This window comes from Candoia aspera, chromosome 6, assembly GCF_035149785.1.
Source record: "Candoia aspera isolate rCanAsp1 chromosome 6, rCanAsp1.hap2, whole genome shotgun sequence".
Taxonomy (NCBI): domain Eukaryota; kingdom Metazoa; phylum Chordata; class Lepidosauria; order Squamata; family Boidae; genus Candoia; species Candoia aspera.
The window spans coordinates 8001677-8073765 of record NC_086158.1 but is presented as its reverse complement, the minus strand read 5'-3'; positions in this window follow the sequence as shown (position 1 = coordinate 8073765).

Below are 72089 nucleotides of genomic sequence, written 5' to 3'. Positions count from 1 at the left end.
CTGGTCTTTTGGCTTTTCTATTGACTCTTTTGAATGGTATGTAAATGTTTACATCTATGTGTCTGTTGATGGCTGCTTTGTCTGAGTGCCAGGCTCCCAGGAATTCTCTGGCATTTTTGGATTTGGCTTGGTTTGGGATGCTCACAGTTTCCCAGTTAAAACTATGGTTGAGTCTGTCCATGTGTTGTGAGATTAAGGAGTTTTCATTGTGTCTTCTGAATGCCAGTTGGTGTTCATGGATGCGCTCTGCTAGTCTTCTGCCTGTCTGTCCTACATAGTGGCTGTTACAGCCCTTGCACTGTATGTTGTAAATAACTCCTGTTTTTTCTTCTTGGGCTACTGGATCTTTTGGGTTGCTTAATATGTTTTGAAGAGTTTTAGTTGGTTTATGTGCTACGGTGATGCCACGCGGTTGTAACAGTCTGTTGGTGGTTTCTGAGATGTTTCTGATGCCCAGTACACTCCCTTGCCAGCAACCAACACCCAGATATGCAAAAATCAACACTAGGATTAACACCAGATGAACCATCAAACAGCACAATACACCCTAATCAAGGATCTGTTAACTCAGGCAATCAACCAAGCAGCAAACAACAGCCCAATCAAAGAACTCCCAAGGAGAGAGCAACCCCCCCCCCACCAACACAAGCAGGGCAAGCCATGGTATATAAACTGAGAGCAAGGCCCACTCCCTCCTCACACTGAAGATGTTGCCTAATGTGGCAATGAAAGGTCTGCAAGAAAATGACAAGGCTCAGAGAGCACCAAGGACTTCACAAATCTACATATTTTGGAGGTACATGCTCAAAATGTTTTTACTGACAAGGGTGTGTGATCAAAAAAGTTCTGAGACCATGGATGTAGAGAAGACCTGTGCTTGCTTAGGAGGGAGAGCTGCTTTGCACATGCTCTGAGGAACTTCCCTTTAAACATGTTCCCTTCTCTGTCTTTTCACTCAACTGAATCCTTTGACTTCTATTAGCCCTGTTTCTTTTAAGATCATATACCTTCTGTGAAATAAAACAGAATACCTACCCTGTACCCTGTACACTTCTTGATCCATTACAGTCGGATGAGGTTATGCAGAGTTCATGACCAAACGGATAACCAGCAAATACTTGCTTAACACATAACAGCAGCTCTTGACAGTTTTGCAGTTGCATTTGGGAATTCATGACCAAGATCTCCCTCCTAGCTGGGAAACTGTCCACTTTCTTGTCCAAAGCTGTGGACTGTCCTGTCCTTTTTCCTATCATCATCATCACCATCACCATCACCATCACCATCACCATCACCATCCTTCCACAATTCCAGTGCACAAAGTCCTAGAAAGTGTGGTGTGGTGGTTAAGGTGTCTGACTAGAAGCAAGAAGACCCAGGTTCTAGTCCTCCTTCAGCCACGAAATCTCATAAGGTGACTTCAAGCCAGTCCTTCCCTCTCAGTGTAAGATCTCCCACAGAAGTTCACTGAGAAATTATGAAATGCTGGTTGAAGGAGCAGGATTCTAACTAAGTTTGACAAAACACTGTCAGGGAGTACTTCTTCATCCAAATGCATTCAGATCTGAGGTCAAACAGAGAGCCAGTGTGGTTTAGTGGTTAGGTGGTAGACTGACATTGGGGAAAAGGGCAAAAGCATACCTTTTTTTAACCTCAGCAAAGACTTTAACATTCCATATATCCATACTGGGCTGCATTAATTAAGAAATAAATATGTGAAGCTCATGACCTTTTGAGAAATCAAGTTCCCTAACGGTATGCATGAAAGAGATCTCTTCAGCTGGATAGGAGTGCAGCAGAGCCCTTCTCACATTCCATATTTTCCTTTTGCCTCATTTCAGACAGTTCTCTGTGAACAATTCCTTCATCCAGAATAAATGGGATATTTCTTTACCTCTGTTCTCTTTCTCCTCCACCCTTAACTGTGTTAGACCTGTCGGTATGGTATGCCAAAAGTGTGCGTTGAGGGTGACGGGGGGAAGGAATTACAAAATCTGTGCCGAAGAGCCTGAATATTATTTATGTGGATAAAAACTCCAGTCCAGAGCACAACATGAAAAAAAACTTGAAATAACTGTCTGGAAAGACCCAAGACCATTTGATCAAATAGGGCTATTCTATTTGGGCTGCAAAAATCTAGATGATCATTAGATTTTTGTTCCGTCTCATTGCTCAGATTTTTATAACCCAGATATGGTTATAGAGCTGGAATGTATTTGCATTGTAATGGCTCCATTCCCTCTCTCCACCCACAAGAACTAAATATGCATTGACTGAGGACAGCACGATCTGCACCAGATTTTGAGAGATTATTGAGCAAGATGGCATCAGTTAGCCCAGTTTCTCATTGCTATCACTTCTACCCAGTAGTTTGCCCTTCTCTTCTGAGACCAGCTCTTTCCTATATATCTGGAAATGGGCAGCAAAACAGCTGTAGCCTGAAGTTCTTCTTTCTTGGATTTGACCTTATTTATAATCTTGGAAAGCTCAAGTGATTCAGCAACAGTGGCAAAAGAAGAAGGAGGAGGAGAAGGAGAAGGAGGAGAAGGAGGAGAAGAACAGGATTAATTAGCTTTTGAGATAAACAGCGGTAGGGGCAGCATGCTTTATAATGTTAATTTCTCATACTGGTCTTGTGGCCCGAATCTGCTATGGTTTTCTTCTATATATGCATGTTTACTAACTCTGGCTATGTCATGGGAACAGAGCTAATCACTCGACACATCATAAATCACAGAGACATGGTAAGCAGCTCCTGAGGAATGTCGTCAATCTCATTGAGACCTCCTTGGCTTCCTGCAAAATTCCTTAGATGTTTTGCTATGGGAGGATCCTTTGAATGCATCTCTACATTCCGTCTGCTGAAGCCTGGTAGTGTAATGTGTAAATTGCCTCTGTCAAAAAAGGTTGCATTTGAGCTAATGTGAAGTGATAGCTAGTTTTTAGCTGTGATGTCCCAAGTCATCTATTGGGCCTGCTCAGGTGGTAAACATCATATTGAGGCTGATGTTCTTAAGAAGAAAAGGGAAAGAAAAATGCTGAATGGAGAGGGACAAATGAGATCAAGAGAAGAACATTAAAAGAGATGCTAGAACTGAACAGAAATATGGGGTTGGGAGCAACAAAAACAGTTGTTTTCTGAGAAATGTTTTGTGTTCCTCATCTTGCAAGAAAATTCAGTGTTAGGGTGGAAACCTACTTGAATCAGCAAATCCACAGTCTTCTGAAAGGTCAGAAGGCTAAATTATGGCCCATACTCTCCCCAAACATTGTCCAGCAATAGTCTGAATGGAGGAAAGTATTATTTATGAGCATCCTTTTGACATTGAGGGCTGACTAACCCACCCAGTTGCATGCTTATGGTTGGCTTTCTCTTGAATAGAGAGTGTGGCACCAGAGTGTGGGGCTCCATAATCTAGAGAAGGATATGTGTGTTCATACAAGCAGAAAGGCAGGGTATAAATGGAATAATTTAAATACATATGCAGTAGTAGAAGACCTTGTCTGCCCTTACTTTTCTGATTCACTGAAGATCCATCAAATTCAGCTGTATATTTTTGTCCTTATAACCTTTTTGTCAAAGATCCTTCTGTACATGATTAGCACCTTTTCCTTCTTGAGCCAAGAGAAAAAGCAAAAGATTTAGCTGTAGTGGAAAGAGAAAGCTGTCGATCTCTGCAGACGACCTCAACATCTCATCCCATTCCCATTTCTCAAGCACGTTTTGCTGTTGTCTACCGAAGCTTGACAGATGGAGCTTTTTTAAAATCATGGAAATCAATCCCACCAGCTTTTTAATCTGTTCCCTTTCTTTCTCTATCTTCCCCCCATCCCAATCCAACTGACCAACTTTCTCTCTTCCTTTTTGCACTGAGTTCTGTCCAATTGGTTCACTCTTGCCCACAGTTTAGCAAAGGATTGCAGGTGCAACCTTGGAAGGGCCTCTGAGAGGGTTTTGTCACTCACAGAGAAAGTTTAAGTTTCCTGTTCCACCATCTGAGACGGCTCTTCAGTTGCTCTTTTGAAGAAATATGGCAGTGTTGGTTCTGTCTGGACTCCAGGTCAATTATCCTCTTCTCCTCTTTCCCCCCTCCTTAATTTTCTAATTCTGATAAACATACTGCACCTTTCACAAACATTTGCTCCAGGATGAGTCTGCCACCCACAGAAACATCCAGATGCAGACACTCACTCACACTCACAGAAAAAGACTCCTGAAAGATATCCTCCCTAATTTTGGAGGAGACTCCCACCCTGATCATTAATTCACATGTGCATGCCTGGGTGTGTATGTGCATATGCATGTTTGAATGGAAAATGTGCAGGGAGAAATATGGCTGATATGCAGTGTTCTAATTAGAATTGTTTCTGTCTCACAAGAGGGATTGGAGGTTGTTATTTATGAATATGAGTTGGTTTGGAGGGAAAAAAATCCAAGCACCATCTGTTTGCAAGAGAACAAGAAGAATTTCAATGGGCTTCAGACCATGAAGAGTAATGTTTGTATAACAGGCTCATAAAATCAATTTCTAATAGTTACAGGTGCTCCCCTAGGAATTAAATAGTCTGTTAACTAAGTTATTCCATCTACTGGGGAAACAGATTAAGGGCACAATGTAGACAGTGGCAAATGTTTGTTTACCTTCTACGTACCTATGGCACACAGAGATACTGGACATATAACAGCTCACAAACCAGGCAAAAGCCCCTATGCAAGGTGCACAAAGAGATGGTGCATCTTTACATAAAGAAAAAAATGGTGACTTCTTTTATCAGTGACCTTCCTGCAGAAAGGTGGGTGTTTTATATCTAGACAGAGACACAACTTCACCAGCCATTGCTGAGATAAGAGGAATCAATCTGGCTGCAAGGCTTCTTGGTCTACAAAGCATCTTTGGATTCACATCTGATTGATATTCATGGCATCCCAGTGAGGGAGAGGCGGAGAGAGAGAGAGAGAGAGAGACAGACAGAGAGAGAGAGAGAAACTGCTCACCTATTGAATTTCATTCCTGGTAAGAGACTGGTCAACTTCCATGTCCAAACCTCCAATATCACCAAGCAGTCAGCTATATTACTGATAACTGATGTTGGTTGATTGGATCCTTTCAGTGTTATTTTTTTCCTTGTGGAACAAGCATGAGATTCAGTTCGCACATTTGGTGGGTTGGCAGTAGGTAGTCCCTGTTAGGACTGGATTACTTCACAGTAGTCCAGACAAGAAGGAAAATAAGAGATGGGAGGGGTACTTTCAAACTTGCAAGATTCTGTTAATGTAACCTTAACAATAAAGATAGAGCTCTCTTAAGAGCTTGCAATGGTATGTGGGAATGACCTTGAGAGAGTAGGGGAAGAGTTGCTGCCTAGGAAACGATCAGATAAAAGGGGGAGGAGCCCACAGCTGCATAATGAGAGAGGAAGAAACTTAGAAAGGACCCACCTTAACTTATCAGGCTGTAAAAAGAGACAGTGGGAGATTTGTATTTTCAGACTTGCAAGATTGATGTCAGCCTCCCAGGTAGGCCAGACAGGAAACAAGACAAGATGAGCTAATTCTACTTTATTGTAAGGCTACATTAACAGAATCTTGCAAGTATTAAAGTACAATTCTCCCACCATCTCTTGGTTGGAGTGTTTTGGACACAGTCTTGAGCTCCTGAGAAGAGGTGGGTCATAATCTGATCAATCAATCAATCAATCAATCACAGGGCAGCTTTGGTTGGTTTCAAAAAGTTTAAGAGGGTTAGAACTTGGGTGAGCGATCAAATCCAAGGACTGTAGGCTAGGCTGGACATTAAAAAAAAAATGATGGGAAGAGGATTTCTGTCCTGTTGCCAAGAAAATTGCATGCCCAATGTCCATAAAATCATGAAGAAGCAAGCTTGACTGAAGATTTCTTTACCTTTATCCAAATTTTCTTCCAGACCTAAAATAAAGCAAAGAACCAGCTATAAGAAAAAAGCTGCTCATGTCACAGTGACTTACGCAACTATGTTGATCATATGACTTAGAATCACCAATGGAACTTTCATAGGTGTATGGACTAGGACACCCATTTCCAAAGTTGAAAAGAGATTTCCATAAACATACCCCACATACCCCAAATATTTATTTATTTGTTTGTTTGTTTGTTTGTTTGTTTTTCAAATTTGTCACCTCCCATCTCCTCCGACTGGAGGGACTCTGGGCGGTTTACTATATAAACAAGAAATATATAATAAAATTTCAATAGAAAACACACTATAAAACAATTTCACAGAGCTACCAAGTATAATAAAATACATTATATATTAAAATATAATAAAGTATCTTATGCTCTTCAAGGAGTGTGTGTTTGTAAGCATCTTTACTATCCAATCGTGGCTAAAAAGTGAGCCTTTAGGCATCAAGGATGGCTGCCTTTATGTAACAAAAATGTCCGTAATAATTATATTTATGCAGTTAATCCTGTCTTTAGTCTGGCCCTAAAGATAGAGACAGTTTCAGTTCCTATCTTTAGAATAAGTTGGAGAAAGGTGATGCCCGCTGGCTTCCCTTGGCTTGTCCATGCATTTGTATTCCTCAGTTCCTAACTTTTAAATGGGCTTTTAAGACAGTTCTGTTATCACTTAGAAAGATGAACAGGATTAGACCTGGTTAATTCTTGAACGGGAAACCATCAGAACACCCCAGGCCTGTAGACTAAACTGGGAAGTTGAGAAAACAGTCTGGAGGAATGTGATAGCTCCAGATAGTGTCATGCCAAAACTGTTCCATTGATTGGTCTATGTAAGTTACCAAGAGGTGAGTTAAATTGATTGAAAGTGGCTTTACTTTATTCTGGAAGGTAATTTTCAGTCAGAACCCATAATGTAAGGGTGTAGAAGAATGCTCTTTGATTTGCATATGAATGTAAAATTGCATATGAATGTAAGATTACCTAATTTGAAATCCCCAAATCAATGGATGAACTGAAATACTGTACAGTGTTATACTGAAAAGAAAGGTTTCCTGAATTTTGCAATGCAGTTCCCCAATCAAAAAATGAGTAAAAATTGTATATATTTCCAGGTGGGTGGGTGGGTGCGGGATGTACAGAGAAATGCATTTGTAGTGGAGATAGCACATGTTATATTAGAGAAAATTGTTTGCCTAAATGTGCACGTGGGGAAAATACATACAAAAATGTATATTGTAGGAAAAACGATAACAGAAATGTGTATGAATTTTTGTGTGGATGTTAAAAAGTGGTAAATCAACACAGAAATTGTATGAAGTGAACTTAAGCTTGGAGAAGGAAGTTAAATTCTTACCCTGATGGCTTTTGTGACCTGATGTTGATAATATGATGTTCTTCATGTTTTATTTATTGTGAATTACATATGTTTCTTCACTTCTTCTGGGAAATTCAGAGCAATGTATAGTCATTTTCCCATTTTGTCTCCCCAACAAACTCATGATATAAATGTAAATAGGGAAATAAACTCGCAAGCGAACCAAGAAGAACTGATTTAGCCAAATAATTGGAAAAGAATTACAGGGAAAAAAATAGTGTAGAAAGGAATAATTTCTAGTTTATATGTGAATTTCTAGTTTATATGTGAATCCATGGTACCAGAGGAAATAATACATAAAATATTAAAAACACATTTATATTCCTTGTGAATATATATATATATATATGTGCATATGTGTGCACTAGCATGGATCTGTTTTACTATCTGCCATCCCTACCATCAAAAATTTGCTCTTAGTTAAGTAGTTTTGTATATCAGGGTTCCTCAGTATGTAAATTTTGCTTGGTAAAAGTGCATTAAGGAAAAACTGGATGAATTGAAAAGAGTCAAAGAAAAGAGCTGGGGAAGTTTGATGCGTTCTTGCTCCAGTAGGGGGCGCTGTTGCTGAATCCTCCATCCTATAAGTATGCCACTGGGAGGTCAGAATCCAACCCTCGGTGTCTGCAAGTCTCTGTCTGCGTGGAGATGTGGGCCTAGTTGACTTGTTGACTTTTCCAGCGGGTGTGCAGGGATATCTTGGCAGGGTTGATAAATGACAAGCAGTGAGTGCAGAAAATGGCTGGAAAAGCAGGTGCACGAAGTCTCTGGATAATCCAGCTGGCCCACTGTTGCACTTTTTGTTTTCCAAGAGATGGACGGGATGAGTTGCCATGTGAATACTGAGCTTCTTATAGACTCCTGCCTTGCAAAGCTGAAACTTCTTCCTTAGTTGCATCTGGGCCTCAACTGTCAAGTGAACGAGAGCTGAACTCCCAAAGCATTTTATTTTTCCTGCATGTGCCAAGTCTTTGCCCTGTAAAGCTGAAAAGAATAGTGTCCTTGAGTATGTGTATGGGGGATGAATATTGCTTAGGGAGAAAACAAATAATTTTTTAAAAATGATCTCAGTGGGTTGTGTCCGATGTTATGGGAGAAGGACAGGAGGTGCATCATTCCAGCAATGTTTGTGGAAGCATTAAGGGGACATTAACATCACTAATCCAGGCAACTAATGTGTACTTGTGTCAATGCTTGCACAAAGGGAATCAAAATGTTGCTTTTGATACTTCCACAACAGGGATTCTATAAAGTGTGGAAGCTTTGTGCTAACAAACACAGCAGTGGTCCCTCATATTTGCTCTGCTCGATATCTTGTTCTTCCTGCATCTGCAGTGTTCATAGTTTGTCTGTGCTTTTATTTAATTTGCATCGTTCCTCTCCAGTACTTTGTTGAAGTGCCATAGGCATGTTAATAGAGGAGGAGGAGGAGGAGGAGGAGGAGGAGATTTTCTTAATACAACTGCAGAGTATTTTGATAAATACATCTGTGATTGAATGTGTTGCAGTTGGAATATCTTGTGTCAGTCATGCCAACCTATGATTTATTTCTTTGAGAATTCTATTACATGAACCCAGCAACTATATTTTGTTAACCAGGACTTAAGGCTTAGGGCAATTCCACGTCGCAGTCTAAAATGCTTGTCTCCCTTGCTGCTCCTGCCTCTTTCTTAAGCCAACTTCAGAAATTCCAGTCTGGAATGCAGTGAGTTGGCAACAGGATGGTTCTGGTGCTCAGCCTGGAATATGGCCATTGACCTGATCGGCTGGTTCTCTGCTAGCTTTTGTGTGGACCGGTCTATTTCTAGTCTTGTCTACTGGTCTTCCCGTCTTTTACTTTTAGGGATTGTTCCCAAAGGTCCATGGAAACATTTTAGCAAGGAAGAACTGATAGTTCTCATAGAAGTAAAATAGCAATGTTCTTATGTTGCAACGTTTTATTTTTATTTATTTATTCATCAAATTTATATGGTGCCCATCTCATAAACAAGTGATTCTGGGTGGTGTACAACAGAGCTAAAAACAATAAATATGTATACAAGAATTATTATTAAAAAAATAAAATAATAAAAAGCACAGGTTAAAAGAGAAAAAAAATAGTGGGAGGAGAGCAGATATTAATGACAATGGAGCCAACTCTTTTACCAGTCCCCTGGGTTCTCCAGGCCTGATGGCACAACCAGGTTTTGAGGGACATCCGGAAAGTCGAAAGGGATGAAGCTAGCCTCACTTTGGGGCAGAGGATATTCCATAAAGCTGGTGCCACAGCAGAAAATGCCCACCACCCAGGACCCATCAAATGTAGCTCCCTAGCTGACGGGACCCTCTCTGCTGGATCTGGTGGGATGGGCAGATGTAATCAGGGAGAGGTGGTTCCTCAGATAACCTGGTCCCATGCCATGAAGAGCTTTAATGTCCTGACTAAGCAAGAACTACGCCGAGACAAGGAAGAAGTCTCTAGTGTTTTATTACTGCTAAAGTAGACAGGAAATCCTACCAAACTGAAGAAGCGTGGGAAAACCCAGACACATAAACCCCAAAAGTCAAGGTGAGTCTGTCTGGGTCTCTAAACTACACATGCGTTTTCCCCCCTGGATAGGGGCCCCTTCCTGCTCACCATCCATACTCATGACATTTAAGGTCAAAACCAGTGCCTTGAATTGGACCCAGAAACAGACTGGTAACCGATGCAGCTTGTGGAGCAGAGGTGTAACACGTGCTCTTCTAGAAACACACAAATTGCCCCGCACCACTGCATTTTGCACCAGCTAAAACTTCCAGATACTCTTCAAGGGCAGCCCCATGTAGGGCACATTAAAGTAGTCCAACCAGGAGGTGACTAGAGCATGAGTGGCTGTGAGTAGAGCCCCTCTGTCTAGGAACGAGTGCAACTGGTGCACAATACAACATTGGACAAAGGCCCTCCTAGCCACAACTGCCACCTGCTCTTTGAGCAGGAGTTGTGACTCTAGGAGGACCTACAGATTGTGTATGAGGTCTTTCTGGGGCAGTGCAAACCCACCCAGAACCAAAGATGGCATACTCCTAGAACCAGTGGGCCCCAAAACCCAAAGCCACTCAGTCTCACCAGGGTTCATCTGAGGCCTGTTCCCCATCCAGACCCTTCCAGTCTCCAGGCACTGGGATAAGACATCCACAACATCGCTTAATTCTGCAGGGGCAGAGATATATAATTGGGTATCATCAGCATACTGATAATACCTCACCCCATGGTGATGGATGATCTCATCCAGAAGCCTCATGTTGATATTGAATAGGAGAAGAGAGAGCACTGACCCCTGAGGCAACCCACATAGTCAGGGCCGAAGGTTGAAACTCCCCCCCCCCCCCCAGTTATCATTGACTGGAATCGACCCTGGAGGAAGGAGGCAAACCAGCACAACATCATGTTGCCCAACCCCAATCCTCTGAGTCGATCCAGAAGGATACCATGGTCAATGATATTGAAAGCCACTGAAAGGTCAAGTAGGGCAAGGATGGATGCATAAGTCCCATCCCACCAATGCCAGAGATCATCCAAAAGTATAACCAGTGTCATTTCTATCCCATATCCAGGTCTGAATCCTGACTGAAAAGGATCCAGATAATCTACTCCATTCAAGGTCCTCTGAAGCTGCTGTGCAACCACTTTCTCAACCACATTCCCCCAAGGAATTCCCCCCAAATTGTCCAGTATTGTGGGGTCGAGCAATGGGAAGAGAGGGAAACTATGGCCTCCTTAAGAGGTAAAGAAACAACTCCCTCACTCAAAGAAGAAATCACCTCCACTAGAACCCACTCACACAACACCCCCTGGGCCACTTTAACAAGCCAGAAGGGGAATTGATCTAAAGAGCAGGTGGCTGAGCTCACAGTCCTAAGGACCCTGTCCGCTTCATCAGGCCCAATAGGTTCAAACCATACCCAGATAACTGGGCAAGACTCCTCCCTAGCCTTCTCCTCTGGACCTGCAACAAGGTCAGCATCCAGCTGTGAGTGAATTCAAGCAACTTTGTCTGACAGATGCTGAACAAAGTCTTCTGCACACCCCTGCAAGGTGTTCTCTGAGCCCCCTCTACCCAAGAGGGTGTGTGTCACCCAAAACAGGGCCATAGGACGTCTATCTGCAGACACAATAAGGGCAGAAAAGTACTGACACTTTGCTGCCCTTAGTGCCACAAGGTAGGCCTTAATAGTGGTTCTAATCCATATCCGGTCGAGTTTGTCCCCTGTAGAATGCCAGCAACTCTCTAGACCTCTCTTTTCTCATTTCATCTCCCTTAACTCCTCTGTGAACCATAGGGAGTGACGGGATCCACAAGAGGGGAGAGGTCTCATAGGTGCAATCCTATCCAAAGCCTCAGCTGCCCTCTTATTCCAAGCGGCAACCAAGGCTTCAGATGGACTGTGCGGCAGAGCAACAGGACTAACCCCCAGCTCCCTCTGAAACCCATCCAGGTCCATCAGTCACTGGGGGCAGACCGATCTAATGGGCCCAGCCTCCCTGCAGTGGATAGCAGTGCCAGAGAATCCCATAATAATCAGGACATAGTCTGACTAAAAGCTCCCCTAATTTCAGATCACTCAGCTACTACTTTGACAGAACACCAGATCCGGTGTGTGACCACTGTCCCATGTCGGGCTCTGGATGACCTAGGATAGGCCCATGGCCAGGATGGTGGCCATGAACTCCTGAGCTACCTCACATCCCATTCCCAGAGAAGGCAGACTGAAGTCCACCAAGACCATGAGTTTAGGGAACTCTGCTGCCAACCTAGAAATAGAATTGAGATGCTCAGGCAGGGAGGTTGCTATGCATCAGGAAGGCTGATATAGTAGCAACAATCCCAACTGATCCCTAGAGCCCAACTTAAGGAACAGGGTCTCACTTCTGGTGACTTGTGGTACAGTGCCCCTGAAAGCTGTAAGAGGCTTCCGGATGACAATGGCCACACCCCCACCACTGCCCTGGAGTCTTGGCGGATGCCACACCCAAAACCCAGCTGGGCATATCTCCAAAAGGGCCACTCCCCCCACCCTGGCCCCAGCCAGCTCTCTGTGATACATGCCAGGTTGGACCTCTCATCAACGATTAGATTGCAAATGAGGGAGGCCTTATTACAGATCAACCTGGCATTTAGAAGCAGCAGCCAAAAGCCAGGGCCTTTGAAGGTGTTTTAAGAAAATGTTTTTTTATTTTATTTTAAATGTGTTTTAAAAAAAAATAGGAAAGGAAAGGAAAGGAAGCTTTGCAGTACTAAGGATAGAGGGTGAGAAGGCAAGGAGACCCTGCTTCACTCAGCCTGGGCAGAAACCTCAAGGGGGCCCACTGGGAGAGGTAAAGGTTGAATTAAGTATGAGCTTCTGGGGTTAAGGATTGTTCATTGACTTAATGGGCCACCACTAGATCAATTTCAACATTGTAAGAAAACCAGCAACTGCCCACCAGCAGAGAATGTAGCAGCCCAGCCGCCCAGGATGTGGTTGTTCAGATCAGCAACTAGCTGATGGAGGGGAGGGGGCATGCCAGGCACTGCAGTCAGTTGGAGCTGAGGCTGCTCCTAGAATGGAATGAATGGGTTTAAGATAGCTCAGGCTAGAGAACGGTTTGACCCAAAGCTGGAAAACACAGGGGCAGTGTGCATTTGTGATGGGTTGGGGGTTGGGGGGATGGCTTAATCTGTTCCTGCAGTCAGAACGTAGTGAGTGGTCCATGCTAGCAATGGGTCAAGCAGAAAGTTAGGACTTGTCTCTTCTCAGTTATATCTGCCCATCCCATTGGATCTGGCAGAGAAAGCATGCTGCAGATCCCATCTATTAGGAAACTTAACACTTAGCAAGTCCCGCGAAGTGGGCCTTCTCTGCCATGATGTCCACCTTATGGAACATCCTCCTCCCAAAAGTGAGGCTAGCTCCATTCCTGTTAACGTTCCAGAAGTCCCTCAAGACTTGGCTATGTCATCAGGCCTGGGGATCCCAGGGGACTGGTGAAATCCTACAGTGGCTCCATTACTGTGGTTAACATTCAACCTGTCTTGTGCCTTGTGGTTTTTATACTTTTTTAATGACTGTTTTTATACATTTATTGTTTTAATTAATTGTTGTACACTGCCCAGAGTCACTTTCTGGGAGATGGATGGCCATATAAATTTGATAAATAAATAAATAAATAAATAAATAAATAAATAAATAAATAAATAAATAAGTCTTCTGAACTCAGCCCATTCAATTGAAGAAAGGAGAGGAGGAAGGGAGAGGAGGATTAAAGAGAATACTTGGTGGGTCCAGGGAAAGATTAAGTACTCCATCCTTTTTGGGCAATTCTCCAGGCCCAGATATTCCCTTTCAAGGCGACGAAAAGGTTGGAAAAAATGGTCTTTGTTCCATTTCTTTTTAGAAAAGAGATTTCCATACCCTGAGAGGAGAAGGGCCCTGCAGACCTCAGATGAGGTTGCTTTCATTGGATCCCAACACTGCCGGTACCAAACATGAGATGCCAAGAATTGAGGTATTTATTCCTATACCTTTCGTTACCCCTGCTTTTTATGACCTGTTCTTCCAGTAATTGTGAAAAGGCTCACTCCAGCCTTTTATGCTTTGTGGGAACTTCAACATTCTGGCTTTTTCATTTGCCTTTCAGTTTTGTTTACATGTCCTAGTTTTGTAGCTCTGATCTGGGAAGAAAACCCCTTGTTTCTTGAAGGATATTTGTCCCTTGTCTCTTTGTTTTGTTTTCTTGTGTCTTGAGGCAGTGTTTCAACAAAGTGGAAATTCTGAGTTGCACTTTAGAGGGTTTCTTAAAATTATTTGTGGGGTGGGGTGGAGTGATTGTTGACTGTTGTTTAGCTTAGTCATTTTTATTGCATTGTTTTCATCTGCAGTTCCTTCCCTTCTCTGGCAAAGGGCTGCTGATAGCTTTCAGAGGATTATATGTAGAATTCTTTGAGTTTGAGACCCCAGCAGTCAAATGAGTCTTCTTGCAAATGCCCTGATGCACAGTAAATACTCAAAGCAGTGGAAAGCTGATTCATGACCGTTGTCTCTTGACCTTCTGGTGTCATGGCGATCAGTGTTTTAGGAAGAAAGAGGGAGGGTTGTAAGAAACATTTTTACCTGTGAAATCACAGTGAAACAGGGTAGGGTGAATTGGTGCTGATCCTCCTCCTGCATGACACGGGTTTGTTTCAGAAGGCCCTGGAGAGAAATGTGTTAAGGCTGTGTACCCAACAGCCAGGAACAACTTCTGATGCAGTCACTTGGAAAAAGATACAGACGTTTTAATGATTTGAAAATAAAATCCTTCCTAGACATTCTACTTTCTGAATGAGCTTTTTCTAAGGATTTGCATAACTCTAAAGTCAATTTCTGTCATGATTTTCCAGAAATTAAAACCTGGTTGTTCCAGAAGGCCTTTGAGGAAACAAACAAACAGGTCTTTTTAATCAACGGTGGCATTATCTAGATCAGTGTTTCTCAACCTCGGCAACTTTAAGATGTTGACTGGGGAATTCTAGGAGTTGGAGTCCACGCATCCTGGGGAATGTGAGGGTGACCTTGGAAGACAGGGGAAAGAGATGCTGCCTAGGGAATGATCAGATAAAAAAGAAAGGAGCCCACAAGAGAGTAACAGCCAGAGAAAGAAACTTAGGAAGGGCCTGTCCTAATTACTCAGGTGGTAAGGTCTTTCAGGCTTGCAAGATTCTGTTAATATAGCCTTACAATAAAGTAGAATTAGCCCATCTCATGTTTCCTGTCTGGTTAACCTGGCAGGGATGACAATTATTGTAATAATGGTATTGCTTATACTTGACCAGATTATTGCACTATTTTTGATTACTGTATTTCTGTATTGTTGTTTTGTTATGAATTTTCCCACCACTTCAAATGACCTTCAGTGATTGGTGGAAAATAGGGAGGGGAGGGACCAAATCTGGCTGAAGGTTCATATGTCCCCAACCTTATCTACCTTCTGGAAAAAGTTGAAATCTGAGCTTTCTGGAGAGATTTGGGGTTATGATGTATTTGGGGTTTTTAAAATGTATTTTCTTATAAAGATCTTTGGTATTCTTACGTTCTTTTTTAATGTGAGCTGCCGAGAGTCTGTTCTGATTGTGGCAGGATATACATTTGTTGGATGAATTAATGAATTAATGAATTAATGAATTAATGAATGAATGAAAATTGGATATGGCCCTGATAGGTTCTGTCTTTGAACAAATAACATGACCAGTTTTATCTGTCTACTGATTTACGCTTTGAGCAGCTGGGGCTGCCTCCCAAAAAAGTTATAGAGAAGACTGAGCAAAAACTCAATTTGGATTAATTTCATTTACATTTATGGGAAATGATGATTAAATAAACTGAATGTGATTAATCTTGAGATATACAGTATATTTAATGATTTTTCCTTTCTGGGGTGGGAAAAATGGCTAATTACTAAATTATGAGTCTTTTCAGGGGATGTCACCCAAATCTTTCCAAGGGGTCACTTTCGTTTGAAGAAATGGGTGCCACTGCCCACCAGATCCAGCTTCCCAAAGGCATTCCTGATCACAGATTCCTCTTGATCCCCAAAATGTAACACTATCTATAGGAGAACCCCCAAATTGTGAGTCCGATTTTTCAAGTCTTCCTGAGGGCACCTTGGGCAGCGAGAACAATTTATTCAATAGTAGATGAAGTGGAAGCACTAATAATGAAGGTAAGTCCTAAGTATTTTTGACACATAATGTGAAGGCAAGGATTATTGGAAGCGACTCTAAGGCTTGAAAAAAAATCAAAGGCTGAGAAACGGTGAGATAGCCAGGTTCTACCACCAATAACACAAGAGTGAGCACAGAAGAACTCTGAAAATGCTACTGACAGAGAGTTCTGGCAAAACGATGTCCCTCGGGTCATAAAGATTCAGAAGTGAGTGAATTATTGAGCAACAACCGCCCCAAAGCACATTAAACCCTTGTTTCAAAAGCTGCCTCCTTCTTGATCAGGATTACTTTTGCCTTCTCTGGATTAAGCTTTAATCCATTCCCATTTCCAGACTATCCTTTGAAAGCATCAACGATCCCCTTCTTATTAGAGGAAGCAGAGACATACAGTATTTTTGCATGCTAATGAAAATATATCCCTACACTTTGAATAATCTTGATGTAATGGCATCAAGGCTTTTTTTTTTTTCCTGTTGAGGCACACCTATTTTCCTCCGTATTGGGTGAGACACTCGGCAAATGTGATCTTGATGTAGTTATAAGACAGTCTTTTCAGGAGGCCCACGTGTGCACTAAAAATAGATGGAGAAGGGAAATATGAACTAAGCAAAGGCAATAGCATATGACTAATGCACAACTATAGCACTTGCTTTGCATGGAGAAACTTAACACCACCAGCTTCTGGTGTACCTGCAGACAATTCTCTTGGTCCTTCTGGTATCCCGCCTACCCTAATTTCATTTTTTTTCCATTAGATTCTTTGATGAAAAATAAAATGGGAAACTAGCATGCTGCAAGCCAGTAACATCATCATTGTTATCAAGGATGTCTCTGGACCCTAGGTAGGGCCAATTGGCATTCTTAATAAATATAATAAAAATAGTGTTTGGTTGCATCCTAGTGTTTTGTTGGGAAGTGACCCTACATTCCCTCAAAGAGAAAAGGAAAGGCTAGGGGATCAAGGAGGTGGCAGGGAGCAAACCTACCAACTGGTCTTCAAGTACATGTATGCTTACGACTGTCTAGATTCACCATGATGGCCATTAATAAATGTGCAAGGCTCCTCATGGAGGACATTTGAGAGCAGGCACATTTATACTTTCTCAAAATGTCAGATATGCTGACAGGCTCAAAATGTTTGCCTAACTCCATCTGAGATGATATTTATCTTGTCTTATCAAGATTCTCTCTCTAAAGCAGCCTTTAACATTCTCAACATGCCTGTCATTTGCCAGCTGCCCATAGTTTTCCATGGGTCCTGGCTAAGAGATGCTGTGGGCCATCCTTGTGTTACATCTCTTCACAGTACAATACCAGTGTAATGAGAAGATGCTGATATTTTATGTGGGAATTTGTGCATATTTTTCTTCAGTGCTACCCCCTCTCTTTTGACAAGAGCTTAATATTACCAATAAAAAACGTTCAAAGAGCATTTGATTAGAAAGGCTCTATTTCCCCCAAATCCTAATCAGGCTGTTCTCCCAGTCTGGGGGTTGATTTGGACAGTCATGGTGTTTTTTTCATGTAGGGTTTCAAATGTCTTTGAGTCCCCCTAACAGATGTCTGCAAGAGTGCAGGGTTGGGATTTACCTTAGGAAGAAGCTCCTGATTTTTTGGTTTTGTTTTACTGTATTCTCAGGGGGGCTGAGAATTTCTTTTTAATCTGATGGTGGCGGAGAGTGATACCTAGGGTATTGTTGTGTTGGAGGTGCCAGAGAATGCTGTTTCTGTTGTTATTCACACACATTTCCCTTGTTTGTTGTTTATTCGTTTAGTCGCTTCCGACTCTTCGTGACTTCATGGACCAGCCCACGCCAGAGCTTCCTGTCGGTCGTCAACATCCCCAGCTCCCCCAGGGACGAGTCCGTCACCTCTAGAATATCATCCATCCATCTTGCCCTTGGTCGGCCCCTCTTCCTTTTGCCTTCCACTCTCCCTAGCATCAGCATCTTCTCCAGGGGGTCCTGTCTTCTCATTATGTGGCCAAAGTATTTCAGTTTTGCCTTTAATATCATTCCCTCAAGTGAGCAGTCTGGCTTGATTTCCTGGAGGATGGACTGGTTTGATCTTCTTGCAGTCCAAGGCACTCTCAGAATTTTCCTCCAACACCACAGTTCAAAAGCATCGATCTTCCTTCGCTCAGCCTTCCTTATGGTCCAGCTCTCGCAGCCATATGTTACTACAGGGAACACCATTGCTTTAACTATGCGGGCCTTTGTTGTCAGTGTGATGTCTCTGCTCTTAACTATTTTCTCGAGAGTGGTCATTGCTCTTCTCCCAAGGATTAAGCGTCTTCTGATTTCCTGACTGCAGTCAGCATCTGCAGTAATCTTTGCACCTAGGAATACAAAGTCTTTCACTGCTTCTACATTTTCTCCCTCTATTTGCCAGTTATCAATCAAGCTGGTTGCCATAATCTTGGTTTTTTTGAGGTTTAGCTGCAAGCCAGCTTTTGCACTTTCTTCTTTCACCTTCATCATAAGGCTCCTCAGTTCCTCTTCACTTTCAGCCATCAAAGTGGTATCATCTGCATATCTGAGATTGTTAATGTTTCTTCCAGCGATTTTAACTCCAGCCTTGGATTCCTCAAGACCAGCTTGTCGCATGATGTGTTCTGCATACAAGTTGAATAGGTAGGGTGAGAGTATACAGCCCTGCCGTACTCCTTTCCCAATCTTAAACCAGTCCGTTGTTCCGTGGTCTGTTCTTACTGTTGCTACTTGGTTGTTATACAGATTCTTCAGGAGGCATACAAGATGACTTGGTATCCCCATACCACTAAGAACTTGCCACAATTTGTTATGGTCCACACAGTCAAAGGCTTTAGAATAGTCAATAAAACAGAAATAGATGTTTTTCTGAAACTCCCTGGCTTTTTCCATTATCCAGCGGATATTGGCAATTTGGTCTCTAGTTCCTCTGCCTTTTCTAAACCCAGCCTGTACATCTGGCAATTCTCGCTCCATGAACTGCTGAAGTCTACCTTGCAGGATCTTGAGCATTACCTTACTGGCATGTGAAATGAGTGCCACTGTTCGATAGTTTGAACATTCTTTAGTGTTTCCCTTTTTTGGTATGGGGATATAAGTTGATTTTTTCCAATCTGATGGCCATTCTTGTGTTTTCCAAATTTGCTGGCATATAGCATGCATTACCTTGACAGCATCATCTTGCAAGATTTTGAACAGTTCAGCTGGGATGCCGTCTTCTCCTGCTGCCTTGTTATTAGCAATGCTTCTTAAGGCCCACTCAACCTCACTCTTCAGGATGTCTGGCTCTAGCTCACTGACCACACCGTCAAAGCTATCCCCGATATTGTTATCCTTCCTATACAGGTCTTCTGTATATTCTTGCCACCTTTTCTTTATCTCTTCTTCTTCTGTTAGGTCCTTGCCATCTTTGTTTTTGATCATACCCATTTTTGCCTGGAATTTACCTCCAATGTTTCTAATTTTCTGGAAGAGGTCTCTTGTCCTTCCTATTCTATTGTCTTCTTCCACTTCCGCGCATTGCTTGTTTAAAAATAATTCCTTATCTCTTCTGGCTAACCTCTGGAATTTTGCATTTAATTGGGCATATCTCCCCCTATCGCTGTTGCCTTTTGCTTTCCTTCTTTCTTGGGCTACTTCTAGTGTCTCAGCAGACAGCCATTTTGCCTTCTTGGTTTTCTCTTTCTTTGGGATGTATTTTGTTGCCGCCTCCTGAACAATGCTGCCAACTTCTGTCCAGAGTTCTTCCGGGACCCTATCTACTAAGTCCAGTCCCTTAAATCTATTCTTCACCTCCACTGCATATTCCTGAGGGATATTAGTGAGCTCATATCTAGCTGATCTGTGGGTCTTCCCTAATCTCTTTAGTCTGATCCTAAATTGTGCAAGAAGTAGTTCATGGTCTGAACTACAGTCAGCTCCAGGCCTAGTTTTTACCGACTGTACAGATGTCCGCCACCTTTGGCTGCAAAGGATGTAATCAATCTGATTTCGGTGTTGTCCATCTGGTGAAGTCCATGTGTAAAGCCGTCTCTTAGGTTGTTGGAAGAGAGTGTTTGTTATGCAGAGTGAATTGTCTTGGCAAAATTCTATCAGCCTATGTCCTGCTTCGTTTTGTTCTCCCAGGCCATACTTACCTGTAATTCGAGGTGTCATTTGACTGCCCACCTTAGCATTCCAGTCTCCTGTGATGAAAATAACATCTCTTTTAGGCGTGTTGTCCAGTAGGTGCTGCAGATCCTCATAGAACTGCTCTACTTCAGCTTCTTCAGCATTTGTGGTTGGGGCGTATATTTGGATCACTGTGATGTTAGATGGCTTGCCCTGAATTCGAATTGAGATCATTCTGTCATTTTTGGGGTTGTATCCAAGCACTGCTTTAGCCACTTTACTATTAATTATGAAGGCTACTCCATTTCTTCTGTGGTCCTCTTGTCCACAGTAGTAGATCTGGTGGTCATTTGATGTGAAGTGGCCCATTCCAGTCCATTTCAGTTCACTGACGCCCAGAATGTCTATCTTTAATCTTGACATCTCACCAATAACCACATCCAATTTGCCCTGGCTCATAGATCTTACATTCCAGGTTCCAATGGTGTGTTGATCCTTAGAACATCGGATTCGACTATGAAGTCCATTGAGATCTCATCCCAAGGGCGGGAGGGTTCAGCCACGGGTTGCAGCAGCCCCTGGGGTTTGCCAGCCGGTCGCTTGGCCATAGCGCACACTGGGCAGGACGCCACATATGTCTTGACGTCCTTCCTCAGCGAGGGCCACCAAAACTGTCTCCGAGTCAGGTGTAGGGTTTTCAAGAACCAGAAGTAACCAGCTGTCATGTTCCCGTTCCAATGTTTATGGTTCCTCGTAACGTTTCACATGTCATAGCTGCAGTTGCGTGCCTGCCTAGCCACGCTGGTAAATTTCCTTTGTGCTGACTTGTGATCTTCTGGAATGTATGTTTGGGTTATCTCTGCTGTTTCAAGGTTACTTTCTCAGGCCGATTCTAATGGTTGCTAGCATCTGGGGTGGGTGGTTGCTGTGCTAGCCTGAGGGGAGGATTCGCAACGGGAGCAAGGCTTTTTACGTTTGTATTTGGCGCGCTTTTGCTCATTCTCAGCTTTCTTCGTACTTTGCATACTATTCATTCAATAAATTAGTTTTCTCTAGTAATCACTGATGAGACTCATTTTATTGGAATAGGCAATCATTACACCAGCCTGTTTGCTGTCATGCAATTTGTTGAGGATCGCCTGCCGTTGTGAGTCGGGTACATATAACCTTCCCTCCGCCCATGCTAGGTCCTGGTCCATAGTGACCTTGTTGGGGTTGGCGAGGAGCCAGGGGTCAGATTTTAATGCCGTTATGAAATCTGCCCGTAGTCCACCTGGCATTTGAGGTTGCCTGCGTCTAGGGGCGGGTTGCATTGTAGTTGTTTGCGAGGGGGGGGCAGGCTGTCCCCGAGCGCGGCCCCGGGTGACCGCTGCCATACCCAGCTGGGAATCGGAAAGCACCGTCCCTACAATGTCGGAGATAGGCTCCGCATCCTGAGGCAGTCAGGAGAGTGCGTCTGCCAGGAAGTTCTTTTTGCCTGGTATGAACAGCTGGAAGTTGAACCGGCTGAAGAACTGAGCCCAGCGTATTTGCTTGGGACTGAGGCGCCGGGGCGTACGGAGTGCCTTGAGGTTGTGGTGGTCTGTCCAGACCTCAAACAGGCAAGTTGTCCCTTCCAAAAGGTGACGCCAAGCCTCCAGCACTGCTTTAACCGCAAATGCTTCTTTTTCCCACATGTGCCAGCACCTCTCTGTCTCCGAGAATTTCCTAGAGAGATAGGCGCATGGCTTCAGGATTCCAGCGGAATCCTTTTGCAGCAGGATGGCGCCTATTGAGAAGTCAGAGGCGTCCACCTGCACCACAAAAGGGCGTTCGGGGTCCGGGTGAGCTAGAATTGGCTCCGCTGTGAATAGTGCTTTTTCACCTTGCACGTCTCCCTGACGCCTTTGGTCTTGAGCAAATCAGTTAAGGGTAGGGCGATTTCTGCAAACCCCCTCGCGAAGGACCTATAGAAATTCGCGAACCCGAGGAAGCTTTGAAGCTGGCGCCTGGTGTGTGGGCGTTCCCAGCTCAAGACTGCCTGAACCTTTGCGGGGTCCATCTCTACGCCTTTGTCAGAGATTCTGTACCCTAGGTAGTCCAAGCGCAACTTGTGGAATTCGCACTTGGACAGCTTAGCGTAGAGTTTGGCTTTCTGGAGCTTAGTGAGAACTTGCCTCACTAACCTCTTGTGTTCCCTCTGAGTCCTCGTGTAGATGAGGACATCATCCAGGTAAACCAGTACGCCCTTGAATAGGTGTTCATGCAGTACCTCATTGATGAGTTGCATGAAGACCCCTGGGGCCCCCGCAAGACCGAATGGCAGTACCTTGTATTGGAAGGAGCCCAAGGGGCAGTTGAATGCCATTTTCCACTCGTCCCCCTCCCTGATGCGGATTCTGTAATACCATTCCGGTCCTCTGGGTGGCCGGTCCCCCCCCCCCCTGCTGTAGAGCCGTCTAGTTGTTGGAACGCCAGCGGTTTAGGGAGGGGGGAACAGGGCAGTTTTAGTGCGGCGACAATGTCCGGGTGGATCAGATTTCTGGAGCACCCAGAATCCACCAGAGCTTCGACCGTAATGGCTCTAGGGCCATAAGCAAGTTTAATTGTCCCTGCCAGGATGGAGCAATCGTCACTCACCCTGGGGTTGTTGCGCCCCTTCTTCACCACCTGCCCAGCGGTGCTGCTTAGAGCAGGTGGGAAGTGTTTTCCGCCGGCTGTTCTTGGGCGTCGATCACGTCCCCTGCAAGGTAGGCATCTGCATCCTCGTCCGGGGTTGCTAACGCTCCTGTCAGGCGTCTGGGGGGGTTGGATGGCTTGTGTGGCGTCTTTGGTGTGGGTCTGGGCAGGCGATCCGTTGTCCTGTTTATGTAATAGTCTGCCGCTCGGTGGCCCGTCTTCCCACACCTGGTACACTGCCCGCGGGCAAGCCTCCATTGTTGGTCCGCGTGCCAGGTCGGGTCCGACTGTGGGACTGGTCCTCTGGTGCTGGGAGGGATTTTGTCCTCTGCGGTTGCGAGCAGGAACGCGTGCTGAGCGTGCTCCGCTTTTCCGGCTAGGCAAATCCACCCATGAAGGGAGGCTGGGTCATCCCTGTAGCGTGCCCATTGTAGCACCTCCCGGTTGAGGCCACGCTTGAACATGTTGATCAGGGTGGCCTCAGACCATTCAGTGATTTTGCCTGTGAGGACCCTGAACTCAAGGGCATAGTCAGCCACTGTTTTTCTTCCCTGGCGCAGTGCTTGAAGTGTGCACTTGGCCCTTTCCTTCTCCAGGGGGTCCTCAAAGTAATGCTTCAGCTCGGCTAGGAAGTCGTGGAAATTGGCCAAGGCTGGGGCTCCGGACTCGGACATCTGTACGTACCAGTCCGCGGCCCTATCTTGGAGCTTGGTGGCCACTGCTGAGATTTTTGCGGCTTCTGTGCTGAAGCAATGGCCGTATTGGGCCATGTAGTCCCTCGCATTTGTTAGGAAGAAGGACAGTTTCGTAGGGTTCCCATCAAATTGTACGGGGAAGTCTTTGGCGAACCTCCCAATTTGCGGGACTCCTACCTGTGGGTGGTGAGGGATGGCTCCCACTGGCCTGGGGCCACGAAGCCCTGCGACAGAGTCTCATGCTTGGCCCCTTCCGCTCGGGGTTGTTGGCGGGGTGGGTATGGTGCCTCAATCCCCTCTTGCCCCCTGTGCTGCCTCAGTCTTGGAGCGCTCGCCTACGATCATTGCCAGGGACTGGAGCATATGTTCCAGGTCTTGTACCTTGGCTTCCAGGGCCGTGTCCTTGTCTGGCGTGCTCTGGTCTGCCGATGTCGGGGACAGGAGCAGGTGTTCAAGGTATCGTACCCTGGCTTCCAGGGCCGTGACCCTGTCTGGCATGCCCTGGTCGTCCGATGTCGGTGCTGCCAGATGCTGTCTGGTCTGTAGTCTTGCGCCTTCCTGCTCGGGCGTTTGGGGGTAGTGGAGTCTCCAGGTGGAGTAGGGTATTCCCGTCCAGGGTTCTGCTCCGCCGGCCCATGTGAGGAGTTGCTGGTCCCTGACTTCGTCTTCTGTCGGGGCTCTCCCGTCTGGGTTGGAGCTCCAGGTCTGGAACTGGGGTGCGGTGTGGGCAGGGAGGGTGTCCGTGTCCCATTCCGGGTGCGCCGCCTCCAGCAGCTGTCGGGTTGTCTCTGCCTCTTGCAGGCTGTCCTTCATGCCTCTGGTGCGAAGTGCTGGCTCCATTGCTGTCCCCGGTTCCGTTTTTGCCAGTTGATCTCTCCCGTGGAAAATTTTCGTCCGGTGGAGCTTGGCGACTTTGGTTTGGTGACTCTCACCTTTATGTCAGGCTCTGCCTGCTACCCAGTAAAAACGCAGATGCTAGTGTAGGCTTAGGTTCTGGTTTTATTTGAGTAACAGTATGTGTGCCCTTTAAGAAAGCTGAGAGTGAGTGGAGCGCGCCGGAACGGGATTTAAATAGCCCACGCCGGTCAGCGCTCCACCCCTTCTTACTTTGGGTGTGCCCCGAGCCCCGTCGGTTCCGTTGCCAGTAGGTATGGGGTCGTGGAGCCCCTCCTGTGCTCTGGGCGTTTCCTTAATTGCTTCCCTGGCCGGTGATGGTTCATTGCTGGGTGATCAGGTTCGTAATCTCTTTGACAGCCTGGGTGTGCCTCGTGGTCTGGTCTTGTCAGTTACCTTCTTTGCAACATTGTATCTCTCTCTTCTGCGCCTCTGGCTAGAGTTGATACTTTGTTGCCAGCACCTGTTGCTCTCTTTTGTTAGCTAGTTGCCTTTTCCCTTAATCCGCCCGGTACCCATTTCCCTGCATTGTCATGCGAGCCGTTGCGATGTCACAAGCATCGCAACGGTGATCATGACAGTGTCCTTTTAAAGGTGCCAACTGTGGTTTGAGCAATTCCCTCATCTCCCAGAGCTCTAAACCCAATGGAGACCACTGTCTTGTAGTCTTCTTGTGAGGAACAACTGTATGGAGCACTTGTGGGCGATCTCAAGTCCTCTCCTTGTCTGGAAAGGGATTACAAAGATTACAACAGTCTACTTGCTGGCTCTTCATTCCACCACAGTCATCAGCTCCATTTTTCGTGGAGCTGACTTCAGTTCGCCATTTCTTCCCCAGAAGTCTCTACTTTGGCCCTGTATCGTCTCTCTTTACTATATATATAAACATTTACCCATATCCATATTCTCTGTCATTCCAGAGTATAGGACAAAGAATAATAGGGTTAAGTTACAGGCAGGGATATTCCAGCTGAATGTTAGGGGGAAAAAATTCTTACAGTAAGAACAGTTTGATGTTGAAGTCAATAACTTCACTACCATAACTGTTGGGCCCCCCTTCACTGAATGTGTTCCAATGGAGGCTAGTCATAATATCTCATTTGGATTTCTGCACTGAGCAGGAGATCAGTCTTAATTACTTCAATGGCCTCTTCCAACTGTATGATTCTATGATTTCTAAGGAGTTATCAGGAAGACTTACAAAATCTCTTCAGATTTATCCCTAGATTTATCTCCAGAGCTTCCTTGATATGAAGGAATTTGGTGTGTTTCCCTGAGATGACATAGCAGGTGGCAGCACCCATCCAACCTTGGCTAACCTTGAAAAACCTAAGCAGGGTTGGACCTGGTTAGGGCCTCAGTGGAAGAACATCACAAAGCACCAATGAATGGAAAGAAATAATCCCAGAAGAAGACAATGGCAAATCACTTCTGTATAGGTATGCACAAGGAAATGGATGTACACATGTACTCGCCAGGAAAGAAACTTGACTTGAGGGAGTCTTCATCATTACCTCCCCTAAGGAGATAAATCAGAAAGAATTTCAGTCAGGGGAGGAGCAGATTTCTCAGGATGGTTTGCCCATCCTCATGAATTGTCTTGATTTGGTGCAACCTTCCAGAATTTGGGCCCTTTGGTGACCCCCAAGGGATCCTTAAATGCCAAAGACTAATGCATCATGAGCAAGGCAAGCATAATACTGGGATGTATGTGTGCACAGTCTCTCTCTTTCACACATACTGTATGTAAGCCCACAAATTAACCTCTTGGATTTTATACTTATTTATATTGTATTTTATATTTGTAAATTGTTTTTATAAGATCTTGGTTGTTTATTATTGTAGTCTTAATTTTGTTGTAAACCGCCCAGAGTCCCTCTTTTGGGGGAGATGGGCGGTAGCAAAATTTGAATAATAAATAAAAAATAATAAATAAAATTGAGGATCTCTCAAGGGGCTGCCTGAAGCTGAAGATAGGAGCTACGTTTCCTTGTTTTGTCACTGGCTTAGAGTCCTGTCTCACCACAGGAACATCTGTTTCTCTTTCCTGGCTGTGTCCATAGGCTTCAGATTGCTTGAAGAGAATGGTGAGACCTAGGAGGGAGGGTGACAGGCACAGCTAATCACAGGTCCTCACTTGGGTGGCAGCGGTGGCTGCTATCCAAGTGCATATTCTCCATTCGAGTGGCCTCCCCACCACAAGAGCAGAGCTCCATGTTGAGGTGGACAGCCAAGTTTGCAGCAAGTCTTACCTCGAACAACACTTCTCCTTTGGTTTCACTTCAAAGTATCTTTGCAGCTGCGTGAGGCCCCACGGGAGAGGCTGTGGCTTTTAGAGAATGGATGCACTCTGAGGAGGAACTTAGAAATTTATGCTTTCTTGCAAAGTAGAAAAGAGGTTTTCCCAGAAGACCTAAATCCAGGGACTCCCCAGTGTTTTAAACTGGCATTTTAAGATAAGGATTCTGATGTCCATAACTGATACTTGAGAGCGAGCAGTGCAATCCTAGATTATATTTCCTAATATGCAAATCCTATTGAATTTAAGGAGATTTCTCCAAAACTACGTTCTTAGCAAATATACTACGGTCCTGCTTAGAAACTGATTGTTTCTTCTCGTCATCTTTCTTATCCAAAAACTAGATAATTTTATACTCCATAAATATTTGACATTTCAAAGAAATTTGAGAATGATCATTTTGAGACAAAGTTCAGGCCTCAGCACAGGATCCTTTCCCAAACTCACTTCAAAGACTTCAAATGCATTTTTTACAAAAATTCCTGCATGGTGTAAAACTGATACATAAAAAGAGAAATCTATAAATAAGAAAACTCATTCTTTGAATACCATGGTGACAGTTGTATAATGGAATTACCAATTACAGTCTGATTTTAGCTGGAGGTCCCAAGCATCAGTCACCTTATGCATTACAATGCATTGGAGTTACAAATACGGTTAATATCTGTAAAACAATAAAGCAAGTTACATGGCGGTGTTAACAAACCTTTGGCTACACTTCTGCTAGTTCAGGGAAAAAGTGCTGGATAACAAATCAAAGATGTAGCAAGGTTTCCAATGAGCTTATTTATTATGTATATGTTGTGCCTTCAAGTCAGTGTTGACTCCTGGTGATTGCCTGGACAAGTCCCTGCAGTTTTCTTGGCAAGTTTTTTCAGAAGTGGTTTGCCATTGCCTATTTCTCAGGGCTGAGAGGGAGTGGCTGGCCCAAGGTCACCCAGCTGGCTTTGTGCCTAAGGCAGGACTAGAATTCTCCCAGTTTCTATCCTGATGCCTTAACCACTACGCCAAACTGACTGCAAGGAGCTCCAATGGGCTTATTACTCCACTATAACATTATAATGTGCTCCTTTTTTGTTGTTTCAATTCTAATTACTCACATTTTCTAACCTGCCTAGAATTGTGAGTGTGGTTAAGCCTATAAAATAAATAATAATAAAAAATAAGATAGACTATTTCTATTCAAGATACCAGCTCTGACTTCCAATAATTTGCTGTAACAGTTTTTCCCAGTCTAGTGCCTGACTCACATCAAACTGATTGAGACTTTGCTATCTCTCTTTCTCTCTCGAGAGAGAGAGAACTGATACCAGAAATACCCCCCAAAGAAAAAGAATGGAGCATATTTAAATTCTGCACATCACTTGGTTCATTTCATTTATTGTGCTAAACCATGGTTTACTCTATTTTGGCTTGACAGGTTACATAAAACTAGGCTTTGTACTTTGTGAAACCATAAGGGGGATGGGGGTGGGGGAAGATTATCTGAATCAAGTCATGGATTTAATTTGGACTGTTGAACTGCCCTGATTCAACTGTTCCAATTACTTTGGAAAGTCAGATCTGTTCAATGTTCAGAACTGATTGGGAAGGAAAGCGTTTAGCTTCTGAATTGTTGAATGGATTCAGAAGCAGTGAAAGATTCAGTTGGACTTTTTCATTCAGTTTGGAAAGCTGGTTTGATTTGGTGACTTTTTTGAACTGCCTTTGAATTGAATCTCCAGTTTGACATTCACGCAGTCCCACAGTACAAGATTTAGGACCTTTGTTATACGTGAATTCAATTGTAGTGACTTATTCAAGAAACTGTGGCCTAAAAGAAACCATGGTTTAGCATGATGTCTAAACTCCTTGTCATCACTGATCTTGTGAAAAGGAATTGGAGAAGCCAAGCTCATGGGAAAACAGCTGAGCTAGACCTTTATTAGATTTAAAACCATTTCACATGGATTAAAGAGACCATGGACTTCACACATCACGTTAACCATTATTTGATTTGTGTGATCTTTCCTTAGTGTATTGTGGGAAACCCATTGTGGTTTATGTACAATCATTTGTTGCTTAATGATGAATGCTTCTCATAGTTCATAGAACACTATCTGACAGTGATAAAAAATGACAGCACAGTTTTCTGCCATTTTGAGGTGGGAAACATTGTAATATGAACCCTAAAATAGGCACAATCATACTTAAAACATGACACCCCTCCCCTAGCAATGGTGGCTAAGCACACCATGGCTCAGAGTGCACATGCAGCTGGTGTATGGTAGACAGCTGATTCGTACAAGATCGTGTCAAAGCTAAACACTATTTTGTTAAAAGTCACTATTTATACTTAATGTTCCTTGTCTTTCCATTTACCATCCTTTCTCTCCCCCTCCTCTGCCTGCCCACCAGCTGTGTATACAGATCATATTTTCTCAGGAGTATATTCCAGCATCTGTAACCCACAAAACTTAAAACAATAAAAGTGTTACTTTTTTAAGGTGCCACAAGACTGTTGATTTTGTAGTATGAGACTAAAACCATTGGAAACATCTTTTTCTTTCTCGTCAGCTGGTTCACACAACATGCTAAACCTGGGGCAACAGACCACAATAGCTGGGTTCACCCGGCATGCTGCCCCCAAGAAAATCAACCTATTGTTGGAGGTGCAAATCCAATGGTGTTGATTCTTCAGTCTCCAGGTTTCTAGTCTAGCATCTTCACCTCTCCTCCAAGCTTGTTCTCAATATTTCTGGTAAAAAAAACTTGCCATTACTCAAGAAAGATTCCTCTTCTGGAATGTATACACACATGTCTAGTTTCCCACAGTCCCCAGAACTGCAAACTGTCTAACCCCAGTTTAGCTGAGTATGCTGTATGAACCCAGCTAATGGTCCTTTGGGCACTACTCTTGACTGTGCTGGGGAACCAGATGTTGCAGCAGAATAATTTGGGGGTTAAAGAGAGAAACAATGCTGAACAGCAATTTGATGGTGAAAACTCCATTTAATCTCTTCCTGAGTAGCCATCAGAAAGGCATAATCGCTGCCTAAATACCAGTTTACAGATGCTCCTTATCTGAAATGTTGAGCAAAATGTCCTTTGCATGGGGTGGGGAGAGGGGCTAAGAGCTCTCCAGCATAACATTTTCAGCAAAAGGTTACAGCTATATAACAGATGGTTTCTCTGATCAAATGGATGGTTCTACCTCCTCCAGCTAAGGATGTGGTGCAGACTGTGAAATAGGAAAGGATGAAAACACGTTCTGGGTCAGAAGCAGAGCAAAGGGTTCATTTTTCCTTATCTGGGGAGCTGGCTGAGGCCGTAGACAAGGTTTTGGTGACACCGGCCTGTGCTTTGGTGGACTTTCATCTTGATAGGGAACAGTTTTCCAAAGGAGGTTGCATGTGAAGATAGCGTAGGAGATGCCATGTTGCGTCTTGCCTTTTGATAAGAAAGGATGATAACTTGGTGCTCTGTTTCCGGATCACCACAATGTCCCTGTATCTGCATCTCAACACAGTTCATAGTGCTCGTGATTCCTGCTGACCTCTGTATCGGGGATCAGTTACCCTTCCACCAGATGGGCACCATCCGGCAATTTCATACCAGGTTCCAGGCTTGATTTTTTTTTTAATTAAAAAATTAAGGAAATGACTCCAATCTCCTGTGATCTCATGTTGTTGTGAATGTCAATTCATGATGTAAAGGAAACAGTTTGTACGAAGTCTTGTGCTAATTTACAGGCAACGATTTTAATGGTGGATGGAAGAATGAGGGAAGCGTTTGAAAGAGATGGAGTCAAAGCCAAAGGGAGGCTGAAGGAAGACTCTTACAAGATTGGGCTATCTCAAGAGATTTTGGCTTTCCTGATTTTTTTTTGTTAACACACTCTTTTCTTTACAATATGGCATCATGATAACACATCTTTGCACATTTTGGAGTCTCTCTTCACATCCTTTCTTGCGGGATTTCTGGGCTGTGGGTTCCTCCAACCCTATTTCCATCAAGATTTTGAAGGCGTAAAACTGCACCTTTATTTTAGCAGCACTGCACTTTGAGATATGTTGCCTATGAACATAAGTTTGGCCAAGTTGTAAGCTGGCATTTTGGTGCCTAATCCTCCTCTCTCTCCTTTTGAAGGCTTTTTTTTGTCTCAGAAAGGATGCATTTCTCAGTTTTACTCTCTTACCCATTTGAATTTGGGTAACATTCCTCGATAAGGTATACAGATAGTCCTCAACTTATGACCACAGTTGGGAACAGAATTTCCATTGCTAAGCGATATGGTCATTAAGTGAGTTGCACCCAATTTCACAAACTTTTTTGCCACGATCATTATGTGAATCCAGCTTCCCCCATTGACTTTGCTTGTCGGAAGCCCCCTGGGAAGGTTGCAAATGGCGATCGCGTGACTTCGGGATGCTGCAACCGTTGTAAATACATGCTAGTTGCCAAGTGCCCAAATTTTGCTCATGTGACCATGGGGAAGCTGCGACAGTTGTAAGTGCAAGGATTAGTCATAAGTCACTTTTTTCAGCACTGTTGTAACTTCGAACAGTCGTTAAATGAATGGTCATAAATTGAGAACTACTTGTGGTTGCCGTAGTCCTCAGTGTCATTTCTCTGGATACTTTAATTGAAAGTAGTGAAATATAAGAAATCTGCCCTAGAATGCAATGGGGATGAAAGGATGCTAACAACCAAAACAGTCTCCATGGCAGCACAGAATAGGAGTCCCTCCTGCACCATTCAGAAAGGTGCCCAAATATTTATATATTTGGGGAAAATTCATTCCCTCCCGAGAGTGTATATTTGGGAAAGTTTCATACCAAAAAAAAATGTGTATATTAAGGGATGTTGCTGTAGTGGATGAGTGAGTAAGGCCTGACCCCAACATTCATACTCCCAGCCTGCTTGCCTAGAATGGAAGGAAGGAAGGAAGGAAGGAAGGAAGGAAGGAAGGAAGGAAGGAAGGAAGGAAGGAAGGAAGGAAGGAAGGGACGAAGGGACGAAGGGAGGAAGGAAGGAAATGCATGATGCTCTAACTCACCCAGGCAGGGAGATCAGACCCAGATCTCTCCATTTCTTCTAGAGAGAAAAATTGTTTGAAAGGCTGTCTATCACAGCTAAGAAAAGGAGAAAAGTAACAGTTTTCTAAGTTCCTGGTGAAGAAAAATCTAAACATCTACCTTGTAGGACGAGAGCCTGGTTTGCCTATGGCAGTGTTTTTCAACCTTGGCAACTTTCAGAAGGCTGGCTGGGGAATTCTGGGAGTTGAAGTCCACCTATCTGAAAGTTGCCAAGGTTGAAGAACACTGGTCTATGGTAGTGAAAAGTCAGAAAGAATATGGTAGAACCTTTTTTAACTAGCAAATGTCGAGGAGGAGAGCCTTTTCTGCTGTTGCCCTGCCCTGTGGAACACCTTGCCCCCTGAGGTGAGGTTGGCCCCCACTCTTCTGGCCTTCAGGAAGAGCGTCAAGACGTGGCTTTGCCAACTAGCTTGGGAATCCAAGAGTGGTAGGCAGACCTGGTGGTGGTTGGTGGCGTAAGGACCCTCTCTCCGCCTTTTGGTTTCTCTCTTTTATCTTCTTCTATCTTCATATTTTTTGTATTTTTATAATGGTTTTTATAACTTTTATTTGTAAGCCGCCGAGAGTTACTTTTATAGAGAGATGGGTGATGTATAAATTTAATAAATACATACATACATACATAAATGTTATTAAAAGCCATAAACCTTTGTGGGCTGCAGCTGATGAAAGTTTATGCCTTTTAATAAAATGTCTTGGTCGGGGAAGGTGCTATGAGACTCCTTGTAAAAATTTACAGGAAGCTGGCGATATCCCGGAAAGCAAGTAGTGGACCTTAGCTTTAGTAATCATGTCATCCTAATAGATAGCAAGTCTAGCTATGTGTTAATTCCTGATTTCAGGTGTCTAAAGTCTAATCTATGCTCTTGGGTATCAGGCACTCTGCACACATTCAGTAAATTGTGAGTCTTCATGCGGATTGGAGTCTTGACAGCAGAGTTCTTCCCAATTCAGGGCAAACCAGCATCATTTTGTGCCGGACTGATTTTATCCTTTATAGTTTTTTTCTATGGGAGAGCCTTTTAAACTGTGATCTGAGAGTTTAACAATTCTATATTTTTACCTCCTTCACCACTGTCTGTTTTTGAAAGAGGTACTTAAAGCTGAAAAGTAATTTTTACATTTTCTCTTTTCCTTCTTGTTATAGTATGCTTTGATTCTATTTATGCCATGTGAAATTGATCTCTCTCCCCAAGGATGGGAGGCAGATTTCCCTATTCATATGCCTAAAGCTACACAGCCAGGCAGCAGAACTATAGAATTTATTTCATTTTTATCACCTTTTTTCTTTTACATTCAAGTAAAAGCACCTAGGGTTTCTCAGCTAGGGTTCCGTGGATCCCTAGGGTTCCATGAAAGGTCACTAGGGGTTCCCTGGGAGATCACAATTTATTTAAAAAAATATTTCAAATTAGGACAACTTAAGAGGTAAGTTTCATTCTTTATTTTTAGTTTAAGGACACTGTTAGTGCATACATACAGGCCTACCCATGAAACGAATATAATAATTTTATAACTTCTGGCCTATATTTGAGCCTGCATGTGCAGGGGTTCCCCGAGGCCTGAAAAATATTTCAAGAGTTCCTCCAGGGTCAAAAGGTTGAGAAAAGCTGCTCGGCTCTGTCGCTCTCAATGCTGGAGTCAGAGAGAATGCCAAGTAAATGCATTTACCTGAAGGAAATATGGCGGCCACAGTGAAGACCAAGCTTCTACCCCAAGGCAGGAGATGGACCTAAGGTATACAGACCCAGATGACTTTTGGGAGAGGAGGTTAAGGCTCAAACCTTTTATCCTACAGGTCTACCTTGCTGCTATAGTTGAATTTTTTAAAAGTATTTTTAGGATAATTGCCTTGTTTACAAGGGGGAAGTTGAATGCCAGATTCCATATTTAAAGAAAACTGCTAACAACCATGCTTTTACAATATTAAAAAATCTTTAGCCTTTAAACTCTCCAAGGCCATCAGCAATGTATCATCAAAAAACGTATATCAGTTTGTGACAGTTAAAGGAATTGTATAAAATGCATGACAATGAAATTCACAGAAAAACAGAACATGTTATGAAAAAGACATAAACCTTGGAAAAGCTAAACTGAAAGTAACAACCAACCAACAAAAATAAAGCAAGGTATTTCCCAGCTGCAATTTGTATATGGACCAATCTATTCCACTGGTTAATAGATTCCATTATCTGCAATATTTGATTGCACACGGTTTGGGGGAATTGGTATTGTCTGTAAATTTATACCCTATTTTACAGGGAAATTGATAAAATGGCTCCTTCCATGCTTAACTTTCTTAAGGCCTTATAGAAAGGTTAACCTTAGTGTGATCTTCTATCCTTGCTCTTCTAACAATGTTTAAGTCATCTGTATACTACTAAAACTCTCATGTCTGTTTGTCTGTTTGTAACCTTCAGTTGGGTGAAACAGAGCATCATAGGGCAAACATTTTTGAACCAAGGTACCTCAGATGGGCTAATTTACAGGATGGGTCCAACATCCAGGACCCATTACTCCTGTGGGATTGAAATTTGACAAGGTCATTTCCAGTGTTCCCTGCCAGCTTCCCAGAAGGAAAGCCAATGGGGAAGCCTGCAGGAAGTCAGAAGTTGCTCCCGCTCCTATTGCTTTTTTGCCCTCCCATGGTCATTCTGTTTCTCTGTTTAGGTAAGGAAATATCTTTGAAACAATGACCCAACAGGTCACGGGTTGTCTAGCTTTGTAATAAAAATGGAATCCGAGAGTACTTAAGAAGCTGGTTACGGAGGACACAGAACCTCGGAAGGGGTCTGAAATTAAAGCAGTGTACTATAGCTCCTTTCATCATGATCCTTTCGTAGGGGGTAAAAAAAGTCCAGATGGCACCCATGCCCATGTGATTGAAGCCCCTCCCTTTTTTATGTGTGTCAGATGCACAGGGCACATAATAAAAGGCAAGGCATTGCTTGTGCAGGCACAGACACGATCATAACTTTTTTGACATCTGTGGTCTCCCTCCGACCTGACTCCTAATTTTCTACAGAGCTATACTTCCCTTTGACCCTTAGTAGTGCTGCTTAATAAATACAGGAATCAAAGTTTTAAAAAATGTTGTGTAGCATCTTCTCATCTTGAGCCATTTGTCTTGGCCTTCCTGTAGGCCCTGCTCCCCACTCTTTCTCTGTCATCTGCATCATAGCTGTGGCATGCAAATCGATCCTGATGTCAGCTTGGGTAGAATATTTTTTTTCCCCTGTTAGGAAAAAAGAAAGGAAGACAGGAATCTGGCATGCTGCCAACCATGTTCAGTGTTGTCAAACTTTTTGGCAAGCTGTGTTTCTGATCTAGACTCCAGCAATGTCTTTACTGGGAAAGCAGAAGCAGGAGGGGGGGGGGGGGAACAACAACTTTGCTTCACACATGGTAGCAAAGAAAATGGCTTTTTAAGGCATCTGGAGATTATATGCAGCTGGAAGTGATGTTAAGAGCTGGGCACAGCCTCTCCAGTGCAGGGGAAGGTTAGGGTTCTTTTCAACCTGCCAACTCACAAATCTAAGAATGCATCAAGGAGATTGCCTTTCTCCCACAAAACCACAGCCTTCTCTGATCTTTTTACCTGCTTTGGAACAAATTCCAGTCAGTATGAGGACCAAGGAAGGAAAAGGTTAGAAATTTGGGTCCGTATAATCAAAGCTATGGTTTTCCCAGTAGTAATGTACGGCTGTGAGAGTTGGACCATACGGAAGGCTGAGCGCTGAAGAATTGCTGCTTTCGAACTGTGGTGCTGGAGAAGACTCTTGAGAGTCCCTTGGACTGCAAGGAGGTCAAATCAGTCAACCCTACAGGAAATCAGCCCTGACTGCTCATTGGAAGGACAGATACTGAAACTGAAGCTCAAATACTTTGGCCACCTAATGCGAAGAGAGGACTCACTGGAAAAGACCCTGATGCTGGGAAAGACTGAAGGCAAAAGGAGAAGGGGACGGCAGAGGATGAGGTGGTTAGATAGCATCACTGATGCAATGAACGTGAATCTGAGTAAACTCCAGGAGACAGTGGAGGACAGGGAGGCCTGGCGTGCTATGGTCCATGGGGTCACGAAGAGTCAGACACGACTTAACAACTGAACAACAACAACAACAACAACAACATAGCCCACCACCTTTTCCTATATATGAGAATGAACTCAACTCTCACATGGCAAAAGAGCAGCTATATACAGTATGAGGCTCCAAAGTTCTAGGAAGCATTCAGGTAACTGCTACCAATTGGAAATGGAGTTTTAATTTATTTATTCACGTATGTAATGTGTTAAGTGTGAATCTGTTGCCTGGGTTTTCCCACGCTCCATTCAATTCCACCTAGGCTCCGCCCGCTTTTCACAGCCACACCCACTTTTGCTGTATGACCCTTGATGAGTCACAGAGGAGTTATGGCTCCCCTTTTCCCAAGAAGGATGGCCCAGCTTCAACCAAGGAAAGTATCAGCCAAGACCGAAGTTTTTCTAAGTCTGAAACTTCAGGAGTAGAAACAGTCAGGGAGGGAAATGTATTCTAAAAGGTATAACCCAGCAAAGTCTGGGGATGTGCAATGATTTTGAAAAAGCAGGATGCCAGCAAGAAGCAGCATAGCATAGCATAGCACCTTACTGATCAGTCAATTGACCATATCAAAAAGTTGGGCATCAGCTACTATAAGATATAGAATATAAAATATAATACCATAAAACAGATAAAGTACAGTAAGATAAGATAAAATATACAATGGTAAGATAAAATACAATAAAATACAGAGGAAGGAGTAGAACAATGTATTCCAGGAGACAGCGTGGCTTTTTGGCATTGTGACATTTTGAAATAAGTTCCACTCACCCCTGCTGAAGGTTAGGTCTAGTTCTCCAGGGTGTGCAATTGGCACCCCAGTTGATTTTTGTCGTAAGATTTGGTGGGATTTGAATCTCATTGTGTCTTCTGCCACAGCCTGTAATTTGGTATCTCTTCCCCATAAGGTATGACTGGTGGCTGATATAGACATAAAAAACTTCTACCACAAATTCCACTGATTTGTGGGGGACTCGTCCCTCAAGAAATCTACAGTGGTAAAAGTGGAAGCCACATACATACACAAAAAAGTCCAGGTAGCCTTGGCACTTCGTTCTCCCCACCTCTGCCCCCAAAAAGACTCTGTTGAGTTGCTGGAATATTGTTCTCCTTTTTAACAAAAGAAGGAGGTGACTAAGGAGACTCTTTGCTTCTCTGGTGTTTCCTAGGATGACCCTGCAACAAAGTGACATCATGTGCCACATGGTCAGTCCAGGAAGTGTCAGTATATAGAAGGAGCACCAGGTGTGAGCATGCCTGGCTAAACAAAGCTGAAAGAGATCACCCAACCATCATGTACATTTCACAAAATATAGAATACACTACCTGCCCATCTCTACCTGGTCTGGTATTTCTACCCCCTGGATTAGAAAATATACATATTTAAAAAATGTACCAAACTTGGAAACTGCCCTACCAAGTGAGCAGTAGAGTGAAGAAAGCTTTTGAGAAACTGTTCATCCATCTGGCTACAAGTTTCTGACAGAAGTCCCAATGCTTTTGCCAGTATATTTGGCCAGCTTTTGCATCCAGACTCAACATTTGCTAGGTTTCCCACATGAATGGGATTGTAAATTGTAGGAAAGAGCGTGTTAGCCCAGCCTTTCCTATTTCAAAAACATTATTTACACTATAATCCCAAACTTATTCCCATCAAGCATGTCAGCATCATTATCTCCACTGCAGGTATGGACTAAGGAATAGAAGTTGAGAACTTTTGCTTAAGACCTCCAACTGAGTTCACAGCACAGAAGGGATTTGGACCAGGAAGCGTTGTGTATCTCAGCTTGGTTTCTTTGTGGCTTTCAAGCAAACAAGAAAGCAATTATCCAAGGGGGAAAATAACCATCAGGGGCTGGAAGAATGCATGCTAACAGCTGGAAACCAGGACAGGAGGTGCCAGAAACCACATCACTCTGTGACATGGTGGGAACTGGTAGCTGCTGATTCTAGCATGTCCTGTAACAAGACATTAAATGTCAGCATATAAATCAAAATCCCAACCAGGAAAACTGACTCGTATCCTGTCGTCTCTGAAAAGCATCTCTCTGTCTCTCTCTGCATTAAAGGAAATCGAACTGATTAAGTGTTGGAGAGACTTGCCCAGGGAGACAGCAGCCCGACTAGCAACATAAAACTCAAGGTTTCCTACCTGGTCAGCCCTGTGCTGTCCCTATGCATCCATCTCTCCTAACTGTTGGTATCTGGGGGATAGCTGATCATTTTGCACAGATGTGGGGCTATGGCTTTTGAAAAGTTGCATATGGGAGCTATTTAACACAGAAGCCTACGAGTGATTAAAGAAAGGAAAAGAGAAGAAACCAGAACTTTTCCATGGACAACATTCCTTACAGAGAAGAGGGAGTGCTGAGAGGCTGGAGCAAACCCAAGGAAGAAATGGCTAGATGGAAAGCAGAAATTTACCCAAGGTATCTCTGTGTGTCTCTTTCTTTGTTGTTCCAAATGCAATGGGATGGAGATCCATTGGGTTTTAAAGTATTCCTTCCTGGGACTAGCTGCAGTTGGTGAACCAGACTATGAATTGAAGGCCTCACTGTGGGGCTGTGACTTTAGGGAACAGTTGTTTAGCAGGTCTAGTGTCCTGTCAGGGAAGGAGACTAAGTGGACCTTGGCCGTCTTCCATGTTTCCATAATAAGTAGCAGGATTATTTTACACCCCGTCTTCTGAGTGCGGGTATGTAAAGAATCAGCTAGAGGTGTGCTGGATTCTTTGGTTCCACTGTTTCATGTAGCTTAAGGGTGCAGAAAAGAAACATTTCCAAAGATTGTGAGGCAGAGTTTGCAGAAAACAAAACAAAACTCCAACATTTTAACATATGGGGGTAAGGGTACTGTGCCTGCTAGGAGCCCGTGCCTCTGTCTTTCTTCCCTTTTTGATAAGCAAATGAGTTGATGCCTTTGCTAGGCATTCCTAGTGGTTCCCTGGCCCATTTGATGGTTTAAAATGATGGGGAGAGAGTTGTGACCCTGCAAATGCTGGGGCTTATTCCATCAATCACAGCCAGTATTGCTAAAGTTTAGGGATGAGGGTTGTAGGAACATCTGGAGAGTGATGGCTTTGTGAAATTTACGTGGGTTGGAGGTCAGGTATCAATAATTAGTTTTGGCAGAACTTGAAGAAAGCTCAGCAAGGTTAGACTGTGCATAATTGAATGGAAGACCATCAGGACACCCATGGGCCCATGAATTCAGCCCAGGAGTTGAGCTAGGCTCAAAGAAAACTTTACTTTGATCCTCTATCTGCCTTTGTTGTCATTGTCAGTGGTGTTCCCTCTCCCCATGCACATACAGAGACTGCTTCCCCAAATTCCTTCCCTGACTTCACCATTGTTTGGGAGAACTGATTTCCTAAACTGCTACTCATAACGTAGCCCAGCTAGATGGCTGCACCTAGCCAACCTGGAGTGGTCTCCAAAAGTTAAGTAGGATCAGTCTACATGGAGAGAAGACCACTAAGGAATCCCAGATTTTAGACTAGACTGAGAGGCTGGAAACCATCTTGAAGAAGACAGTGGCAAACCACTTCTCTACTGTTTCCAAAAACCCCTGTATGGATATATCCAATGCAGGAGAATTTTCTCTTTATAGTCACTGGATATGATTATCAATGGCACTGCTAAAATGAGGGGGCTGGGCAAGATGTCCTCTAGGGGACCAACATGCATTATGGGCAGTCCTCTCCACATTTTATCTCTTTCCTGCCCCATTTTCTTTGGCCATTTGGTGCCAGAAACCACATCACTCTGTGACATGGTGGGTTTGGCCTCTGGGCTGCCTGGGTTTTGGTTCTGTGGTCAGTGGTGCAGGTCTAGTAGCGTCCCTGCTGGCAATGACCATGACCCTCAATACGGGTTCAGTGACACTCTGGATAAGAGCTATCAACCTCTATTTCTCATAAAAGGTCTAGGTAGCTGCCATGTGCAAATGTCAATTCCTGATTGGTGGGGCAACCAGGAGAGAAGACCAAGGGAATTCCACCTGGCAGGGTCCAGGAGGCGGGCCTTCTCTGCAGTGGCACCCGCCCTCTGGAACATTCTGCCCCCGGAGGTGAGACAGGCCCCTTCACTCCTGGCCTTCCGGAAGAACTTGAAAACCTGGTTCTGCTGCCTCGCTAGGGGTGGGAGGGGCACCAGTTCATCTTGGGTGTTATGAGTATGGATGGTGAGCAGGAGGGGGCCCCTATCCAGGGGGGAAAACACGTGTAGTTTAGAGGCTTTGAACTGTCATTCAAAGAAACCCAGAACAGACCCACCTTGAGTTTGGAGGTTTATCTGTCTGGGTTTTCCCATGCTCCTTCAGTTTGGTAGGATTTTCTGTCTGCTATAGTAGTTTAATTAACACTAGAGACATTTTCCTCATCTCAGTGTGTTCTTTGCTTAAGCCAGGATGTTGGGGATGGCTAGTATCATAGAACTCTCCCCAACAAATAAGATCTTAACTGCTTGGATTTTATATTTATTTTATCTTTACTTATTGGTCTGTTGATATTGTAATTTATATGTTTTAATTCTGATTTTATTGTAAACCACCCAGAGTCCCTTTTTGGGAGAGATGGGCGGTGATAGAAATTTGAAGAATGAATGAATGAATGAATGAATGAATGAATGAATGAATGAATGAATGAATGAATATTGTCTCCCAGCTTTGCCTGAGGTTGGTCTTGTGGGAAAGGGGGGCTTGAACTAGATGAAATTCTACTCTGTCCAGCAGGATTTTAAAAAATTAATCCTATTGGTGACTACCTCCCACCCCCACCAAATGGGGCCAGACCTAGGGCCATTGTGAAATGAGTATCACCATGGGCAAATGAAATCTGTGGCAGAATTATAAGGAATCTTCAAAAAAGAGGAGGAAGAATTTGCCCATAGTCAGGCGTTAGATGAAGTTGAACCTCAGCTGGAAAATGAAAACAATTGATAGGGAAGGGGCACTTCTTCCTGAGCTGGATCATCAACTGGAGCAAAGGAGAACAAACAACAACAGCAGTTGTTACAGCTCATGTTTGTGCTCTTAGAATATGTGACTCATCTCTTAGAAAGCAAGTACATTTTTGCACCTTATTTCAATGGACTAATTGGGGGAGGGGGAGTCTGTTATTGGGGGATGTCTGTTGAACTGAAGAGTAGGACCAGCAGCAAGGTGGATGGACTCAGTTACAGTGGTGATGGGTGCAGTGTTGGAAGATCTGAAAGACCAGGTTAGGGACAGATCAACATGGAGAAAATCTATCTATGGGGTCACCAGGAGTCGACCCCGACAAAATGGCAATAATCAATCAAGTTCACAGAGTCTCCTTAACTTTGTGAATCAAGCAATCCATTTTCTCAGTTCACACGATACACTGAACATTAACAATTAACATACGTTAACTCACTCGGATGAATTCACAAAACATATTAAGCCAGTCCTCCTCAGATATAACCCAGTTTAAACTTAGTCAGGATCAGCGTATTGTGCGAATGCACTTGGAAGTCTAACTGATGTGGTCAAGTACATTGGGTCCCTGTAGAGGAGGCTGCTCAAGGGAGACTTAACCTCTTACTGTATTTCTCCAACGTATTTTTAGGAGATGCTTACAGCAATTACCAGCACATGGATTTTTATTTGATTGCACTACCCATAAAGCGGCTGCAGGGATTCTTCCCAAAAGTATGAGATTAATGCAGGGACTGTATATCCATGAGTTATGGTATTGGATAAAAAGGTTCCAGAGAAGGGGATAAACAAAGTTGATGGGAAACATTTTCATTGATTCATATAAAGTATGTGGAAAGTTTGGAGACTGAGAGGGAAATATGTGGAGGAAACATTGCAGAAAAGCAAAGGAAGCCTATTGCTCTGCTCATGGGGGGAATGTTGAATCTTCTCTTCATAACTTACACCTTTATTAGCTTGTCTGCAAGGGGCCCAGAGCACCAGTGGAGCTATATAAAAGATAAATAATAGCAGTAAGGATAGGTGCCATGACATAAAATATGATCTTTGGGTAAGATGCAAGGAGATGGGTTAGGGACCACACTGAGACCACCTGGTTTCATTGCACTTGTTGAGAAGAAGCAGGCCTAAATGGGAGGTTGGCAACACAACCCCGCTTCCAGATTGGAAGGTGTATGTGTGTCTGAGTAAACACTAGAAGTGATGGAAAGTCACCTGAGCTTTAGGGCCTTTGAAACAGAAGAAAAGGATTGAGAAGCATAGGAGGGAAGATGAATGGTGCAGGTCTTCTTGGTCCTAGCCTGTAATAGTATGTGGGAAAGACCTTGGGAGACAGGGCAAAGAGATGCTGCCTAGGGAATGGTCAGATAAGAGACAGCATAGCCCACAGCTGGATAGTGGGTGGGGCAAGAGGCTCAGGAGGGACCCTCCCTAGCTTCTCAGGCTGTAAGGAGACAGCAGGAGATTTGTACTTTCAGACTTGCAAGATTCTGTCAATGTAGCTTTACAATAAAGTAGAATTAGCTTATCTGGTTGTGCTTCCTGTCTGGTCTACCTGGTAAGGCTGACATGGGCTGAGAATCCACAGATGGTACTTTCCCTATCTCTGCTGTGAGGCTGAGCACTGGATCAAATAATTCAGAGTGTGAACTGACATGGGAAACCTTGTGGAAGGAGATTCTTCACGACCAGTGACTAGAGACATTGAAATCTGGAGCGGGCAACTCCACATTTAAAATTTCCAACCTGCCAGTTCAGGTCTATGTAATCTCTTTTGTCAGATAATCATTTTTCTTCCATTCCATCTTTATTCCCCGCTTTCCCCAGGAATGTAATGTATCTGGCGCTTTCCCTCTCTTGCTTTTTTAACATCTTAGAAAGATGGGTTGGGACTGGGAAAAGCTTAAGAAAAAGAGGCCAGTTTCAGAACCCCAAACAGCAGGGTTCTTCATGGAGAGGGGGTGTCACAAAAGTCAAGATGATGGTGCAGCTGTGTGACTGAAGCATGTGCAATGCACATTAAAAAGGGGGGCAGGTCTTTGATTGCACAATTGTGACCATCATGACTTTTTGACATCTGCCCTCCAGTGCTCCTGCTAAGCAGCCATGGAGCTCCCATGTTGACTTTGGGCTGTTCCTCATTTCTTATACTAACCTACCTTGCAGGAGCATTGTAATGATAAAGTTAGGAGTAGGGAAGGACCATAGGTGCAGCATAATGCTACCTGAAAGAAAGATAGGACATCAGTGGAAGAAATACATGTCATAAATAGTGGCATTAGCAAGGCTGTGCAATCAGCAATTAATAATCAAGAGTTTTTAATGGCCAGATCTTCATCTTGCCCCTTTTCATTCCTGCTTCTGAACTTGTGATCTTTAAGTGAGAACGTACATCAGGTTCCTGTTCCATCTAAATCCAGATTGCTTTCCGCTGCAAGCAGGATTCTTTTTTTTTCTTTTTTCTGTGGCTGCATCCTCAGGAACGCCTGCGGTGCTGAAGCCCACCCAACTTGATGTGAAAAATAGCAACAACGCTTTTTCCAGAGAGTGGCGGTCTTAGTGGTACAATACTGCGTACCCACAAATTATCCCCCTTAATTTGAGTCAGTTACAGCAGGAATCCAGTGCATGCTTCTCCAGGAGCAAATTCCATTAAACTATACCTGCCAACTGTTCTGCTTTGGCTAGGAGGGTCATGGGCTTAGGTAGGTCATTCCCCCTGGACCATCCATCTCAATAATACCTGGGTAGCATCTTGGTCCTTGCTGGCTGTGCTGTAATAGTGGTGGTTTCAGACCAAAAGCGAGAAGTGGTCACATTCATCTGGGACCCAACATTCCCTCTCCTGAACCCAGTTAGTCCCTTGTTAACAGAAAAAATTGCTTGTGGCCATGAGAAGAACAGAGCAGTGGTTACTTATTTCTGGCTGTTCGTCTGACTCAAACCACTCATTGTAAGGGATGTGGGATGCTTGGACTCTGCTTCAGAAGTGCAACCCTGATTGGAGATGTCACTGCTAGCTTTGATGCCAACTCCAGAGATTCAGTGTTGGGAAGATGCCTTCTCTGAGGAGGAACCTGGACAGAGGAGGAGCAGTGGGCATAACCAGCCAGGGGACATGTTGCAGGGGAAATGGGCAACGAGACCCCCAGAAGGTACAGTGCAATCCATTGTTTGGGAGGTGGCTGCCGACATTGTCAAGGAGGGTGATGGAGGGCTTTAACAGTATTTTATTTTCAAACACTGCCAAAGTGCTGAATGCAAGGCCTGTTCTTACACAAATAGAGCTTTATTTTTAAACCCTGTTTATGTTTTCAGTCAGTGATTTTTCTTGTAGAAAAAAGGGTTTTATTTTCAAACCCTGCCTAAACGCTAAAGGCGTATACTTTTCTTATCCAGAACAGTATTTTATTTTCAAAAATGTATTGTTCCATTATGCCCAAACAGAAAACTGGACAAAAACATCATGCAATTACATTCAGTTCCTCATATTCTGCAAAGCACAGGGAGTTTAGCAAGTCATCTTGAAAAGGAAACACGGCTTCTTTGTACCCCGTGTTAAATAAAGGGGCAGGTAGTTACCATCAGACATAGGAAAAATATGGACAATCAAAAGTGTATAAAATCGCCCAGAGTGCTGATGAACATTTATTATTTTTAAAGGCTTAAAAAAAACAAAACTGTAGCGTACTTTGCCCTTTACTACAAAAGGCACACCGGTAGAAAATTATGTTTCTGGACAATGAAATTATGGACACAGGCACACAAAAGATAGCTATCTCCATCAGTGCTCATCAAAGCAATCAAAGCAATCATCCAAATATTCAGTGTGTAAAGCAACAATAACAACCACACACTTTTAACTGAGTATCCTTGCCAGTTTGAACACCCCTTCAAACTCAGTTAGGTCTCTTTCATTATTTAGGTATACTTCTTGGTTTCCTCTTAGGGAAGATTGATCCACAGTGGCAAAGACTTCTTCAACCCAAGTTACTAATGTCTTGCTTGGATCTGTTCTCTTAGGGATGGATAGATAGGTAGATTACATATTAGTGGTGATAGCAATAACTACAATAAAATTTGGAACATTTTGCTGATTCTAATCTATTGAGAGGTATGACTCAATTCAAGGGTGAAATGAAAAACATAGACCTCCATGGTAAATCAACTAAATCTTGAGACTTTGTTTATTTTGAGGAAAATTATCGTGGCTTTCTACAATCTGATGCCTTCCAGATGGGTAGGGTATCAACTCCCATAATTCTCAATCAGTTTGGCATCTGTACGTAGATTTCTCCTAATACAAACATTTTTGTTTGTCTAATAAAGTATTCCCTTTCATTTAATATGTGCCTTGTTGTATCCATGTTTTCTAATGTACAAATCTTAAACAAATGTTCTCCCGTATTGTAAGGCATTTTCTGTGCTTGTGTTTTCTTTGTATAGACATCTTCATATGTATTTTTTTTAAAAGATTAGGTACTGCCTTCCAAAGTTTGGAAAAGTATAGATGTGGTACAACTGAATTCTGGTTCGTTTATTAGTTAGGGAATTGTGAATTGGGTAAGATGGTCTTTTAATAAGATCAAATCAGTTCTTTGCCTTAACTGCTAATTGTAGCTAGCTTCAGCTTCCCTTCCTGTCATATCTCAGTCTCATCTCCCAATAATTCTCCTTTTAATTGATGCTATTTCATGCCAGAGTTTGCTCCAGAGGCATTATTAGCATAAAAAAATGGGGATTATCATTCCAAAAATACATCATAAAAGTCAGAGAAGGAATGACAACAATAGTAATAATAACAGTAATAACAACCCAACTTCTGTCAGCTTGAAGGCCATATTAGGCTTTGCATGATACTCTGAGAGTTTTCTCCAAAGTGAGCAGGACCTGGGCCTATTCTTGGGGCCCTTCTTTTGGCACCCAGGACTCAAATTTATATTTTGCTTCTCCTCTAGGGTGATGTGCATCATCAGACCGTGCCATGCTTCGGAAAATAATTTGGAAAAGGTGCTTCGGAGCAGATGCTAATGTGCCTTTCCAAATAATTTCCGAAGTGCAGCATGGCTTTCATAGTCAGCAATTCCATCTCGAATCATTCGGCGTTTAACTTTGCAAGCACTGCCTTTCTGCACCTTTAAGCTCATTAACAAAGAGGGGCAACAGAGACAGAGATAGTTAGCAAAGATCTCTGCATTTTTATCTCATGTCTTTGTCTAAGAAACTTAATGTGCAGTCTCTATGTAATATGCCTCTTCTGGTTAGACCAGTATTTCTCAACCTCAGCAACTTTAAGATGTGTGGACTACAACTCCCAGGATTCCCCAGCCAGCATGCTGGCTGAGGAATCCTGGGAGTTGAAGTCCACACATCTTAAAGTTGTTGAGGTTGAGAAATACTGAGAAACTGATATCCTCAGGGTTTTCATCACTTCCTTTTCTGCTCAGTTCATTTCTCCTTCACTTCTGACACTGATCTGAGCAGATCAGGCCCTTACCAGACTTGTCATCTCTCCCAAAAGAAGGAGAGCGTGCTAGAGATTCTTAGCTGTAGGTAGGCACAAGCAGTTTAAAGGCTTTCTTATCACCATGCCCTTTCCTAAATAAAGCTTATCTTTATTGTTCTTCCCTGCCAGCTGCAGCCTCAAGAAGTCTTCCTTGGAGAAGCTGTGCTTCCAACCTTAGTGCTTCTGTCTCCACCCATTCTTTTCACCACATAAAGCTGTCTGCTCTCCAGCAGAACACTCACTTTGCAAACAGGTCATCCCTACCCATAAAGACCCATAGCATGTCTTTCCTGCCAGACCTAGTAGGGTGGTTAGACATCATTGGGGAGAGATTGTCCCCTAAGTAACCCAGCCTCAATCCATAAAGGGCTTTAAAGGCAACATATATCTCTATCTCTATCTCTATCTCTATCTCTATCTCTATCTCTATCTCTATCTCTATCTCTATCTCTATCTCTATCTCTATCTCTATCTCTATCTCTATCTATCTATCTATCTATCTATCTATCTATCTATCTATCAAGATGAAGGGAGGAGCTTAGAATGGGCTGGCAGTTTTGTCTTTTTTAGAAAATTAAAAAGAACCAATCCCATTTCTGAAAGGCATGGATAGAGTTTGTCTATCTTGCTGAAGAAGGAAGATCATCAGCTGGACCGTATGTTGACAACGAGATCAGGACCTGGGCTCGTCAAATAACCACTGGCAGCAGTAGCAGCAGTCCAGGTGCTCTACATTTAGCCAAGCAGATTTTCCGAATTTTCTTTAGATAGCCTGACACATAAACAGTGAAAGAAGGCTGCCCCCAGCATTGCTCATACAAGGGGATGGGAAGGAAGAGACATATAGCAAATTGCCCCCCAGCATTGAATGGAGCTCCCGCTTCCTCAGCTTAGTCACTCTGGGAATGACAGCATGTCAAATTGTGGTTTTGCAAAGGAATGTTATTGGGGCCCCCAAATAGCCTCTGAGCGGTGTGGTGTCAACCATGGGAATTTGTTGTTGAGCCCATATGGCTGCCTCCACAGCCAGTAATGGAGCAAAGGACTTGGAGGATGCTGATTCCAGCTTTTTGCAAGCTGCCAAATGTTCTGGGTGGCTCCGGCTGGGTGGTGGCATGAGAAGGCGGAAATAGAGGAAGGAGGCCCAGGCCGAGGGTGGAAGACAGAGAAACAGAGCTGATGAGTTGCTGGTACTTTCATTTACAAGCTGTATGATACAGCACAGAATGAAGGCCTTCGAAAGGTCATTAAGATACAGTGATGTGTCTATATCAATGGATTGTTCAAGCAATAGGTTTTCCTATAATATTCTGTGGCTGTGAAAGTGGACTTGGAATCAGCAGGATAGAAAGAATATCAACAAATTTGAACTGTGGTGCTAGAGAAGACTTTTGATAGCCAGAAAAACCAACAAATAGATTGTAGAACAGATCAATCCAGAGTTTCACTCAAGGTAGGGAGGACCAGGCTCCAATTATCATATTTTGGACTCATCATGTGTAGGGTGAGTTCCTTTGAGAAGTACATAATGCTTGGAAAAGTAGAAGGAAAAAAGAGGATGACCAGCAACAAGGTGGATGGACTCAGTTACAAGAGCAGTGAATGCACCACTGTGGGACCTAAAGGCTAAGGTGAAGACAGATTATACTGGAGAAAATCTATCCATGTAGTTACTAACAGTTGACAGCAACTTGATGGCACTCACTCACTCAATAGTATAGAATCTTGGAGTTGGAAGAGGCCAATGAGGTCATTAAGTCTAATTCCTTGCTCAGTGCAGGTATCCAATTAATACATTCCAGACCAAGGGCCATCTAGCCTCCCTCTGGACACTTCCAATGACAGGTAATGAGGAATTAGTGTTGGAGATGATGGGGGAATGCAGTGAAGAAATGGAGGTAGACTCTGCTTCTGGCTGAGTTTAGAATTAAGATCCTCACCATCATACCAGGAGACAGTTGCCTCCTTTAATGCCCACCAGTATCCCTTGACTTTCATAAATGTTAGTTTTTCAAGAGGGAAAGCTGGCATGCTGTGAAGTACAGTGCCAGCCTCCTGCATCTTCTTTACTGCCCCACATTCTCCTTATGCAGTCCAGAGACATTCGCAGAAAATAAGAGGCTTTGTTTGGAAAGTGATTGTCCAGATAAAAGGCAATGATAAACTTGGAGGTGCTAGAGAACATTCATGGATTAGAAGGGTTGGTGAAGGGCACCTGCACTGTTTCGCTTTCTGGGAAGTGAGTATTTTGTAACTAGCAAGGTCCACCCTGGCAGCCATTTTGCGTGGACGCCCATGACACACGTTCAGAATTCCAGATGCCTACCTAGCTAGGGGTGGAGAGCCTGGTGAAGTTTTCTACTATGCCATGAACGTTTCCCAATATTGGGAAATATTTCTCCTCCACCCAAACCTGCAGAATTGAAGTCAACAGATTGATGTACCTCTGATTGAGGAACCAACAATTTAAATTTGAGATTTGGCAAACCAGCAGCAGATTGCTAGAGTTACTTTTTTTTTAAAAAGGGAAATGTGGTGTATAAGCCTGGTGTACAATTGTTGGCTGGGATGTTTCAGATGTATATCAATCCTGTTCTGAGACTTATCTGCCTTGAGGTCAATCTTCAGGTTAGAAAAATACAGCACCATGGCCAATAGGAGCTGAACACATCACTCTCCCTGACCTCATTATCCCCATCAGCTCCCTGACTTCTTTACCATATTATCAATGAGACACCTTAGACTGTCCATATAATAAGTTCTGTGTTGGAAGAAGAAAGAAAACACCACTTCCACACTAATGCAACTAAAGTTGAGTCTACACTGTCTCTGTACAGACTGGGGACAGGGCTGATGATATAAGGACCTGTCCCTTTTCAAATAGTTCCTGAAGCACATTTGTGCCATGGATAGAGGAATGTGAAGATGATATATGATCTAAAATAATATCCCTCTCCCTCTTTGGCAAACCTCATTGGAAAATACACAGAGAATACTATGATCCAGTCAGTGTACATCTCCAGCTGATCAATAGGAGAATGCAAAAAGTGTTGTCCAATCAATGTTCTGTTCCCTGAACTACCACTCAAGGCAAACCAATAAATTGCTCTCTATCTCCCATATAGTCAGTAGATGTTGTACATATCTATTTGGTCATTTGCAAGAACAAACAAACCATCTGAAATATTACTATGATAAGAGGCTTTTTAAGGGCAAAGGCATTATTCTTCTGTTGCATTTAAATCACCCCCACCCCCCCACACCACGGTAAGTTGTGAAGAATAAATGTATGCCGCTGTTTTTGCAAAGAGCCCTGACTGAAGGACTAGAGGACAAGATACATTCCTTCAGACCAGGCATCAGGAACAGGAAGATGAAACTCCTGAGGGTGAAGATTCTCTCTCTCTCTCTCTCTCTCTCTCTCTCTCTCTCTCTCTCTGTGTGTGTGTGTGTGTGTGTGTCTGGATGAGGTAGGACAGTAATGGCTGCCTTGAGTCCAGGAACTGAAGTGGAGCAATGTGAAGCAAGAGTTTCTGCCAAGGGAACATGGCCCACTTCCAAGCTTGGTAGAGCTGCAGAACTGTCAGAGCAGAAGCCAGCTGTCCTTAGATAAACCCAGAAATCAATTGACTTGTTCCCCACCATCCAATGTCAAGAGCTTGGACCAGCCAGGTGTCAGACAGTACAACTGGAGGCAACTAGAACACACTGATTCTAGCGGGTAGATCAAGGATGGAAGGAGGAGGAGAAATACTTTGCCAAACAGTTAGTTCAGATCTGGGCTTCTGATGGCAGCCACAACGGTGAGATCGAAGCTCTGACTGGTTTTTATGTGTGCCGCACCGATGTGGCCACCATCTTGAGTTTCTTGACCATACCCTGAGCATACCCCTCCTCCGCTGTCTTGTTTGGTAGAGATGAAGAAGGAGGATGGATGAGAGGGAAAGTGGGATAGGAAAGGAAAAGAGGAAGAGAAGATGGAATATTCCAAGCCGGTCTGGGCTCTTGTGTGGTTGCTGCTAATACATAGCTCATGATAGGATAAACTGAGAATGTATCACTTGGAACCAACTTGCTTCATTTTGAAACACTTTCTATGGCTATGATCTTTTTAAAAGCTCATACCATTTTTTTAAATTGCAAAAGTACTGCACAGAACAAGCATCTAGATCAGTTACTAACTAGATGAAAGAATGGATGCTAGCCAATAGGCCCTTCTACCATTAGATTTTCCCCTATTCAAGCCACAACATACTAAAAATCTGCAGATTCCAGAAGGAATTTTTCTTTTACAGCTTATGTTAGAACTGAAAAAACGTGTCTTTATTTTAGAAGCAATATTATTGTTTTGTTAGCCAAATGATTGTGTCTCTTGTCACCTTTGCTCTGCTGCAGTTCCTACGGATTAGAAGAACAGTGTACAAAATTAGTGTTATAGCTACTGCAGTGGGGTGTGAATCTGAACAATGAGTCATTAGCAAGCAATCTAAATGCATGAATGGTACCCTTGGAGAAAGTGTCAGTCACTTTGGCAAAGAGGTTGCTTGGCAATCTCAAAGCTAGGCTTTTATATTTAGATATCAGGGCTCTGTGTACAGTTATGAGTTAACATCTCACTCTGTCAACATTTTCATAATTTCACATTTCAGCGCATAAAGCTGTGATGTGCAGTTTCCTGACAATTCTGGGTCAAGTGAAAGGGCTGGTCAGCAGTTAAGCTCTAGTCCTCGTGCAAAACTGAGCATGCTAGTCAACTACTTATGTACCTATGTTGCTAGAAAAGCAGGTACATTTATTCTTTTTTGTTTTTTTAAAAATGGAAAATGTGATGTGAGCATTTGTAAGGTACGGCGCCATCCTTTGATTCATTAATACAATGGAAACACTTGCTAGAGAGTAACCCAGTGTTTCTCAACCTTGGCAACTTGAAGATGTGTGGACTTCAGCTCCCTGAATGCCCCAGCCAGCATGCTGGGAGTTGAAGTCCACACATCTTAGTTGCCAAGATTGAGAAACACTGGTGTAATCTATAGATAAGAGACCTTCTCCTCAATGAATATGCTCAAATGGAGTCTAGAGGTCCATCCAACAGAGATGTCCAATGGGGAAGTAAAAAAAAGGTCAAGATGGCAGTGACAGCTATACCTTCAAAGCCTTGCCAAGTTTTTGTTACTCCCCCTCCTCTATGGATACTCCAGCATCTGTCTGTTGTTGTTGTTTATTCGTTTAGTCGCTTCCGACTCTTCGTGACTTCATGGACCAGCCCACGCCAGAGCTTCCTGTCGGTCGTCAACACCCCCAGCTCCCCCAGGGACGTGTCTGTCACCTCTAGAATATCATCCATCCACCTTGCCCTTGGTCGGCCCCTCTTCCTTTTGCCTTCCACTCTCCCTAGCATCAGCATCTTCTCCAGGGTGTCCTGTCTTCTCATTATGTGGCCAAAGTATTTCAGTTTTGCCTTTAATATCATTCCCTCAAGTGAGCAGTCTGGCTTTATTTCCTGGAGGATGGACTGGTTGGATCTTCTGGCAGTCCAAGGCACTCTCAGAATTTTCCTCCAACACCACAGTTCAAAAGCATCGATCTTCCTTCGCTCAGCCTTCCTTATGGTCCAGCTCTCACAGCCATATGTTACTACAGGGAACACCATTGCGTTAACTATGCGGGCCTTTGTTGTCAGTGTGATGTCTCTGCTCTTAACTATTTTATCCAGATTTGTCATTGCTCTTCTCCCAAGAATTAAGCGTCTTCTGATTTCCTGACTGCAGTCAGCATCTGCAGTAATCTTTGCACCTAGGAATACAAAGTCTTTCACTGCTTCTACATTTTCTCCCTCTATTTGCCAGTTATCAATCAAGCTGGTTGCCATAATCTTAGTTTTTTTGAGGTTTAGCTGCAAGCCAGCTTTTGCACTTTCTTCTTTCACCTTCATCATAAGGCTCCTCAGTTCCTCTTCACTTTCAGCCATCAAAGTGGTATCATCTGCATATCTGAGATTGTTAATGTTTCTTCCAGAGATTTTAACTCCAGCCTTGGATTCCTCAAGGCCAGCTTGTCGCATGATGTGTTCTGCATACAAGTTGAATAGGTAGGGTGAGAGTATACAGCCCTGCCGTACTCCTTTCCCAATCTTAAACCAGTCCGTTGTTCCGTGGTCTGTTCTTACTGTTGCTACTTGGTCGTTATACAGATTCTTCAGGAGGCATACAAGATGACTTGGTATCCCCATACTGCTAAGAACTTGCCACAATTTGTTATGGTCCACACAGTCAAAGGCTTTAGAATAGTCAATAAAACAGAAATAGATGTTTTTCTGAAACTCCCTGGCTTTTTCCATTATCCATCGGATATTGGCAATTTGGTCTCTAGTTCCTCTGCCTTTTCTAAACCCAGCTTGTACATCTGGCAATTCTCGCTCCATGAATTGCTGAAGTCTACCTTGCAGGATCTTGAGCATTACCTTACTGGCATGTGAAATGAGTGCCACTGTTTGATAGTTTGAACATTCTTTAGTGTTTCCCTTTTTTGGTATGGGGATATAAGTTGATTTTTTCCAATCTGATGGCCATTGTGTTTTCCAAATTTGCTGGCATATAGCATGCATTACCTTGACAGCATCATCTTGCAAGATTTTGAACAGTTCAGCTGGGATGCCGTCGTCTCCTGCTGCCTTGTTATTAGCAATGCTTCTTAAGGCCCACTCAACCTCACTCTTCAGGATGTCTGGCTCTAGCTCACTGACCACACTGTCAAAGCTATCCCCGATATTCTTATCCTTCCTATACAGGTCTTCTGTATATTCTTGCCACCTTTTCTTGATCTCTTCTTCTTCTGTTAGGTCCTTGCCATCTTTGTTTTTGATCATACCCATTTTGGCCTGGAATTTACCTCCAATGTTTCTAATTTTCTGGAAGAGGTCTCTTGTCCTTCCTATCCTATTGTCTTCTTCCACTTCCGCACATTGCTTCTTTAAAAATAATTCCTTATCTCTTCTGGCTAACCTCTGGAATTTTGCATTTAATTGGGCATATCTCCCCCTATCACTGTTGCCTTTTGCTTTCCTTCTTTCTTGGGCTACTTCTAGTGTCTCAGCAGACAGCCATTTTGCCTTCTTGGTTTTCTCTTTCTTTGGGATGTATTTTGTTGCCGCCTTCTGAACAATGTTGTGAACTTCTGTCCAGAGTTCTTCCGGGACCCTATCTACTAAGTCCAGTCCCTTAAATCTATTCTTCACCTCCACTGCATATTCCTTAGGAATATTAGTGAGCTCATATCTAGCTGATCTGTGGGTCTTCCCTAATCTCTTGAGTCTGATCCTAAATTGTGCAAGAAGAAGTTCGTGATCTGAACTACAGTCAGCTCCAGGCCTTGTTTTTACCGACTGTACAGATGTCCGCCACCTTTGGCTGCAAAGGGTGTAATCAATCTGATTTCGGTGTTGTCCATCTGGTGAAGTCCATGTATAAAGCCATCTCTTAGGTTGTTGGAAGAGAGTGTTTGTTATGCAGAGTGAATTGTCTTGGCAAAATTCTATCAGCCTATGTCCTGCTTCATTTTGTTCTCCCAGGCCATACTTACCTGTAATTCGAGGTGTCATTTGACTGCCCACCTTAGCATTCCAGTCTCCTGTGATGAAAATAACATCTCTTTTAGGCGTGTTGTCCAGTAGGTGCTGCAGATCCTCATAGAACTGCTCTACTTCAGCTTCTTCAGCATTTGTGGTTGGGGCGTATATTTGGATCACTGTGATGTTAGATGGCTTGCCCTGAATTCGAATTGAGATCATTCTGTCATTTTTTGGGTTGTATCCAAGCACTGCTTTAGCCACTTTACTATTAATTATGAAGGCTACTCCATTTCTTCTGTGGTTCTCTTGTCCACAATAGTAGATCTGGTGGTCATTTGATGTGAAGTGGCCCATTCCAGTCCATTTCAGTTCACTGACGCCCAGAATGTCTATCTTTAATCTTGACATCTCACCAATAACCACATCCAATTTGCCCTGGCTCATAGATCTTACATTCCAGGTTCCAATGGTGTGCTGATCCTTAGAACATCGGATTCGCCGTTCACCGCCAGCACCGTCGGCCGCTAGCCGTCCTTTCGGCTTTGAGCTAGCTGCGTCATCACGTCTGGGGCTAGTTGAGCTCGTCCTCTGTTCCTCCCCAGTAGCATTTTGACCATCTTCCGACCTGGGGGTCTCATCTTCCGATGGTATACCGACATATCTCTGGTTGTACTGATCCATTTAGTTTTCACAGCAAGAATACTGGGGTGGGTTGCCATTACCTTCCCCAGGGATCGCATTTAGTCTGACCTCTCTGTCATGACCTTCCCGTCTTGGGTGGCCCTTCACGGTTTAGCTTATGGCATCATTGAGGTGCTCAAGCTCCAGCACCACGACAAGGTAACGATCCTTTGCTGAAGAGCATCTGTCTAGGATGCTCTAAATCAGGCTCCTGCGCAGAACAAGAAGTTGGAATTGTTGTACCAAATGGTTCCTTCCCACCTTGTCATTTTATGATAGAATATGTGTAACCTAACCTTAAGGCTAGTCAGTGTAAATTCCACAGCATGTTGCCACAGCTAAGATGGCAATCCTTTGATGCTTAAATCAGGTGGCTTCAATATTACCAGAATGTTAAAAAAACAAAACAAACACCTATCACAAATACCTAGGAAGATTTGGTGGGGGTGAGCTGTGAGGTATTTCTAAAGCAATGTTTTTCAAGCTAGGCAACTTTAAGATGTGTGGACTTCAATTCCCAGAATTCCCCAGCCAGCATTCTGGGAGTTGAAGTCCACACATTTCAAAGTTGCCTAGCTTGAAAAACACTGTTCTAAAGGAATCTGTGATGGAGTGAAGAGACTATGATGTTATATACAGTATACTTATTTTAACTGCATGAATGGTAAATTCTTGGGTGACTGTTGGACAAACCAGCCAAGAGTACATGCCACATGGTCAGTTCAGGAAGTGCCAGAGAGTGCAAGAAGCTCCTCTGATCAAGTTCTGATGCTATATATGCTTTGTAAACAGTAAGCAAAGCTGGAAAAGATCCGGTATGTAGATGACACTTTCGTCATAATAAAAAAGGAACAACTGGAGGAAACACATGAAACCATCACCAACATCTTCAATGGAATAAAATTCACAAGGGAAGAAGAAAACAACAACACACTACCCTTCTTGGACATCCTCAACAGCAGAGGAAATGATGGCAAGTTAGAAACACAAGTCTACAGGAAAGCCACCCACACTAACCAAGTGCTCCATTACCTAAGCAACAACTCAACCTCCCACAAGAGGAGCTGTGTAAGAACATTATTCAGACATGCGCTTACAGTAGTACTGCAGTAACCCTGAACACCAGAAAAAGGAAACAGATCATCTATACAGCATCTTCCAGCAAAATGGATACCCTCTCAACTTTATCAAAAAGTGCCTCACCACCCAACCCACTACAACCCAACCAACAGAAGCTATGAAAAGGATAACACTGCCATACATCAGAAACATCTCAGAAACCACCAACAGACTTACAACCACAGGGCATCAGCATAGCACATAAACCACCTAAAACTCTTCAAAACATCTTAAGCAACCCAAAAGACCCAGTAGCCCAAGAAGAAAAAACAGGAGTTATTTACAACATACAGTGCAAGGACTGTAACAGCCACTATGTAGGACAGACAGGCAGAAGACTAGCAGAGCGCATCCACGAACACCAACTGGCATTCAGAAGACACAATGAAAACTCCTTAATCTCACAACACATGGACAGACTCAACCATAGTTTTAACTGGGAAACTGTGAGCATCCTAAACCAAGCCAAATCCAAAAATGCCAGAGAATTCCTGGAAGCCTGGCACTCAGACAAAGCAGCCATCAACAAACACATAGAGGTAAACAGCATTTACATACCATTCAAAAGAGACAATTAAAAAGCCAAAGGACCAGAACACCTCCTCACCAGCAAGCAACACCAAGATATGCAAAAATCAACACTAGGATTAACACCAGATGAATGATTAAACAGGACAATATACCTAATCAAGGAACTATTAACTCAGTCAACCAACCAAGCAGCAAACAACAGCCCAATCAAGGAACTCCCAAGTAGAGAACAACACCCCTACCAACACAAGCAGGGCAAGCCACGGTATATAAACAGAGAGCAAAGCCCACTCCCTCTTTGCACTGAAGATGTTGCCTAGTTTGGCAATGAAACATCTTGTCATGACCTCGTTGCAAGGCACAAAAGAGCCTCACAATGTAGATCATGATAATTAAGGAATAGAGGAAGAAGATAATTAAACCAGGGATTAAAACAAGCACCCAAAGCACCCACACCCATGGACCCATAGACGGCTGAAAAGGAGGACATCGGATGAGCAGAGATAAGCTGCACCTGGTGCCCTGGAGGACACTCCCGATTCGAGGGGACAAAGGAAGACACCGGGAAAACGCCCATGCAGCCATCAAGGATCCCATCAAGTGGGATTGGGACAATGAAGGGTGGAGGAGCCCGGGGCCCTACGAGAGGGTATAAAAGGGGCACCTCCACACCACAACCCCTGTTCCCGTTTTTCGTTCTGTCAGCCATCATTCCAATAAACCAGAAATCCTTAATACCCATTAAGTGAGTCTGTGTCTTATTGTGAAGCGAGACTGACCCTGACATAAAAACGGGAACCCCCAAAATTTTTTTACCTAGCACCTATCCAACAAGCTTGTGAGGGACCCAGCTAGGTATGGAAACCCACGGAGCGAGGCAGCACAACCCTTCGGCACCCGGCGACAAAGCCCCGCTCCCCCCGGGCAGGATGTGGCTGAGGTCCGGGTGGTGTAACGCCCCGGTAAGTATGGGATCCAGCTCGGGGGAAGCGGAGGGGGAGGGAACCACCCCGGCGCCCCGGAGCCTGCGGGCCACCGGGGGCGAGATGAGGGGACCCTCTCCAGGCTCGCAGGCAACCCCGGAGGAAGCGCGAGACGAACTGCCACCCAGGGCGCATGGAGGCGAGGGAGCGCCTGGCACCACGGAGGGTGACTGAAAAGGTCTGGGCACTAATTGACTTGGGCTGCTCCAAAAGCCTAATGCACCCAGACCTGGTAGCCACGCTTAACCTCTGCTGCTATCCACTTCAGCACCAATTGGTGTTCACGCAGCTCGATGGATCCGCAGTGGGAGGGGGCCCGGTCACCCAATACACCGGAGAAACCGCGCTAAGGCTCGGCAGCCACGAGGAAAAATTGGCTTTCATTGTGGCACCGGTGGGGCAACCCCTACTCATACTGGGGATCCCATGGCTCGTGCAGCAAAACCCAGTCATCAACTGGAAAACCAGAGAGATTAAGTTTGCTGACGGGCGTTATCAAGCACCTTCAGGGAACAGGGTCCCCCGAGCGGCCATGGGGGGGGCAACGACGACTGCAGAGCACAGAGAGACAGCACTGCCAGAGGGACTGCCAACCAAATACGCGGACTTCGCCGACGTCTTCGGTGAGAAAGAGGCGGACAAACTCCCCCCCCACAGGAAAACGGACTGTACCATTGAACTGGTCCCGGGGGTACCCCTACCCAAACCCAAAATATATGCCATGACCCAGCGGGAGCTGGCAGCATTAAGGGACTTTGTGGACAAAAACTTGGCAAGAGGTTTTATCGAGCCTGCAAACTCTCCAGTAGGAGCGCCAGTCCTCTTTCATGAGAAAAAGGACAGGTCACTGCGGCTCTGTACAGATTACCGCAGATTAAACGCAGCAAGCATTTCAAATAAATACCCCCTACCCTTAATAAAGGACATCTTGTCCCACCTGGCAAAGGGCAAGGTATTCTCTAAACTGGACATAAGGGAAGCCTATTACCGCATACAGATACGGGAGGGGGATGAGTGGAAAACTGCTTTCAACTGCCCATTGGGGGCGTTTCAATATAAGATGGTCCCATTTGGACAGGCAGGAGCACCGGGGGTATTTATGCAGTTAATTAATGAGGTCCTGCGTGACCACCTTTTAAAGGGGGTTTTGGTTTACCTCGACGATGTATTAATCTACCCGGAAACGGAATGTGAGCACGAACGCTTGGTAAAAGAAGTGCTCAGGAAACTCCGCAAGGCAGAGCTGTTTGTCAAGCTCTCCAAGTGCGAGTTTCACAAGAAACAAATTGATTATCTAGGGTATAGGATTTCAGCTAAAGGAATAGAAATGGACCCAAGCAAGGTCCAAGCCATACTGGCGTGGGAGTGCCCATGCACGAGGAGACAACTTCAAAGCCTCCTCGGATTCACTAACTTCTACAGGGGGTTCACGCCAAAGCTGGCAGAGACTATTTTACCCCTAACTAACCTATTCAAGACTAAGGGCTTGGGGGACACACGCAAATCAAGAAACCCGGGGGCGCTACTAAACTGGACAGTTGATTGTCAAACGGCATACGAGAGACTAAAAAACCTCTTTACAGCTGAGCCAGTGCTACAACACCCTGACCCCACCAAGCCTTTTGTGGTGCAGGCAGATGCCTCCGACTTTTCCATCGGAGCCATCCTGCTCCAAAGGGACTCTGACAACCACCTAAAACCCTGCGCCTACCTTTCCCGCAAATTCTCCGAAACAGAGCGGAGATGGCATGTATGGGAAAAGGAGGCGTTCGCAGTAAAGACAGCTCTGGAAACGTGGAGGCACCTGCTGGAAGGGGCCACTTGCCCCTTCGAAGTTTGGACGGACCACAAGAACCTGGAGGCACTCAGCATGCCAAAACAGCTCAGCCCTAAGCAGGTGCGTTGGGCTCAGTTCTTCAGCCGGTTCAATTTCACGCTGAAATTCATACCGAGCAAGAAGAACTTCCTGGCGGATGCCCTCTCCCGACGGCCACAGGACGACACGCAAGCCTCCGACATCGTGGGGACAGTATGGACCGAGAAACAGCTAGGCTGCCCAGCTGTCACGCGCAGCCAAACAAGGAATCAGCGCACGCCAGCACGAACGACAGGGAATGATCGGAGCCGGCGTTCAATTTCACCGAACTGGCAACAAAGACTCTCACAAGCACTACAAACAGATACATGGTTGCAAAACAACCGACACCATGTATCTGTCAAGGACAGCATCGCCTGGAAAGAGAAAGCCTTGTACGTGCCAGAATCATTGCGGGGGAAATCTTACACAGATCGCACGGTGACAAGACTGCGGGACATTTTGGGTTCGTAAAAACCCTTCACCTAACGAGGAGGCAATTTTGGTGGCCAAACCTAAGAAAAGACGTGAAAGACTACGTGGCCAACTGCCCTACATGTGCCACCACCAAACGGAAAGGGGGAAAACCCCAAGGGCTGCTGCAGCCAGTAGCCAGCCCCTCCCCCCCATGGGAAGAAATTTCCATGGATTTTATTGTGGACCTCCCACCCAGCCAAAGGAAAACAGTGATATGGGTGGTAAAAGACTATTTCTCAAAGCAGGCACACTTCATCCCGTGTGCAACCATCCCCTCCGCACAACAACTGGCACGCTTGTTCCTAACACATATATACAGGATTCACGGTGCCCCCTACAGGTTGGTGACCGACAGAGGCACACAGTTCACGTCAAAGTTTTGGCAGGAATTTTTAAAACTAATCGAGACCAAGCAAGCACTGTCCACTGCGTGGCATCCACACACGGACGGATCTACAGAGATCCTAAACTCAACATTGGAACAGTTCCTGAGGGCATTCATAAATTACCAACAGGACAACTGGGTAGACCTACTACCTTTCGCAGAGGTAGCCTATAATAATGCGGTACATCAGAGTACTGGCCACACCCCATTTAAGGTGGTCTACGGAAGGGACTTTGTACCAATACCAGAACTGCCGCAACCAGAGACCCCGCCCTGCTCACCAGACGACTGGGCGGCACAGCTGGCAACAACCTGGCCAATCATCCAAACGGCCCTAGCAGACGCACAAACCACGTACAAAAAATATGCGGACAACCACAGGGCAGAGGCACCGAACTCCAAAGTGGGAGATAGGGTCTACCTCTCCACTAAGTTCATAAAAACCTCACAACCCTCGAAGAAACTGGCACCGAAATTCATCGGACCCTTCAAAATCACACAGGTAATCAATCCAGTTATTTTCAAACTGGAACTGCCCCACAACTTGAGACGGGTCCACCCAGTATTTCACTGTGCACTACTGAAACCAACAAGTACATCCAAATGGCATACGGAAGAACCTCCGCCCCCACCCGTAATGATAGACAACCAACAGCATTTTGAAGTAAAAGAGATACTGGACTCAAGAAAGCAAAGAGGTAAGCTGCAATACCTTGTTAAATGGAAACACTTCCCACACCCAGAGTGGGTCCAGGCACAACATGTCATGGCAAGACAACTAACTAGACAGTTCCACGAGGCATACCCAGAGAAACCAGCACCATAAAGACATCTTTGGGGGGCAGCATGTCATGACCTCGTTGCAAGGCACAAAAGAGCCTCACAACATAGATCATGATCATTAAGGAATAGAGGAAGAAGATAATTAAACCAGGAATTAAAACAAGCACCCAAAGCACCCACACCCATGGACCCATAGACGGCTGAATAGAAGGACATCGGAAGAATGGAGATAAGCCGCACCTGGTGCCCTGGAGTACACTCCTGATTCGAGGGGACAAAGGAAGACACCGGGAAAACACCCAAGCAGCCATCAAGGATCCCATCAAGAGGGATTGGGACAATGAAGGGTGGAGGAGCCCTGGGCCCTACGAGAGGGTATAAAAGGGGCACCTCCACACCACAACCCCCGTTCCCATTTTTCGTTCTGTCAGCCATCATTCCAATAAACCAGAAATCCTTAATACCCATTAAATGAGTCTGTGTCTTATTGCGAAGCGAGACTGACCCTGACACATCTGCAAGAAAACAACAAGGCTCAGAGAGCACCATGGACTCCACAGTTTCCCGATTCTTTGGTTTGACAGACAGTTAAAAAAGCAAAACTGGCTCAGTTGATGTTGATACTTGGCTTGTTAGTGCCAAGATATAGTCAGTAAGATGTCAATTGCCAATTTCAAGGAATGGTTAACTCTACCCAGCACTTCATACTGGAGTCACCTAATGAACATCCTTGGCAGTACATTTGGAATCCCTGAAGGAAAGTCCTTTCTATATAAATATTTGCTGGAAATCCTTGCCCAGTGGAAGCTGGCTACTTTAGTAAGCAAAAGTGAAGTTGAAAGCAGGATGCAGTAAGTACACTGGGAAAGGTAAATGTATCAATGGCTATCAACAAGCAACCAGAAGCAACATACCTCTGAGATCTACATGGGGTGGGATTGTCATTTCACGACATTTTGCAGAGCATTTGGTTTGGTCAATTTTCTTATACCATTCTGGTACAACATCAGCACAGCTTCAGAAATTGGAGAAATTCCCCATTAACTTCAACCTTTTGATGCACTCTTGACAATGAAGGTAGTAGTTTCTGTCTTTTAGGACTGATCATCAACAGTAAAGGAACCAACAGTCAGAAATAAGATGTAGTCTAACACTTAGTGTGGCAGCAATAAAGGGCTTGGAAATGATATTCAGATGCCGTGATGTGTCTATACCTTCAAAGATCAGAATTGTGCAGGCAGTGCTTTTTCTGCGACAATCTATGGAAATAAAGTTGGACTTTGAAGAAGCAGGATAGAAAGAGTATTGATGCTTTTGAACTTTGGTATTAGAGATGTCTGAGAATATCATGGATAGCCAAGAAAATAATCAAATAGATCATTGAACAAATCAAGCTGAATTCTTACTAAAAACACAAATGAGCAGGCTTAAATTGTTATATTTCAGACACATTATGTGAAGACCCAACACCCAGGAGAGGGCTATGATGGTGGGAAGGGTGGAAGGAAAGAGAAGAGGACAATCAGCAGCAAGGTGGAAGTTTTTTTATTGCAATGGCAATGGATGCGCTGTTGAAAGATCTGGAAAGATCTGAAAGATTTCTCCAGGTTGGGGACCAATCATCCTGGAGAAACTCGTATCTATGTAGTTGCTAAGAGTCATCACCAACTTGATGGCACATAATCAATCAATCAATCAATCAATCAATCAATCAATCAATCAATCAATTGACCAGCCTATTCAAAGGCATTTTCATTATAGAGTTTACTTTTCTGAATACTGCACATATACAGATGTCACATTTTGTGTGTCATCCAAAAAAAATAAAATAAAGGGTATTAGCTATAGTATATAGCTTCCCTAAATACTTAGCTTTCATATTAAAAAAAACCTCTCAAATTTCTACAGCTGATAATTGGAAATAGGATTTTGAAGGGCCATGGCTGAAGAGGTTCTAAGGTTCTCATCAGGTTAGAATTAGCATTAGTAAGGCATTACTTTTCCACAGTTACTGTAATGTGGCATGAAAACTGTGGTTCTGGGGGTTGAATGTGGGAAGAAGGGAACTATATAATAGAGTTCTAAAGGGGGAGAAATGATAAAAGTTTGTTTTTAACTGCTGTAAAGAAGATCAGAACCTACTTCCTTTTCTTTTTTTCCCTCTCTTTCCATCTTTTATCTGTTTCTAGCATTTTTGCTTTTATCGTTTATCTGCTTCTATTTTTAATACATTTGTTCTTCTTTATTTTTTAATTATGTAAAACTTTCAATAAAAATTTAAAAAACCCTGTGGTTCTGAATAGCACTTAATGAAATGTTACCTGCCTTCACCATTGTATTTGAAAATTCCTTTACAAACTTTCTTCAGAATTCAGCATCATTCAGCAAAAGACTTGTGAAATAAAAGTTTTCTATTTTCATGGTCATATTATTGTTTCCTGTACAGTATAGTTAAGAGGTTGTGATAAATTACTCTCAGCTTTTTTTTATTATATTTATTAGCAAGCTAATATTCTAGAAGGAAAGTTCATTATTTATTCCCCTCTGTTTTCCCTTTTGTTTCTTCTTTAAACATCTTTCACTCTAAAATGAAGACATTTAAGTAAATCAATTGATAAAAAAGCTCTCTTGCTCAAGAACAAGAGTTGATTGTGTGGATGACGTTTGTGAGTGGATTTGTTTCTACTTGGAAACCACTTTTGGACTATTTGCTTGTAACTGAAAAAAATGAAGTTATGATTTTGGGTTTTGATGATTAAATTGTTATATAACCGCAGAGAGTCCCTCTTTTGGGGGAGATGGGTGGTAATTAAATTTGAATAATAAATAAATAAAATTTTATATAGAAATAATGTTAGTTAAGGTTTAATTAAGAGTAAGAGATTAAGCTATTATAATAGGCATTTATGTATATCTGTGTTGAAAAAAGTCGGAAGTCTCTTTTTATCTTTTCCTAGTATTTTTGCACTTTTTAGTTTTTCTTTTTTCTTTTAGTTCTTTATTCAAGCTTTTCTGTACTTGGTATTTTAAATGTATTTTGAAACCTTAATAAAGTTTAAAAAAAAAGTATGAATGACCTTTCAGTTCTGCTGAAGAGGGAGCAATAAAATGTGCTGGGCAGGAAGCTTTTAATTAAAAGCACAGTAGTTTTTAGAAGCTCACTAGCATTACCTATGCACATTAGGCAGGCATTTGTTTCCTATTGCCAATTCCACCCCTCCCACACAACTCATACAAAACTATATACAATGGTGAATTCGTGGAGACTGCCATTAATTTCCTTGGCAACTACTGTATACAGAAATGGTTTGCCACTGCATTCTTTGGGATGCTTCTCCAACTTTCCAGTTTGCTTACAGTTCTGACAGATTCTTGTGGTCTCCATTTTTTGAGAAGCATTTCTTCTTTTGAGAAGAAAACAAGAAAAATTGAATTGCAACAATTTGGGAAGAGCATGCTCAAGTGTTTTGGTATGTGGGAATGACCATGGGAGACTGGGCAAAGAGATGCAGACAAGGGAACAGTCAGATAAATGGCAACTGAACCCTCAGCAGGCATTGGGCAGGGTAAGAGGCTCAGAAGGCACCCTCCTTAGTTTCTTGGGCTATAAAGGAGATGGGGGGAGAGATATTCTTTTAGACTTGCAAGATTCTGTCAATGTAGCTTTACAATAAAGTAGAATTAGCTCATATGGTCGTGTTTCCTGTCTGGTCTACCTGATAAGGCTGACATCAATCTTGCAAGTCTGAAAATATATTGCTTTCATATATGCTTATCAGATACACACAAATCTATATTTCTTTGGATGTTGATATGATATGACATGATATGACTCTCTCTCTCTCTATATATATATATATATATATTTAAAATCATATGGCACAGCAGTTTGGTGTTCATGCTGCTTTTTCTTGCTGGGAAATCCTTGTGAGGTCCAGCTGCCAGATGTGTAAACTATTTAGCCATGACAGGACACGTCACCCAGGGTGCATCACGAGGAGGCTAGTCTACATTGCACTGAGTTGGGCTGAGAGAGAGTGACTGGCCCAAGGTCACCCAGCCGGCTTTCATGCCTAAGGCAGGACTAGAACTCACAGACTCCTGGTTTCTAGCCCAGAACCTTAACCACTAGACCAAACTGGCTCTCATGACATGATATGACATGGCATGACATGGCATGACATGATAAGATATGATATCTGAATGTATTTGAACCCCCAATGAGTTGCAAGATGGATAGATGATATTCTAGAGGTGATGGACCCGTCCCTGGGGGAGCTGGAGTTGTTGACGACCGACAGGAAGCTCTGGCATGGGCTGGTCCATGAAGTCACAAAGAGTCGGAAGCGACTGAATGAACACACACAAAAAAGGGAAGCATCCTTTGATTCCTGCTGAGGGTTGTATATCGTTCACAGATGTAAGGAATCCCTGAATGTGACAGTCTTCAAGGACTGGATTTATATTTATGAACTCGAAATAATTCTTATGAATGGAGGTCCTGGTGATTCCACGCACACATCCCTGTAGCTTTCTTGGTCACAACTGAGAAGTGGTTTACCATTCCAGCTTTCTATTTTAGCTACTAGCCCTGGGGCCTTCTGGTGGTTTCCCAGGTATGACCCTGCTTACCCTTTCTGGAGATGAATCAAAGTTGACTGGACCGCAGATTGTTCATACATGTGGGAAAATGACATCTAGGATAGGGGCAGGCACTAGAGTGGTGAACCCCGCACAAATTGTTGTCTTTACAGTGCTGTTTCAAAGGGTTGTGCTGGATTATCTGGGATCTTCCTTCCTCCTCTCCAAATCATCTGATAAATGAGAATCAAGAAGCTGTCCAGCAGAAGAAAATACAGAGCTGGTGAAATATATGTGTTATCAGTTTAGTGTCGCAAAGGGGGTTGCAATATCTTTTCTGAGACATTTCTTTTTTCAACACCTTAAGCATACTAGAAAATAAATGGGATTCTTATTCTTGACAGTGAAGGCATAAATATATATACCCAGGACATGTGAGAAGCACAAATTGGCCAAGGGCCCTTAGATGTTGGTCACCATTGATGATGCTTCTATAATTCTGGAAAGCATCAGAAAGTTGTTGGAAAAAAAAGCTTCCTGTAATCTTTTCGTGACCAAAATTGCGATCAATTTTTTGTGCCACGTAGAAAACAAAATCTGCCTTTTTTCTTTCTCTTTTTATTCAGTTTTATAAAGCAGAATTTGCTATTGTAATTTCTTTCAAAGGAGAATGGGATTTTTGAAAACATTCTCAAAGGTGGAATACACCATGCTTGCATTATTTAGCTCTGAAGTATGTGAGAAATGAGAATGACCTAGCTTTTTTTGTGAAATCCTCTGTTCCTTGCCTGTTCTTGCTTCCATTAAGTCCAAGGAAGACCTACAATGAGAACCCCCAGATTTTTTTACCAGTTTCTGAATAATGAAAAGTCGTGTCATAAAATGTGCCAACACTAGCACCCCTTGCAGCCAAATAAATTCCAAAATATCACTGAGAAATCGGAAAGAAATTCTCAAATATCCTGAAAATAAGGTAGAAAAACAGGAGTTTCTTTGCAAGGGAAGAAAAGGTTGACAAATTATAAGGCAGAAATTGGCACAACATTAGTTATTATGCCTATGTGTTTCTATTTCTTGGCCTTTCAATAATGGCTTCTTGTTTAATAAATTTATTCTTAATGATTGGTTGATTATGTGCCATCAGGTCATTTTCAACTGCTAGTGACCACATAGATAGATTTTCCCCATGTCTGAAGTTGGATAATTTGAGCCTGGTCATTTTTGCTCAAGGGAGAACTCTGGGTTGATTTGTTCAATGATCCATTGGCTTGTTTTCTTGGCTGTCCATGGTATTCTCAGGAGTCTTCTCCAACACCAAAGTTCAAAGGTGTCAATACTCTTCCTATCCTGCTTCTTCAAAGTCCAATTTTTGCTCCCATAGAGTGTCACAGGGAATAACATGGCTTGCACAATTCTGATCTTTGTAGGTATAGACACATGACAGCATTTGGATAAAAAAAAATAAGTTTAATACATTGTTGTTGTTGCTGTTGTCTAGATGATGGCTGATAGTGGAGGTCTTCCATCATCTGGGTGAATTTCCTTCTTCTTGGATTAACATACCCATGACAGGGTATTGGACCAACCCAGAAAATGATTTAACCCAGTAATCAGATGGATTATGTTACTGTAACCAGGAAGTATTTGTTTATTTATTCATTTATCTATCAAGTTTGTAACCCCCCATCTCCTCCCACCAGAGTATTCATGACCCATGTGTTGGAAATTCTTGCACAAAGGAAAAAGAAGAAGGAAAGGGGAGCTTTTCTAAACATGGGTAGCAGACATGTCCACCTGCTTAAAAATATTGGGCCACATTTAAGTAAAACATTTATGGTTGCTCTGGAACCTTTATCATTTCTATTGATGCAAATCAGAAATGCCACCCATGATGGATGGAGATAATAGGGGCTGAAGTCCAGCATATCTAGAGGAAGGGTGTTTAGGAAGGCTGGTCAGTTTGGTAATGTGAGTTTCCTAAGCAAAATTTAAGATGGGCTCAGGCAAGGAACAGCATAAAAGAATGGGAGGTAAAATGGATTAATTCTCCTTTATGGCTCTTGTACATCTGGACAGAAGAAAAGGTATTGCTTTCTTTGTTATTCTGCTTCCTTTTGGGAGTTCAAGGTTGCATCCACAGAACTTTGTTGTTGTTTATTTGTTCAGTCGCTTCTGACTCTTCGTGACTTCATGGACCAGCCCGTGCCAGAGCTTCCTGTTGGTCGTCACCACCCCCAGCTCCCCCAGGGATGAGTCCATCACCTCTAGAATATCATCCATCCATCTTGCCCTTGGTCGGCCCCTCTTCTTTTTGCCTTCCACTCTCCCTAGCATCAGCATCTTCTTCAGGGTGTCCTGTCTTCTCATTATGTGGCCAGAGTATTTCAATTTTGCCTTTAATATCATTCCCTCAAGTGAACAGTCTGGCTTTATTTCCTGGAATATGGACTGGTTTGATCTTCTTGCAGTCCAAGGCACTCTCAGCATTTTCCTCCAGCACCACAGTTCCAAAGCATCTATCTTCCTTCTCTCAGCCTTCCTTATGGTCCAGCTCTCACAGCCATATGTTACTACGGGGAACACCATTGCTTTAACTATGCGGACCTTTGTTGTCAGTGTGATGTCTCTGCTCTTAACTATTTTATCGAGATTTGTCATTGCTCTCCTCCCAAGGATGAAGCGTCTTCTGATTTCCTGACTGCAGTCAGCATCTGCAGTAATCTTCGCACCTAGAAATACAAAGTCTTTCACTGCTTCTACATTTTCTCCCTCTATTTGCCAGTTATCAATCAAGCTGGTTGCCATAATCTTGGTTTTTTTGAGGTTTAGCTGCAAGCCAGCTTTTGCACTTTCTTCTTTCACCTTCATCATAAGGCTCCTCAGTTCCTCTTCGCTTTCAGCCATCAAAGTGGTATCATCTGCACATCTGAGATTGTTAATGTTTCTTCCAGCGATTTTAACTCCAGCCTTGGATTCCTCAAGCCCAGCTTGTCGCATGATGTGTTCTGCGTTCAAGTTGAATAGGTAGGGTGAGAGTATACAGCCCTGCCGTACTCCTTTCCCAATCTTAAACCAGTCCATTGTTCTGTGGTCTGTTCTTACTGTTGCTACTTGGTCGTTATACAGATTCTTCAGGAGGCATACAAGATGACTTGGTATCCCCATACCACTAAGAACTTGCCACAATTTGTTGTGGTCCACACAGTCAAAGGCTTTAGAATAGTCAATAAAACAGAAATAGATGTTTTTTCTGAAACTCCCTGGCCTTTTCCATTATCCAGCGGATATTGGCAATTTGGTTCCTAGTTCCTCTGCCTTTTCTAAACCCAGCTTGTACATCTGGCAGTTCTCGCTCCATGATTTGCTGAAGTCTACCTTGCAGGATCTTGAGCATTACCTTACAGGCATGTGAAATGAGTGCCACTGTTCGATAGTTTGAACATTCTTTAGTGTTTCCCTTATTTGGTATGGGAATATAAGTTGACGTTTTCCAATCTGATGGCCATTCTTGTGTTTTCCAAATTTGCTGGCATATAGCATGCATTACCTTGACAGCATCATCTTGCAAGATTTTGAACAGTTCAGCTGGGCCTTGTTATTTGCAATGCTTCTTAAGGCCCATTCAACCTCACTCTTCAGGAAGTCTGGCTCTAGCTCCCTGACCACACCGTCAAAGCTATCCCCAATATTGTTATCCTTCCTATACAGGTCTTCCGTATATTCTTGCCACCTTTTCTTGATCTCTTCTTCTTCTGTTAGGTCCTTGCCATATTTATTTTTGATCATACCCATTTTTGCCTGGAATTTACCTCCGATGTTTCTAATTGTCTGGAAGAGGTCTCTTGTCCTTCCTATTCTATTGTCTTCTTCCACTTCTGCGCATTGCTTGTTTAAAAATAATTCCTTATCTCTTCTGGCTAACCTCTGGAATTTTGCATTCAATTGGGCATATCTCCCCCTATCACTGTTGCCTTTTGCTTTCCTTCTTTCTTGGGCTACTTCTAGTGTCTCAGCAGACAGCCATTTTGCCTTCTTTCTTTGGGATGTATTTTGTTGCCGCCTCCTGAACAATGTTGCGAACTTCTGTCCAGAGTTCTTCCGGGACCCTATCTACTAAGTCCAGTCCCTTAAATCGATTCTTTACCTCCACTGCATATTCCTGAGGGATATTAGTGAGCTCATATCTAGCTGATCTGTGGGTCTTCCCTAATCTCTTTAGTCTGATCCTAAATTGTGCAAGAAGAAGTTTGTGATCTGAACTACAGTCAGCTCCTGGTCTTGTTTTTACCGACTGTGTAGATGTCCGCCACCTATGGCTGCAAAGGATGTAGACAATCTGGTTTCGGTGTTGTCCATCTGGTGAAGTCCATGTATAAAGCCGTCTCTTAGGTTGTTGGAAGAGAGTGTTTGTTATGCAGAGTGAACTGTCTTGGCAAAATTCTATCAGCCTATGTCCTGCTTCATTTTGTTCTCCCAGGCCATGCTGACCTGTAATTCCAAGTGTCATTTGACTGCCCACCTTAGCATTCCAGTCTCCTGTGATGAAAATAACATCTCTTTTAGGCGTGTTGTCCAGTAGGTGCTGCAGATCCTCATAGAACTGCTCTACTTCAGCTTCTTCAGCATCTGTGGTTGGGGGGTATATTTGGATCACTGTGATGTTAGATGGCTTGCCCTGAATTCGAATTGAGATCATTCTATCATTTTTGGATTGTATTTAGCCAGTTTACTATTAATTATGAAGGCTACTCCATTTCTTCTGTGGCCCTCTTGTCCACAATAGTAGATCTGGTGGTCATCTGATGTGAAGTGGCCCATTCCAGTCCATTTCAGTTCACTGATGCCCAAAATGTCTATCTTTAATCTTGACATCTCCCCAATAACCACATCCAATTTGCCCTGGCTCATAGATCTTACATTCCAGGTTCCAATGGTGTGTTGATCCTTAGAACATCGGATTCGCCGTTCACCACCAGCACCGTCGGCCGCTAGCCGTCCTTTCGGCTTTGAGCTAGCTGCGTCATCACGTCTGGGGCTAGTTGAACTCATCCTCTGTTCCTCCCCAGTAGCATTTTGACCATCTTCCGACCTGGGGGTCTCATCTTCCGATGGTATACCGACATATCTCCAGTTGTACTGATCCATTTAGTTTTCACGGCAAGAATACTGGGGTGGGTTGCCATTACCTTCCCCAGGGATCACATTTAGTCTGACCTCTCTGTCATGACCTTCCCGTCTTGGGTGGCCCTTCACGGTTTAGCTCATGGCGTCATTGAGGTGCTCAAGCTCCAGCACCACGACAAGGTAACGATCCTTTGCTGAAGCTACAGAACTCCTTCTTCCAATTAATCCCCACAACAGCACCCTTGAGAAGTAGGTTGGGCTGAGAAAGGGAGGGGAGGCTAGTCCACAGTCATCCAGGGAGCTTCTGTGGCTGAAGATGGACTTGAACTGGGCACCAGCACCTTTTCTTCTGCACTGGAAACAGTGCAACCTTGTAGTAACTAATCAAACAGGAAAGCACATGTAGAAAAATAACAGCAATTATAAACTGCCATTGAAGAGTGCTATAAAAACAAATGAATACATGTTACTCACACCTTTATCATGAATTATTGAGAATCTGCTTCTGCTAGTAAGAGCTCTTTTGGGTTTCAAGCCAAGGGCTTTTTAACCAAAGATGTCAGGACTTCATATATCACTTGCTGAAATTTAATATAAGCCCCATCAGTTGCTTTAAAAACATTGAGCAGGCCTGCCTATTTCATGATGTACCACAGTGATTGAAGACTACTGGGTCAGAAGCAGTATGCCTCTGCATGCAAATGGAGAGGGGGGGGGGCTCTTCTCTGCCTGGCCTGCTCATGGACTTCCCAGAAGCATCTAGTTAACCAATCTGGAAATCAAAGGTGAGACCAAATAATGTTTAATCTCATGTTAAAGGCTTCTAATGGGAATCTCCTAGGATTTCTGAACTCACAAACCTAATTGGTATTTCACATTCTGCTACCACTGTGCATTGGGATATGGAGGAGCAGTTTTAAACCTTCCTTGTTAAGAGGATGTTGGCCACTTCTTTGGAGAACCTCTTCTAGATGTTCTACCAAATGAAGTGAGTCAGGTATCTACAACAGAAAAGATCTTGTCAGGTCTGGGCTCCCACTTAATTTATTCAATCATTGCATTTATATCCTACCATTTTTGGAGAGCAAAAGGTGATGGATCTAAGAGTCTCCTCAGATTTTGGAAGTAGGTTGGGCTGAGAGTGATAGTTCAGAAGGGACCCTCCCTAGTTTCTCAGGCTGTAAAGGAGACAGCAGGAGAATTGTACTTTCAGACTTGCAAGATTGATGTCAGTCTTCCCAGGTAGACCAGACAGGAAACATGACCAGATAAATGAATTCTATTTTATTATAAAGCTACATTAACAGAATCTTGCAAGTCTGAAAGTACAAGTCTCCTGCTGTCTCCTTTACAGCCCGAGAAACTAGGGAGGGTCCCTTCTGAACCTCTTGCCCCAACCCACTATCCAGCTGCAGGCTATGCTATCTCTTATCTGACTGTTCCCTAGGCAGCATCTCTTTGCCCTGTCTCCCAAGGTCTTTCCCACATACCATTACATGTAACCACCATGCTACATTGATAACTTATGGGTTGCCTTGGCCAAGGGGCCTTGCTGGCATTTCTGTAAATATCTTTTCAGCAATAGGCTGTGGGATTCTTCTCCAAGGCTGGTTAAACTGTGATAGTTCCATTTTGAAGGTTAAACATTCTGGGAACATGGTGGCCTTCTTGTATTTATTTTTCTTGTCCTATTAATTGTTCTCTCACTTCCTCTCCC